This window comes from Anas acuta, chromosome 28 (assembly GCF_963932015.1).
Source record: "Anas acuta chromosome 28, bAnaAcu1.1, whole genome shotgun sequence".
Taxonomy (NCBI): domain Eukaryota; kingdom Metazoa; phylum Chordata; class Aves; order Anseriformes; family Anatidae; genus Anas; species Anas acuta.
The window spans coordinates 1,866,772-1,929,172 of record NC_089006.1 but is presented as its reverse complement, the minus strand read 5'-3'; the positions used below and the strand labels follow the sequence as shown (position 1 = coordinate 1,929,172).

Sequence of the window (62,401 nt, the reverse complement as noted above, 5' to 3'; positions counted from 1 at the left end):
CGCAGCGGGGGGGACGGCGGGTAGTGGCGGACGGGGGGCATGTCATAGTGGCTGGGGATGTGGCTGTTCTTGGGGGAGTCGTAGAGGCTGGGGGGGCTCGGGGCTGGTTCCGCACCCTCTGCCCCCCCCGGGCTGCTCTCTGGGGGGAGAAGAGGGGGCAGCTGGGGGCAGCTGGCACCAGGGCTGGGGGCTGCCCCCCCCCTGCTTGTCCCCCCCTTGTCCGTACCCTCGTCGGGGCCGGCAGGAGGCTCCTCGAGGAGCCCGATCTCGGCGTAGGACATCTCCCGCTGCACCGGGGCCTTCATCTCCATGTAGCTGCCCTCGGGGGTCTTGGCCAGGGGGGGGGGCAGGTCCTTGATGGTGGCGTAGGGATTCTCGCTGGCCAGCGAGCTGGCGCTGGCCCCCAGCCCCTCCTGGGGGTGCTCTGCGGGAGGATGCAGGGGGGGGTCCTGTCACAGGGGCCAGGGAGCAGCCCTGCACCAGCCGCGTCCCAGCTGTTCCCCCCCCTCACTGCACAGCACCCTTGGTGTTATCACCTTTTTATCCCTTCTCCCAGCCCTTCTCCTCTCCATCCCCATCCCTATTCTCTTCCCCATCCTCTTCCCCATTTCCATCCCCATCCCAATTTCCAGCCCCGTCCCCTCTCCCTATCCCCACCCCCTTCCCTTCCCTTTCCCCATCCCATTCCCTTCCCTTTCCCCTTTCCCATCCTCTTCCTCCTTCCCCATCCTATCCCATCCCATCCCCATCCCATCCTCTTCCTTTCCCCCTTCCCCTTCCCTATCCCATCCCCATCCCTTCCCCTTTCCTCTCTCCATTCCCTTCCCCTCCCCTCCCCATCCCTTCCCCTTCCCCTTTCCCTTTCCCCTTTCCCCTCTCCAACCCATCCCTATCCCCATCCCCTTCCCTTCCCCACCCCATCCCATCCCATCCCACCCCATCCCATCCCATCCCATCCCATCCCATCCCATCCCACCCCATCCCATCCCATCCCATCCCACCCCATCCCCATTCCTTTCCCCTTCCCCTTCCCTTCCCCACCCCACCCCCAGCTCTTCCCCATCCCCATTCCTTTCCCTTCCCCTTCCCTTCCCCTCCCCACCCCAGCCCTTCCCCAGGGGTACCCTTGCCGTGGTACTTCCCCAGGCTGCAGCTGTAGCTGTAGCTGTAGCTCCGGTCCAGGTGCCCCCCACCTGGAAACCAAGGACCATGAAAAAGCAGCGGCCGGGAATGGGAACACCTTTGAGACCCCCCTCTGCACCCCATAATCTACTCCCCCAAACCCTGGAGCACCCAGCACCTCCCTTGCCCCCTCTCACCCCTGGGTCCCAGCGGGGGCGCCCCAAGGTGCTTCCAGTCGGGGGGCAGCGTGGCGTTGCCTTCGGGGCCGTAGGGTCTCTCTGCACCGGGGAAGAGCTGGGGGCCGGGTACCTGGGGCCAAAAAACGGAGCCAGGTCGGGCACGGGGCTCCCGGTGCCGTACCCGGTGCCGTGCCCGGTGCCCGGTGCCCGGTGCCCGGTGCCGTACCTTTAGGGAACTGGCTCTATCCTGGGTGCCAGGGGCAGGCAGCGTGCACTGGGACAGCGTGTGGTAGCTGGGGTTGGAGTAGTAGTGCGCGGGACCCGGTGGCACGTCTGGGGGACAAGCGTCAGCCCCGGGGGGGTGCCACGGGACCCCTCTGGGGGGTCCTGGAGCCGCGGCCCCGCGCGCCGCTCACCTGGCACCACGTACTCGGAGGTGTCCGTCCGTCCCGCCGTGTACGCCACGGCCAGGTGCCGGTTCTCCTTCCCCTTCTGCCGCTGGCGGTAGCACAGCCCCGCGGCCACCACGGCCACCAGCAAAGCCACCAGGGCCACCAGGCTGACCACCACCCCCAGGGTGCTGTAAGCCAGAGGAGGGGTGGGCACGATGGTGTAGGGCTGGTCGGGGGTCGCTGCAATTCGGGGGAAGGGGGGGACACACAGGGATAAGTGCTTAGGATGGGCACGGACCCCCCCCCTGAACCCCGCAGCCCCTCTCCGTGCCCACTCACCGGCCTCACAGTGGGGTCCGCTCCTGCCGGGGGCGCACGGGCACACGCCGGTGACGGGGTGACAAGTGGCATTTTGGGGACAGCGGCACAGCTGCTCGCACTGCAGCCCGAAAGTCCCGGGGGGGCACTCTGCAGGGTACGGGGGGTGCCCAGGATGAAGCCAGCCGGTGGCTCCCTACCACCCGGGACCACCCCCAGGACCCCCTAAGGCTGAACCCTGGGGGGCGGGGGGGGGCACAGGGTTGTTGGGGGGGGGTCCCCACCTTCTTCGCAGCGCGTCCCCGTCCAGCCCGCGGCGCAGAGGCAGGCGCCGGTGGCGGGGTGGCAGGAGGAGAGGTTGGAGCAGGAGCAGCTCAGCGAGCACCGCTTGCCATAGCGGCCGGGGGGGCAAGCTGCGGGCGGCAGGGGTGAGGTGAGCCGAGGGGGGGCTCACTGGGGGGGTGCTGGGATAAAATAACCCCGCTCCTCTTTGGGGACACTCACAGCGCTGGCAGTTGGGGCCGCGGTAGCCCGGGGCGCACGTGCAGGAGCCGTCCTCGGGCGAGCAGGACGCGCCGTTGCGGCAGGAGCAGGGCTGGCCGCAGCCCCGACCCCAAAAACCTTGCGGGCAGCCCCGCTTGCACTGCGGCCCTAAAAAGGGTTGGGGGAGACGCCATAAAGGACAAGGACGGGGTGCACAGCGGGGTGTCCCCCACCCCAAAATGACCCCCTCCTCACCTGTCCAGCCGGGCAGGCAGTGGCACTCCCCGGTGACGGCGTCGCAGCCGTCCGCGTGGGCGCAGTCGCAGCGCTGCCCGCAGCCGGCACCAAAAGTCCCATTCTGGGGGCACGGGGACGGGGTCAGAACGTGGGACGGTGGCACCAAGACCCCCTCCGGGTGGCGTTGGGGACGGGGCACTCACCGGGCAGGGCTGGTGGCAGCGGGGGCCGTGCCAGCCCGGGGAGCAGCTGCAGGTCCCGCTCTGGGCGCTGCAGGCGGCTCCGTGGGCGCAGTCGCAGCTCCGGTTGCAGCCGGGACCCCAAGTGCCGGGGGGGCACGGCGCTGAGCAGTTGGGGCCGTGCCAGCCTGTGGGGTGTGAGGAAGCGGGGGGAGGTGTGGGGATGGGGCTGTGACCCCCCCCATGTCCCCGCTGCGGCCCCCATCTCGCACCCACCTTCCTTGCAGGAGCAGGAGCCGTCGATGGGGGAGCAGGCGACGGCGTGCTGGCAGGAGCAGCGCCCCGAGCAGTTCACCCCAAAAGTGTCAGGGGGGCACAGGGAGGAGCAGTGCTCGTCCTGGGGGTGGCAGGGACAGGGGGAGGGGGGGTGAGAAGGGGAGACCCCCCCCAGAGGAGATGGGAACCCAGGGACCACCCTGCTCCCCCCTCTTGGCACACCGGTGTTGGAAGCAGAGCGGGTGACCCCAAAATCCCGACCTCCCAAAGGACCCCCCAAGGTTACCTCAACCTCCCTCAACCCCAAACAGCCCCCAAAATCCCAACGGACCCCCTAAGGTTGCCTCGACCTCCCTCGACCCCAAACAGCCCCCAAACACAACCAGACCCCCAAGCCCACCCCAAGGCTGCCCGGTGTCCCCCCAAAAAGGGCCACCCAGACCTCCCCCCGTGTCCTTGCCCCCCCCACCCCCGGGGGTCCCCACACCCTCCCATACCCACCCCGTGGCGGTGGCAGCTCGGGGACGCACCGTGTAGCCGGGGGGGCAGTGGCAGCGGCCGGTGGTCCCGTCGCAGGTGCCCCCGTTGAGGCAGAGGCAGGACTGCAGGCAGCCGGCCCCGAAGGAGCCGGGGGGGCAGCTCTCGTTGCAGTAAAGCCCGGCCCAGCCGGGGCGACAGGAGCACTCCCCGAGCAGCGGGTGGCAGCTGGGGGGCACCCGCTCAGCTCCCCAGTACTCCCAGTTTGGGGGCACCGGGGTGCGCACCCACTTGGCTCCTCAGTGCTCCCAGTTTGGGCACACCGCGGTGCGCCGGGAGGGGAGCAGTGGCGGGGAGAGCCATCCCTTACCCAAAACGACCTCCCCAAAATAAAACCTCTGCATCCCGAGCAGCAAGGCTGGGCTTTACCTGAGGCTGTGCTGGGGGTGGCAGAGGCAGCGGCTCTGGCACTGGAGGCCGTAGAGGCCGGGCAGGCAGCGCGGCTCCTCGCAGCGGCTGCCCTGGTAGCCGGCCTCGCACAGGCAGGCGCCGTCCACGTGGAAGCAGCGGCCCCCGTGGGCGCAGTCGCAGCTCTCCCGGCAGTCCTGGCCGTAGCGCCCCACCGGGCACCGCTCCTGGCACCTGTACGGGGACGGGGAGGGGGGCACGGCCCCCAAATTGGGGTTCCCCGGGACCCCCCAACTCCATGCTCCAAGCTGAGCCCGCTGCGCGCCGCGGTTCTTGGAGGTTTGGCTCCGGCAGCGCCCGGGTTTGGTGACCCCCTCCCTGCGCCCCCCCTGTGTGCCCCCATCCCCCTGCGCCCCATCCCAATGCCCCCGTCCCCGTCCCCACTCACTGCTCTCCGGTGAAGCCGGGGGCGCACTGGCACTGCCCCCCCAGGGGGTCGCAGTGCCCCCCGTTGTGGCAGCGGCACTCGCCCTGGCAGCCGGGGCCGAAGCGCCCGGGGGGGCACGGCGTGGAGCAGATGTCCCCCTGCCCGGGGAGGGGACACAGCGGGGTCAGCGGGGCTGGAGGAGAAAACGGGGACACCCCCATGCCTCGTGCCTCAAGGGGGGGGTCCGCAGCCCACCTACCATCCATCCGTGGGGGCACACGCAGGTGGTGGAGCCGGGGGGGTGGCAGATGCCCCCGTTTTGGCAGGGGCAGTGGTTGTCACATGGCATCCCCTCGGGGCAGGGGACATCACAGCTGCGGTGGGAAGGCGAGGGGTGAGCGGGAGGCTGGGGGACCCCCTCCCCAAGGGGACAAACCCCCCCCCATGGGACCCCCGCACTCACAGGGGGCCGGCGAGCCCCGGGGGGCAGAGGCAGGCGCCGGTGGAGGCGTTGCAGGGGGCTCCGTGGTGACAGGGGCAGCGGAGGTGACAGCCCTGGCCGTAGGTGCCCGGGGGACAGGGCTGGTGGCACTGGGGGTCGGCGAAGCCGGGGGGGCAGGCGCAGACCCCGCTCAGGGGGTCGCAGGGGGCCCCGTGGTGGCAGGCGCAGCGGTGCCCGCAGTCCCGGCCCCACGAGCGCTCGTCACACTCTGCACGGGGACGGGACGGGACACCAACGCTGCCACCCCGGGGACACCACCGCTGCCACCCCGCACCCGGCCCCAGTCCCAGCCCCATTTTGTCCCCATCCCCACCCCTATTCCCAGCTCATCCCCATCTCGCTCCCAGTCCCCATTCCCAACCCCGTCCCAACCCCGTCCCATCCCCATCCTGGTCCTTTTCCCTTCTCCTTCCCCATCCCTGTCCCTACCTCATCCCCATCCCCTTCCCCATCCCCTTCCCAGTCCCCATCCCATCCCATCCCCATTGCCATCTCCACCTCATCCCCATCCCCATCCTAATCCCATCCCCATCCCATCTCCATCCCCATCCCATCCCCATCCTAATCCCATCCCCATCCCATCCTAATCCCATCCCCATCCCCTATCCCCACCCCCTCCCACCCCCTTCCCCTCCCCACCCCCACCCCCACTACCCTCCAAGACCCTCCACACGCCCCCCCATCCCCTCCCCAACCCCACAACCCCCCTCCCACCCCCCACACCGGGGGGTCCCCCATCCCCGTGCCCCCCTCCCCGTGCCCCCCCCTCACCGCTGGAGCAGTCGGTTCCGCGCCAGCCCGGCTCGCACTGGCAGCGCTCGGGAGCCACGCACCGGCCGTGGACGCACTCCTGGCTACAACGCGCTGCAGGGACACGGCCGGGGGGTTAAGGAGAGGGTGGGGGGCACATCCCGAAGCCCCCCCCTCTCACCCCCTCGCCCCACTCACGGACGCAGACGTCCCTGCTCTCGTAGTAGCCCTGGCAGCACTGGTAGCGCCGGCGGTAGTCGGTGCGCACCGCCTGCCGGTACTCGGTGCGGTACGCGATCCTGCACCCAAAACAGCGCCCTGAGGATGGGGGTCTCGGGGGGGGGACACCCTGCCCGACCCCCCCCCTTCCAACCCCCTTGGCCACGGGGCAGCACCCAGGGGGGCAGCGCTGAGGATGCGCCGCGGTGGGAGGGGAGAGCGGGGACCCCCCAGACCCTCTCCAAGCACCAAGGGGGGGTCTGGTGAGACCCCCTCTCCAAGGGGGCTGGGTGAGGGTTTTTTTTGTTGTTTTTTTTTTTGGGGGGGGGGGCTGCTCTCACCTCTGCTGCAGGCAGGGCTGGGATGAGCCCAGAACCCTGGTGCAGGGCTCAGCAGAGGCCACGACGTGGGGTTTGGCGTACGACTCCTTCACCGCCGCCGTGAAGCTGCCGGAGAGGAGGGGGGGGTGGCAGCACGTCCCGCGGGGCCCCCGCCGCCCAGTTCCCCCCCAGTATGACTCCTACCTCTCCCAGTAGCTGCAGACGTTGGGGTCTCCGGGCTGGAGGGCGGCCAGGAGGCAGGCGTGCACCGCCAGCGCCGCGGCCCGCAGCGCCATCCTGCACGGGGACGCGGCGCTGAGCTGGGAACCGGGCTCGCACGGCCGCGTTCCCGCTCCCCACCCACCGCCCCCGCCTCATTTTGGGTTCCCGGGGGGGGCTTTGTTCGCATTCCTGCCTGCGGAGGAACACTCCTGGCCCCGGCCCCAGCCAGGCGTTAAGGGGAAACTGAGGCACGGCCGCACGGGTGGCCCCAGCACCGCGCCGACCCCACAAGCAGCCAGGAACATCCCGGCCCCAAATGCCAGGGGGGGGCCCCAAATGTCCCAGCCTGGGGTTGGGTTTTGTCAACCGCCACCACGGCACCGAGGACATCCCCTGGGATGCCCCAAGCCCCATCCTGGCACCTCCTCACCCTCAGACCCTCAGCTCCAGCCTCTCCCCCGCGTCCCATCACAGCGCGGGGCCGTGCCAGGGACACCCGGGTGTCCCCAGGGTGCCGGGGACCCGGCTGCGGGGTGTGGGGACGGGAAGGAGTTAACCCCCCCCTGGCAGCCGCCCCGCGTGGCCCCGTTTCAATGCTTTTCCCATTTATTTGCAGTTGTGTTTCCTGGATCCGCCGCGCTCTTGCTCAACCGAGCGAGGGACCGGGCTCGCCGGGGCGGCGCTGGGAGCGCGGCCAGCTCGGAGCGGGGTCGGCGGCCGGGGCCGAATTCAGGGGGCGCAAAGACCCCCCCCCATGCAACACCGAGCAGGAGGGAAGGGCGAGGGTCCGGGCCCCGTTGGGGATGCCGGGACCCCATCCCGGTGACCCCGAGCCAGCCCCGGGTGGCCCCGAGCACGCGGCGCGGTGTTTACGGGGCCGTTGCGCGGCGCTCCGGTGAGCGCACGTGTGCCACGAGAGGAAACAGAGGTTTCCTGAGCACGCAGCTGGATTTATGGCCGCTTCCTCGCTGCTCCAGCCAGCCTGGGGCCAGCCACCCGCCACCAGCCCGCTTGGGGACACCCCAGAGGTGCCACCATCACCCCCACCCCCCCATCCGGCACCATCCTCCTCCTCCCCGCTGGCTCGGTGCGAACCCAGGCAGCGGGAGAGGGGGGGTTTGGGGTGGCCACGCAGCCCCCCCCATAATTTCCCCAGGGCTGAGCCCTCCCGGTCCCGAAGCGGCGACGTTTTTCTAGTGGAAAAAGCGTTTAGTCAGAAAGTTTCTCCCCGTTTCCCTTCGGCTCCCGGCGGCCGTTTCCAGGGTGAGTAATCGCTCGCCCGCTTCCGAGCCCCCCGCCCTGAGCCTCTCCTCCCTGGGACGGGACCCCCCCCCCCCGAGCCCTCCCCACGGCCCCGAAGCGCCCCGGCCCCGGCCCCGCTCCAGCAAAACCCCGCGCCAGGGGCTGGGGGGCCCCAGCGCCGCTGCGAACAACAGGAACCGCTCGGAGATGCTGGCAGGAAAAGCGAGGAGTCATCAAAAATCGGGGCCCAGCTGGTCCTAATTGGGGAGCGGGGGCGGCCGGCTGAGCCCCCCAGGGTTGGCTCGGGGGGCGCACGGCAATAGGGACCCCCAAAAGCCAGCATTACCCGGCCCCACAGACCTCTCCAAACCACCTCCGGAGCAGGGAGCAATGCGTCCCTGTTCTGGGGGGGGGGGGTCCCGATCCCATTTGGGGTCAGGAATGGGGTGCTCAGGCACTGCTGGGGGGGGGTCACCAGCACCCAGAGCTCCGGCACCTTCACCCCTGGGTGGCCGCTCCCCCAGGGAGCCACCTGCCTGCTCCTTTTGCAAACGACACCGGAGGAAAGGGGACATCCCAAAGGGGTGGGGGGTGGATTTCATCCCCCCCCAACCCCCCCCATGAAGCTCCCCCCCTGCTCCCTCCCAGGGCCCCAGGGTGACGCGGGGTCGGGGAGCATCGCCCGCGGGTGCTGGGGCGCGAAGCCAAATTGTGCAGCGTGGGAAGCTGGGGGTGGGGGGGGTGTAGGGGGGGACTGCAGCCGGGGTGAGGGAAGGGGATGGGGGATTCTGCCCCGTCCCCATAAGGGACACGGAGCCCGGGAAGGCGCCGGGGCCCCCGGAGCTGTTATCTGTGCCCCGGTGCTTCCTCTGCCGAGGGCTGACGCGTTTCCTCCGGGGGCTGCGAGCATCGCGGGGACACCGCGGGGACGGGGACAGGGAGAGGGTATTGGGATGGGGACAGGGATGGGGACGGGGATGGGGACGGGGATCGGGATAGGGATAGAGATTGGGGTGAGAATGGGGACGGGGATGGGCATGGAGATGGGGATGGGGCTGGGAATGGGGTTGGGACTGGGAATGGGGACGGGACTGGGAATGGGGACGGGGTGGGGAGGGGGTGGAGATGGGGATGGGTCCCTCTTAGGGTCAGGGTCAGCACTGGGGTCACCACGGGGGGTTGCAGCCCCATCCCACACCCTCCCCCGCCAATGGGGGACCCCAGAACCGTGGGCGCAAGGTTGGGGACCGTCCCCTCGGGGCCACCCCTGGGGGGGCGCAGCGTGGGACACTCACCGGGCCGGGACCGGGACCCCCTCCGGGCTGGGACCGGGACCCCCAGCGGGTCGGGACCCGGACCCCCGTGGGCTGGGAGGCGCAGCGCGGCCGTCGGAAGCAGAGGGAGGGCCCGGAGCCGCTCTCAGGAAGTTTGGACGCGGAGACAACTACGGAAAAGGGAAAAAAAAAAAAAATCCTAGAGTTGGGTGGTGGTTTTTTTTTTTTTCCTCGCCTTTTCTGGCCAGAAACCAGCAGGTTTGGAACAACAACAGCGCCGGGGCTCGGGGCAGGGGGGGGGCGGCCCCGCAGCACCTTCGTGGGACACCCCCAGGAGGGTCCCGGCCCCCGATGGCTCTGGGGACACGAGCGCAGCCCCGAATCCCCCCGAACTCCCCAAATCTCCCCATTTTTTTGGGGCAGGGGGGGTACATACGGGAGGCGGCGGCACCCCCGGGCACAATTTGTCCTTGCAGCCCTACATCCCATGCATGTATCATCTCCACATCCCCATACAACATCTTGCATCCCAAACACACCGTCCCTGCACCCCAGGCACAATTCATCCTTGCCACCCTTCATCCCGTGCATATTTTGTCCCTGCAGCCCTGCACCCCGTGCACATATCAGCCCTATAATCCCACACATCATCCCCGCATCCCAAACACATCATCCCTGCATCCCAAACACATCATCCCTGCATCCTGGGCACAATTTGTCCTTGCAGCCTGGTATCCCATATACATCATCCCTGCATCCCATATGCACCATCCCTGTATCCCACACACATTTTATCCATGCACCCCCTGCACACACCAGCCCCGCATCCCCTCACATTTTGTCCTCGCCACCCCACACCCCACACACCTCCCACCACAGCCAAGCGCTGGATCCTTTTCCCACCCCTTTTCCCACCCCAACCCCACGCAGCGCACAGGCTGGGGGCACAGTGCCCAGGTGCACGATCCCGCAGCGTGCCCAGGTGGCCAAGAAGGCCAGCGGGGTCCTGGCTTGTGTCAGGGGCAGTGTGGCCACCGGGGAGGTGGGCATCCCGCTGCGCTCAGCTCTGGTGCTGGGCTCATTTTTGGGACCAGAAGGACATCGAGGTGCTCGAGCGAGTCCGGAGAAGGGCGACGAAGCTGGGGGGGGGCTGGGACACGAGTCCTGAGAGGGGCGGCTGAGGGACCTGGGGGGGTTTGGGCTGGGGAAGAGGGGGCGCAGGGGTGGGGTCACCCAGGGAGGTGGTGGGGTCCCCGTCCCTGGGGGTGCTCAAGGAGAGCTCGGATGTGGTGTTGGGGACACGGCTCCTCGGTGACACTGGTGGCAGGGGGTGGTTGCGCCAGGTGACCCCGCAGAGCGTCCCCAACCCCGATAACTCCGGGACCCCCCCCTGCACCCCGTGCGCATTTTGTCCCTGCAGCCCCGCACCCCGAGCACGCAACGTCCCCGCGTGCAGGACCCCAGCCCCAGGTGACAACACGCACCCCCCTACACCCCAGGCTCCCCCCCCCCAAAAAAAAAAATATTTCCCCCCTGGGGGGGTCGCCCCGGCCAGGAGGCTCAGCACCACGCGTCGCCCCCTCCCCACGCCCAGCCGCCCCCTCCCCAAGCGCGTGCATTAGCCGGCCTCAACTGATGTCAAGGCGCCGTTAATTGCCTCTCCTCGTTACAGTAATAGCTCTAATCACTCCGAACGATTTTCACGTCCCAGTGTGGCTCAACTGCTGCCCCCCCCCCCACCCCCCCCCAGCCCACCGATGGGCTCCATTAGGATCAAGCCCACCCGCGGTTCCGGGGTTTGCCACGGCCACCCCAAAACGGAGCAGGGGTGGGCACCGAGGCTGTAGGGGCTGGGGGGGCTGCGGGGTGGGGACGAGCTGGGGACATCTGGGCTGGGACCCCCTGGAAGTGACCCCCCCACAACGCACACATTGCTCTTCAATAAGGGATCCCCGGGGTCACGGGGAAATGTTGCTCGGGGACACTTCAGCAGCACTTCAGCTGCGCCTCGTTAGCGCCGAGATGCCTCCGCAGCCCCCCCCCGAGACCTCCGGGGCCGGGGGATGGAGGCCCCACAAGTGCACTTAGGGGCTGTGTGGGGTCTGGCCCCCCCCCCGAGACCCACGGTGCCGGGACGCAGCTGCATCCCTGCACCCACCACAAGCACCGTGCCGGCCCCAAAAAAACCATCCAGCCCCAAAAAGGGGGGACCTCCACGGGTCCCCAACCCCGATAACTCCGGGACCCCCCCTGCACCCCGTGCGCATTCGGTCCCTGCAGCCCCACACCCCGAGCACGCAACGTCCCCACGTGCAGGACCCCAGCCCCAGGGGGCCGTAGCAGCCCCAAAAAACCATCCAGCCCCAAAAAGGGGGGACCTCCACGCACCCAACCCACAACCGAGCAGCACCCGGGGGGCTCCCCCCGCCCCATAGCGCTATGGGGTGCCCCACGGCGCATCCCATGGAGCAGGGCCAGCAGCACCAGGGGCTCCCCACCCCACAGGATGCGCCCCCCCAGCATAAAAAATCTCCTCCTGTGGGATGTGGGATGGGGCCCAGGACCCCGAGCCCTCTTTAACCCTCCTTAGCCCCGTCCCCAGTGCTTCTGGGGGGGGGGGTTTGGGGAGGGGGGGACCCTCTTCCAAGGAGCAGAGCCGTTAATTACCTCATTGCCAGAGTCCATTACCGCTCCCCCCGGAGCAGCTGAAATGGAGAAACTGAGGGGGGGGGGGAGGAAATCAATCAGGGCTGAACACTTCTGGGAGCGGGGCTGCCATGGGGGGGGGGGGGGTTGGAGGGGGGGCTTAACCCTTCCCCAGCTGCCCCACGGGGGGAAACTGAGGCACGGCCACGGGGAGGTTTGGCCGCTGAACCCGGTGCTCTGTGCCACGCGCGGTGCCACTTTTTGGGGCGTTTTGCTCCTTTTTTAGCGCCCAGGTGGCGCGCGGCCGCCGCGGTATTGACCGGGGGGGGGGGGGGGGGGGGGGAGGGGGGGGGAGGCAATCTGCAGCGCTGGAAAAGCTCAAAGTTGTAATCTTGTTCCTTCCTCAAATTAAATCAGAGGGAAGAGGCCATCAATCAGCGCAGGCAGCGATTAGAGAAACCCCAAGGAAGCGGGGGGCTCACCGGTGCCATGGATAAGGGGGGGGCACCTCTCCAAACCTCCCCCCAAATCCCCCCAGAAAAACTTTGGGGTGGGACCAGGGGCCAGGAGCCACCGGCTGGGTGCAGGGGTTCGGCTCCCAACCCCCTGCCTCAGTTTCCCCCCCCAGCCCCAGGTTGGTGACCCGGACACGGTGACCCCACTTTGGGGTGACAATTGGGGACGGATCGCATTTGGGGCGCACCGTGGGGGCAGCTCTGGTTTGCTGCCGTGCCAAATTCACCCCAAATTCACCCCAAATTCACCTGGCACGGCCCCGCACCGTGCCTCAGTTTCCCCCCCCAGCTCCCCTTCCCCTTATCTCGGGTCGCGGTGGGTAAGCAAGGAGCTGGCAGGGCGCAGCCCTAATTAGCCAGATGAAATCAATTCGGCTCCATTACAGCCAGATCCAGGGCTCCAACATTACCAAGGCGGCCGGAGAGCCCGGGGAAGGATGATGATGAAGTGGCCGCTCCAGGGCATCCGATAACCCCATGGCTCCGGTGACGGTGCGCGGGGAGGGGGGGGTCTGGGGGGGAGGACTTGGGGGCGCCTCCCTTTGTTCCGAGTTTTGGGGTCTTCGCCCCTTGGTGATGCCGCCCAAACCTCGCCCCGTGCCGGGCACCGAGACGGCGCCGTGCCACCGCGACCCCTCCAGATCCTCGTGCCCTGCTCCAAAATGCCCCTCTTTCTCCCCAGAATCCCTTCTTTCGCCCCAAAGCCCCTCTTTCTCCCCCAAAAGACTCTCTTTCCCCCACCAAAAAGCCCCTCTTTCTCTCCAAAAAGTCCCTCTTTCCTCCCAAAAAGTCCCTCTTTCTTCCCAAAAAGCCCTTGTTTCCCCTCAAAAGCCCCTTTCTCCCCCAAAAGCCCCTCTTTCCCTCTCCAAAAGCCCCTCTTTCCCCCAAAAAAAGCCCTTCTTTCTCCCCAAAAATGCCCCTCTTTCTCTTCCTACAGCCCCTCTTTCTCCCCAAAAAGCCCTTCTTTCCCCTCAAAAGCCTCTTTCTCCCCAAAAAGCCCCTTTTACCCCCCCCCAAAAGCCCTTCTTTCTCCCCCTACAGCCCCTCTTAGCCCCCAAAAGCCCCTCTTTCTCCCTAAAAAGTCCTTATTTCCCCCCAAAGCCCCTCTTTCTCCCCCCAAAAAGCCCCTCTTACCCCCCAAAAAGCCCCTTTCTCCCCCAAAAAGCCCCCCAAGGCAGCCAGGTCCCAGCATGGCAGAGAAGTGGATGTTTTATTATGGGCCGGGCTCGCTGCCGGGCCGGGGGGGGGTGGGAAGGAGCAACCAAGCCACGGGGGACCCTCGCCCAGACCCCCCGCACCCCCCCCCCAGAGCGGTCAAGCCACCAATGTGGGGCTGGGGGACCCCCGGTTCTGCCCCCCAGGAGCAAACCCACATCGGGTGGGTGCTGCGACCCCAACCCCATGTGGCACAGCCCAAATGGGACCCCCAACCAGCCCCACAACCCCCCCCCCCCAGGACACTTCCCATGGGGTTCGAGCCCTCGAGGCACCCTTTTGGGTACATTGGGGGGGGACACATGGAGAGAGGGGCCAAACCCCTCCAACCAGCCTGGGGGGTAACAGCCAACCCCTCTGAGTGGTAGGGGATTTTTTGGGGAACCGAGGGGCTGGGGGGGGTCCCCGCTCAGCCCAGGATGTCCAGGTAGATGGGGGGGCTCTTGACCAGAGCCTGGAGGCGGCTGTGGATGTCCTTGATGCGCTGGCGCTGCTGGGGCTCGCGCTGCCAGCAGCTCTGCATGATGTCGTACACCTCCGAGGGGCACGTGCGGGGTCGCTCCAGCTCCCGGCCCTGCGTGATGCACTCGATGGCCTGCGGGAGGTCAAGATTTTGGGGGGGGGGCGAAATACAGCTCGCCCCCCCCCCCATCAGGTACCCCCAGGACTTTGGGGTCCTCTCCACGCCCCATCCGGAGAGCGGAGGGGGACGCAGGGGGTCAGCTCCTTGCTTGAGGCCGCTTGCTGACCCCCAAAATTGAGGGTGGGGGGGCTCTGAGTGGGTGTTGCCCCCCCCAAACACACACCCCACAGGCTCACCTCGGTGTTGGAGAGCTGGTACCAGGGCTGCTTCCCGTAGGTGAAGATCTCCCAGAGCACCACGCCGAAGCTCCAGATATCGCTCTCGGTGGTGAACTTGCGGTAAAGGATGCTCTCGGGGGGCATCCAGCGGATGGGCAGCATGGTCCGGCCTCCCACCTGCCCAAAAAGGGGGGGGGCCATCAGCTAGGGACCCCCCCATATAGTCCTTCCCCACCATGCTGCCGCCGGACCCCCAACCCCTTTCCGCTAAGTGCTCTGCGGCACCATTAAATATTAAATGGGCTCGGGGTAGGGGGCAGCAGCTAAAATGGAAAAATCGAGGCTTGGGGGGGGGACGGGGACGGGGTGGGGGGGCACGGCTGCTCACCCGGTAGTAGTCGGTGCTGTAGATGTCGCGGGACATGCCGAAATCGCCGATCTTCACCACCAGCTCGTGGCCCACCAGGCAGTTGCGGGTGGCCAGGTCGCGGTGCACGAAGTGCAGGGAGGCGAGGTACACCATGCCCGAGGCGATCTGCGTGGCGATCTGCAGCATGTGGCTCAGCCTCAGCTGCCCGCGGGGCTGCCCCTGGCCCTGCTCCAGGATTTTGGCGTCCGGCCCGTGGGACCTGGAGGGGCAGAGGGGGTGCTCGGAGCCGGGGGGGGACACGTAGGGGTGGGGGGGGTGGGGGGGTGCAGGTTGGGTGCAGTGGTACGGGGAGGTGTGCACGTGTGTGAATGCACGCAGGAAGATGTGCACGTGTGTTTGTGCATGCACACAGGAAGGGGTGCACGTGTGCATGTGTGTACATGCATGCAGAAAGGGGTGCACGTCTGTGCATGCACACAGAAAGGGGTGCACGTGTGTTTGTGCATGCACACGGAAAGGGGTGCACGTCTGTGCATGCACACAGGAAGGTGTGCATGGGTGTGTGCTTGCACACAGGAAGGGGTGTGTGCATGCAAGCAAGAAGGCATGCACGTTTGTGTGCATACATGCAGAAAGGGGTGCACGTGTGTGTGCATGTGCATGCATGCAGGAAGGGGTGCACATTTGTGTGCTTGCACACAGGAAGGGGTGCGCGTTTGTGTGAATGCACGCAGGAAGGGGTGCACATGTGTTTGTGTGTGTGCATGCACACAGGAAGGTGCGTATGTGTCTGTGCTGGCACACAGGAAGGTGTACACGTGTGTGTGTGTGTGTGTGCATGCACACAGGAAGGTGTACGTGTGCATGCAAGCAAGAAGTCGTGCACGTATGTGTGCATGCATGCAGAAAGGGGTGCACAGGTGTTGTGCATGCACACAGGAAGGTGTGCATGTGTGCGCGCTTGCACACAGGAAGGGGTGCACATGTGTTTGTGCATGCACACAAGAAGGTGTGCATGTGTGTGTGTGTGCTTGCACACAGGAAGGGGTGCACATTTGTGTGTGTGCATGCATGCAGAAAGGTGTGCATATTTGTGTGTGCATGCACGCAGGACGGCGTGCACATTTGTGTGTGTGTGCATGCACGCAGAAAGGGGTGCACGTGTGATTGTGCATACACACAACAAGGAGTGCACGTGTGTGTGCACTCAAGCCAGAGAGGGCCGTGCACATGCATGCGCACGTGCCGGGGAGTGTGCGCACACACGTGCAGCCACACCAGGGAACACCACACACGTGCACACACAGCCGAAGCAGCATCCACACCCCGCACGCACAGAGGGCAGGCGGGCACACACACGTGTGCGTGCACACCGGGGAAGCTGCACACACGTGCAAGAAAACCACGCACACACACACACACACACACACGTGCCTGGAGGCGTGGTGCACGCCCGTGCGCGCACACCCACGCCAGGGAAGCCCGGCTGCGTGCCGAGGAGGGCTGTGCACACCTGTGCACGTGCACACGCAGCTGGGTGGGCACGGGGAGGGCACGGAGCCGGCCGGGGGGTGGGGGGGGGCAGCAGGCGAGGCAGGGGCACGCTGCCTTTGATGGCGAGCGCTGCTGACAGCCCGGCCGGGGAGGCCGCGGCCGCGAGCGGGGGGCTCTGCTCGGCAGAACCATTACTGCCAAGTCCCATAACAATAATCATAAAAGCCACGTCTCAGAGCTCATCGCCTGGCCACTAAAGCGATGCCTCTGGCAGCCTCCCCCCCCCCCCCGCCTTCTCCACACCAACCCCCCCCCCCCGTCTAGCAGCAATACCTGGGGGGCCAATCGAAAAGTCTCTGCTTATTCCAGCTGATGGCCAATCTCTCTCTATTTAAGCCTCTCAGACAGCTAATCTAATCAATATTGCAAGGAGGGCTGCATTAGCAGGGAGCGCGGGGCGGGCTGGCTGAGCCCCCGCTGATGGAGCGCACACGCGCGCGCATGGGGAGGGGGCCGCGCGCCCCCCGGGCCCACCTGAGGAAGCGGTTGAGGTCGCCGTGCTTCATGTACTCGAAGACCATGATGAGGGGCTCGCCCTCGGTGCAGACGCCGTAGAACTTGACGATGTGCTCGTGCTGCAGCACCGTCAGCAGCTCGGCTTCCCGCTGGAAGTCCAGCCGCGCGCTCTCCGTCACCTCCTTCAGCGCCTGCCGATGGCACACGGCCTCAGCCCGGGACCCGGGACCCCCCACCCCGGACCCCCATCACCATTCCCCCCTCCTCACCTTGACGGCCACCAGCATCTTCTCCTGCTCCGGGAGGAGGTTGGAGCACTCGGCCAGGAAAACCTTCCCGAAGGCGCCTTCGCCCAGCTCCCACTTGAGCACGATGTCCCGGCGCTGCACGTGGTGCACGCCTTGGGGGGGCACCCAGGCGTCAGCCCCCGGTTCCCCCCACCCCATATAGGTACAAGGGGGCTACAGGGGGTGCTCAGGGGTCCCCCCCAGCCTTACAGGCGTTGCAGAAGTACTGCGGGTTCTCGATGAAGTTGCTCTTCAGCCCCTCCAGCTTGCTCTCGGTGGAGGACACGGGGCTGCTGCCCAGGTTCATGAAGTGCAGGGACATGGCCAGGTCGTCCTCCTGGGCCAGCACGGCCGAGCCTGCGGGGGGACAGGGACGGGGACATCACGGGGAGGAGGACAGGAGCAAGGTGGGGGGGGGGTTGCACAGCGGTGCCAGGCGCTGCCGAGCATCCCCCCGCCCCGGCCGGCCCCGGGGGGAGCCAGCCCGATCAAACCCATTTAGAGGCTGAATCCATTCCAGGAGTGAATTAGCAGCTGCTGCCCGCGCTGCCTGGCCCCAGCGGGGGCCCCCCATCGCCACCCGGTGTGTGTCCCCCCCCCAGGGGGTTCAGGGCGATGGGGTCCCGTGGGGACAGTCACCCTGCGGCCGGGCGCGGGGAGCGGGGCGAGGGGGGGACTCACGGTTGATGCCGAATTTGGAGCGGTGCCCGCACTTGTTGAGCACGAGGAGCATGACGGAGAGGAAGAGGCAGGCGAACACGGCCAGGGCCACGGCCACGGACACCTGGGGACAGCGGGGAGGGGGCTCGGGGTCCTGCTGCGGAGCCGGGTCCCTTCTCCCAACCCTTGGGGTGGAGGTGGCCGCGAGCCCGTTGGGGAAACTGAGGCAGGGGGAGGGCAGGGGGCTGCTGTCATCCCCATCACCTTCCCACCCCGTTTGGCTTCGGGTTTGGCTGTGCTTTACGGATTTATCCTGCGTTCCCCTGGGTGCCCTGGTCCCCCCACCCCAAATCACAGAGCCCCCCATCCCGGCCGAGCCCTCACCCCAAAGGTGCGCTCGTCCATCGTCTCCACGGGCCCCTCCAGCGAGCTGTTCCTGGTGCCTGGGGCGGGGAGAGGGGCGCAGGGTGAGCGTGGGGTGGGGGGCGCAGCGGGGACAAGGACAGCCACGCTCCTCCATGAGCGCTGCACCCACACTGAGGGGGGGGGGACCCTGGGTCAGCAGGGCTCGGGGGGGATTTGGGGCAGGGGGAGCAGCGTGCCCAGCACTCACCCAGCGGAGACAGAGACACTGGCACAGCATGGAGGAAGGAAAAAAACCACGCGTTATTCCCCCAAAAAGAGAACACCCCAAAAAAAACTGGGGAAACTGAGGCACGGAGCCACGAGGCAGCGAGGCGGAGACGGAGACCGCGGTGTCGGCGCACGGAGAGCTTGCGGGGCACCTCCACCAGCCGGGGGGGTGAGGGGGGAGCACCCCCAAGGAAGCCCCCAGCCCCTCCAAGACGTACCAGGGATGGGTTCCTCGGGGCTGAAGCTGAAGGGGTTGTCCATGAAGCGGCCCCGCACGCTGCGGGCGGCGGCGCCCAGGGGGTTGCGCACCAGGAGGGTGTAGTTGCCGTTGTTGACGTGCGTGGGGCGGTTGAGCTGGAGGCAGCCGTGCAGCACGGTGGAGTTGTGCTCGTACTCCACGATGCGGGTGTGGATGTAGGGCCCCTCGGATAGCGCCGTGCCGTTGAAGAGCCAGCGGATGCTGGGCGCCGGGTTGCCGTCCACCGAGAAGGGGATGCACCAGAAGTGCTGCGGGATGGCCTCGTGCAGGAGCAGGATCACCGGAGGGACTGGGGAGGCACAACCGCCTGCGTCCCCAAACCGGCAGCCCCCAAACCGGCAGTCCCAAACCCGGCGGCCCCAAAACCTGTGTCCTCAAACCAGCAGCCCCAAACCGGCATCCCCAAAACCGGCATCCCCAAAACCTCTGTCCCCAAAGCAGCAGCCCCAAACCTGGCGTCCCCAAAACCTCCATCCTCAAAACAGCGTCCCCAAAACCTGTGGCCCCAAACCTATACCCCAAAACCTCCGTCCCCAAAACCGTCCGTTCACAAACCTGGCATCCCCAAACCGGTGGCCCCAAAACCAGTGGCCCCAAACCGGCGGCCCCAAAACCTCTGTCCCCAAACCAGTGTCCCCAAAACCGGCAGCCCCAAACCTGCATCCTCAAAACCAGCATCCCCCAAAACTGACGTCCCCCAAAACTTGGGGTCCCCCAATACCTCCGTCCCCAAACCAGCATCCCCAAAACCTGGCCTCCCCAAAACCTGCAGCCCCAAACCTGTGTCCTCAAACTGGCATCCCCAAAACCGGTGTCCCCAAACCCGGCATCCCCAAACCCTCCATCCCCAAAACCTGCAGCCCCATAGCCCCTTTGTCCCTCTCCGGTCCCCGCGTCCCCTCCCCGTGCGGCTCACAGGTGACGTTCAGCACCACGCTGTCCTCCGCCGGCCCCGCCGCGTTCTCCGCCCGGCAGGTGAGCTCCTTGTGGTTGAGGCTGGAGGAGACGTTGGTGATCTCCAGGACGAGCTCCCCCTCCGAGACCTGCGGGGCGCGGTGGGACGCAGTGAGCCAACGCACCCTACTGCGCCCCCCCCTCCCCACCCCGCCGTGCCCCCAGCCCCCGGAGCGTTGCGCTCGCCTTGGTGACCCCGGGTGGCATCCCCAAAAACTGGCGTCCCCAAAACCTGTGTCCTCAAACCGGCATCCTCAAAGCCTCCATCCCCAAACCAGTGTCCCCAAATCCGCATCCCCAAAACTGGCGTCCCCAAAACCTGGTGTCCCCAAAACCCCCCTCCCCGCCGTGCCCCCAGCCCTGGGGTATTGCACTTGCCTTGTTGACCCCGGGTGGCATCCCCAAAAACTGGCGTCCCCAAAACCTGTGTCCTCAAACCGGCAGCCCCAAAACCGGCATCCGCAAAGCCTCCATCCCCAAACCAGTGGCCCCAAAACCAGTGGCCTCAAACCGGCGTCCCTAAAACCGGCGTCCCCAAAACCCCCCTCCCCGCCGTGCCCCCAGCCCTGGGGTATTGCGCTGCCTTGGTGACCCCGGGTGGCATCCCCAAAAACTGGCGTCCCCAAAACCTGTGTTCTCAAACCGGCAGCCCCAAAACCAGCAACCCCAAAACCGGCAGCCCCAAAACCTCCATCCCCAAACCAGTGGCCCTAAAACCAGTGTCTCCAAACCCGCATCCCCAAAACCTGGCATCCCCAACCCCCCCCCCTCCCCCCGCCGTGCCCCCAGCCTCAGGGCGTTGCGCTCGCCTTGGTGACCCCGGGTGGCATCCCCAAAAACTGGCGTCCCCAAAACCTGTGTCCTCAAGCCAGCAGCCCCAAAATCGGCAACCCCAAAGCCTCCATCCCCAAACCAGTGGCCCCAAAACCAGCGCCCCCAAAACCTGGAGTCCCCAGACCAGTGGCCCCAAAATGGGTGTCTCCAAACCTGCATCCCCAAAACCTGGCGTCCCCAAAACCCCCCTCCCCACCATGCCCCCAGCCCCGGGGCGTTGTGCTTGCCTTGGTGACCCCGGGTGGCTCCGAGCCCACGTCGGGCACCAGCCAGTCCCCGGTGGCCGGTGGCTCTCCGGCGATGTGACAGGTGATGTTGACGCTGTCCCCTTGGCGCAGCGCCACCTCGGGGTGCTCGATGCGGACCATGGGGGGCTCTGCCGGGGACAACGGGGTGCGAGAGTTCCCTGCGCTGTCCCCAATTTCTCCAGGCGGGGGGGACACACGCCAACACCCCCCAAAACCGGGGGCACCGCGTCCCTGCCACCTACCGCAGCCGCTCAGGGGCTGGCTGCCCAGTGGCACCAGTACACCGCCCTCCCAGCAGCCCAGCGACTGGTTGCCCAGTTCGGCGCGGCTCCCGTCCTGCCACAGCTGCAGCCAGCGGACCCCGCAGGAGCATTTGAGGGGGTTTCCCACCAGGATGCTGGGGGTAAAGGGGGCGAGAGGACGCGTGCTGCAGCGGGGTGCCCGGGGGGGGCCAAGCGGGCGGCCCCCCCCGGCTGCGCTGCTTCTGGACCGGGCACCCCGGGTGGATGGTTTCACGCGGGGTTGTGCCATGTGTGCTGTACCCCATTGCCAACCCCATTTCCATCCCGGTCCCCTTCTCCATGCCCATCCCCATCCCCGTCCCCATTCCCGACCCACCCCTGACCCTATTACCATCCCCATCCCCGTCCCCATCACCATTCCCATCCCCGAGTCTCTGACTCATCCCTGACCCTATTACCATCCCCGTCCCCATTTCTGACGCATCCCTGTCCCTATTACCATCCCCAGCCCCATCCCCTTCCCCATCCCCATCCCCATCCCCATCCCTGACCGACCCATCCCTGACCCTATTACCATCCCCTCCCCGTCCCCCTCTCGGTCCCCATCCCTGACCCTATTACTGTCCCCATTCCTGACCCACCCCTGTCCCTATTACCATCCCCATCCCCATCCCCTTCCCCTTCCCCATCCCTGACCCTATTACCGTCCCCATCCCCTCCCCATCCCCAACCCCATTACCATCCCCATCCCCTCCCCATCCCCATCCCCTCCCCATCCCCATCCCCATCCCCGTCCCCCCCCCCATGACTCTCACCCCCTCCATCTCACCGCAGGGCACCACCCATTCCATGCCCCCAGCCCCCCAGCCCCTTCTCCCGCACCACCCGTACCCACATCCCCCCCACCCCCCCACACACACCCCCCACCCTGGGGGGGCCACCCCCGCTGCGCCCCCTCCCCGGGCACTCACAGCTCCTGCAGGGGCAGATTCTGGAAGGGTTTCCAGGAGAGGCTGCGCAGGGCGTTGAAGGAGAGGTTCCTGCCAGCACAGCACCCATCAGCCCCCCCCCATAACCCCGGGACCACCCCCATCCCGCATCCCCCTCATCCCGCACCCCCCTCGCTCCCGGGGGGGGCTCCTGCCCCGATCGATGGTTTCCCACTCAGCAGCACGGCCCCACGTGTGTGTCCCCCCCCCACCTCTCCAAAAGCCTGGCTGCGGCGGGATGGCATCGATCCCCCCCCCGGGCATGGGGATGAGCCACGCTGCACCAGGGATGAGTGTCCCCACGGCAGGGGGGGGACACGGATGGACATATAGGGACAGGGATCGGAGCCCCAGAGCCATGGGGGGGGGCACTCACACGTGGCTCAGCCTGGGGGTGTCCTGAAAAGCATCGTCGGAGATGTGCTGCAGCCCCGAGCCGGTGATGGTGCTGGGGGGGGAGAGGGCTCAGCACGCACAGCGGGGTCCGAGACCCCCCCCAGGACCCTGTCCTCTGCCCCCCCCCTCCTGCACCCCCCCGGCACCCCGGGGTGCTCACAGGTTCCGGAGGTCCCGCAGCATCCTGGTGTCAGCGCGGGTCAGGGCGGTGAGCAGCGGCTGGTTCTGGATGGTGCTGGAAGGCAACGGGGCCACGGGGGGGGGGTCAGGTGTGTCCCCCCCCCCCATCCATGGGGGCAGCACCTCCCGGGGATGGGGGAGCAGCCCCGAGCCCCCCCTCGTTCCTTCAATTTGCTGTCAGGAGCTGCTATGGTTGGGGGGGGGGGGCACCGCTCTCCGCACCCGGGACCACCACCCCCCCCCGCCACCCACCCCACCCTGGGAGGAGGTGAACAAAGAGCCGGGGGGGGGAAACTGAGGCAAGGGGGGGGGCGTGCGGCAATGCGGCAGGGCGAGGACCCAGCCTGGGCACCCCGCTGCCACCCACACCCCCCCCCCCATGCCCCCTCCCTGCTCACCACGGACCCCGCTGCGCCCCAGCCCTTTGCGCCCCCCCATCCACTGGCACCCCCATGGTAGGGGGCAAGGAGCTGCCCCCAGCCCCTGGGGGGTCACAGCAGGGCCCCCCCTGTCCTGTCCCTGTCCCCATCGTCGTGTCCCAGCCCCTGCAGCCTCGCCTTGACCACAGCCCTATAATTGTACCCCAATGTCCCCCCCCCACCCCACTGCCGTGTCCCCGTCCTCGTCATCGTGTCCCAGCCCCAGCCCCTGGTCCCCAGCCCCAGCCCTGTCCCCACAATAGTCTCCCAGCCCTATAACCCCGTCCCATCGCCTTGTCCCCGTCCCCGTCCCCATCATCGCATCCCAGCCCCAGACCCTTATCCCTGTCCCCGTCCCCATCCCCACCATCGCATCCCATCCCCATCCCCGTCCCCATCCCCATCCCCGGCCCCATCCCCTCGCCCCCAGCCCCATCCCTGTCCCCAGTCCCTTATCCCTGTCCCCAACCCCTTATCCTCAGCCCCAGCCCCTCGCCCCCAGCCCCAGCCCATCCCCGTCCCCATCCCCTTGTCCCCATCCCCTTGCCCCCAACCCCAGCCCCTTGCCCCCAGCCCCAGCCCTGTCCCCATCTACATCCCAGCCCCATTCCCTCGCCCCAAGCCCCAGCCCCAGCCCCTTATCCCTGTCCCCATCCCCTGCACCACCACCCTGTCCCCGTCCCCAGCCCCATCCCCGTCCCCATCCCCTTATCCTCACCCCCAGCCCCAGCCCATCCCCGTCCCCAGCCCCGTCCCCCAGCCCCATCCCCATCCGCATCCCAGCCCCAGCCCCTTGCCCCCAGCCCCATCCCCGTCCCCCAGCCCCTTATTCCTGTCCCCGTCCCCGTCCCTCCCTGTCCCCGTCCCTGTCCCCATCCCCTGCACCATCACCCTGTCCTCGGCCCCAGCCCCAGCCCCGTCTCCCAGCCCCAGCCCCATTCCCAGTCCCTTATCCCTGTCCCCATCCCTGTCCCCAGCCCCAGCCCCTCGCCCCCAGCCCCATCCTCTTGTCCCCATCCCCATCCCCTTATCCGCAGCCCCAGCCCTGTCCCCATCCCTGCATCCCAACCCCATCCCCTCGCCCCCAGCCCCTTACCCCCAGCCCCATCCCCGTCCCCATCCCCTTGCCCCCAGCCCCTCGCCCCCAGCCCCTTATCCCCGTCCCCAGCCCCTCTCCCCTCTCCCCCAGCCCCATCCCCAGCCCCATCCCCTTACCCCCAGCCCCACTCACATCTCGACGAGGAGGCGGGACGCCCCCCCCCCAGGCAGGACCCCCCCCAGGCTGCGCACGGTGCCGGGCTCCCTGCAGAGGAGGCTGCGGGACGTGGGGCAGGGGCAGGGCGGGGGGCAAAAGGGGGGGTCGGGGGGGGCAGCGGGGGTCGGGGGGGGCAGCAGGGGCAGGAGGGCGGCCAGGCAGAGCCAGGAGGGCAGCATCGCGACCCGGGGCCGGGGGGGCAGCTCCAAGGGGTGGCAAACCGAGCCCCCCCCCCCCCTCCCCTCCCCAAAAGCGACCCCCCCCCCTTGCAACCCACGGGCACGGCGAGGCGTGGGACCGGCGGCTTTAAAGCCACCCCGCGTGGCCCGGCCTCCCGGGGAGGGGCCGGCGGCTCCCCCCGCCCCGACCCTGCCCGCAACCCCGCGGGGGAATTTGGGGGGGGGGACGGGGATCGCCGAGCACCCCCCTCAAAGTGGCGCAGGGGGTGGCCGGGAACCCCCCGACGGTCCCCGCGCAGCCCCTGGAGGTGGGTGTATGGGGGGGGGGGGGTCGTGTTCTTGCCCCCCCCTTGCCCCCCGAGACCCGGCAGCACCCCTCATCTCCAAAATTCCCCCCCCCTTGGCCCCCTCCCCGCTTTTAAAGCGCACCCGCAGCCCCCTACCCCTAAAGCACCCCCCGTCCATCCGTCTGTCCGTCCCTTTCCATACCCCGGGGGGGGCAGCACAGCCCCCAGACCCCCCCAACCCCTCCCCGCAAGGCCACCAAGACCCCCCCCCAACCCCCCCCAAGGTGCCCCCAAAACCTCGCGGCGCACCGAGACCCCACCGGGGCGCAGGCAGGGGGGGCGCACGGTCCCGTCCCCAAATGTCACCCCCGGGGTCCCCTCCTCGTGGTGGGGAGGGGGGGGCACAGCACTGCCGCGACCCCCCCGGCATCACCACCCCAATTCTGCCCCCCCCCCCCATCACGGCAGCAGGGCTCACACATGCGCTGAGTTTGGCACGTCCTCAGCCCAATTTCCCCCCCCCCTCCATTCTCAGCCCCCAACCCGAGGCGCCCTGGGGCTGAGCAGAGCCCTTGCAGGACCCCCCCCCTTCCAAAATCTCCCCCCCCCCTTCCCGGGTTTATCCCCCCCCCAGCACCCCACCGCGCCACCTCCTCCCGAATTCCGCGGTTTTGACGTTTTTTTCCCCAGAAACGCCCCCGGCTCGGGCAAAGCCACAGCTGGGGCGCACGGGAAGCAGATGGGACATGGGGGGGGGGCGGGGGGGGGAGCGGAAAAAAAATCCCCGAGCTGTCCCCCCCCCCACACACACACACAGCAGGCAGCCCTGGAGCGAGCCCCATCCCCTTTTATTTGCCCTCATGCCCCCGATGCTGGTGCTGGGGGGGGGGGCGGGGGGGCAGGAGGGCAGCGCCGTGCCTCAGTTTCCCCACCTGAAAAAAGGGGGGGGGGCACCCCGCTTTATTCCCAGAAACGCGACCCCACGGGGCAGCCTTTTATTCCCCAACCCCCCCCACCCCCCAAAAACGCATCCGCGAGCCAGCCAGGCCCCCCCCCCCCCCAAAAAAAAAAAAACAAAAAATTCCCTTAAAAGCAATAAATAACCCGAAAATAACCCGAAAAAGGGCCCCACGGATGGGACCGGGGGGGGGGGGGGTGGGGGGAAAAGTCCAGAGCGGGTCGGGCCCCCCCCCATTTGCTCAGAGGCAACCCGTCCCGTTGGGGAGCCGAGCCCGGCCCCTGCGGGTGGGCAAGGGGGGAGCGGGGGGCTCGTCTTCCTCGGGGGGCTGCTCCGTTTCGGGGTCCGAGGGTTCCCCCGAGCCGCGCCGGCGGTTTTCGGGGCTGTAGAAGAAGGAGAGGGTGCGGAAGGAGGGGGCCATGTGCTCCTTGATGCCCTCCAGGAGCTGCACGAAGGACGGGCGCTGCCGGGGGTTCTGCTGCCAGCACAGGCACATCAGCTCGTGGCTGCGGGACAGAGGGGGCACGGTGGGTCCGGGGGGGTCCGGGGGGGGGTCCTTGGCACCCCCTTCCCCTCCTCCGGACATCCCCGTGGGAGATGGGTCACCGTGCCCGTGCCCCGTAGGGACCAGAAATTGGGGTGGTGATGGGCTCGGTGCCCCCTTTTCCCCCCCCCCAAACCCCGTCCTGTCCCCCCCCCCCAGCTCACAGTTGGTCGGGGCAATTCTCCGGTTTCTCCAGGACGCCGTTGTCCATGACGAAGCGCAGGACCTGCTCGTTGGACATGCCCTGGTAGGGCTGCTCGGCCAGCGTGGCGATCTCCCACAGCACCACCCCGAAGGACCTGCGGCACCCCACGGTCAGCCAAGGGGGCTGGGGGGGGGCACTCAGCACGGCCCCCCCCCACCCGCTCCGTCCCCTACCAGACGTCGGACTGGGTGTTGAAGATGCCGTCCTTGAGGGCTTCGGGGGACATCCAGCGGACGGGGAGCAGCCCCTTGCCCCCTTTGCGGTAGTAATCCGTCTCGTAGATGTCCCGTGTCATGCCGAAATCTGGGCGAGGAGGAAGACGAGGAGGAAGAGGAGGAGGAGGAAGAAGAGGAGGAGGAAGGCCAGGAGCACCCGGACAGGGGGGGCCGAGCCCTGGCGGCGCTGGTCGCCCACCTCCGATCTTGACGGTGAAGTCCTCGGACACCATGCAGTTGCGGGCGGCGAGGTCGCGGTGCACGAATTTCTTGGCGTTGAGGTAAGCCATGCCGTCGGCGATCTCGCCCGCCATCTGGATCATGTCCCGCAGCGAGGGCGGCGGCAGCCCGGGGTTGTTCTGCCCAAAAAGGGGAGGCTGTCAGGGTTTGGGGGTGGGGGCCGTGCCCCTTCCTTTGTGGGACCCCCCCAGCCCCTCACCTCGGCGTCGGGGCGCAGCGAGCGCAGGTAGCTCTTCAGGTCCCCGCGCGTCATCAGCTCCATGATGACCAAGGCTGGTTGGCCTTGGGACACGACGCCGAGCAGACGGACCTGGGGACGGGACGGGGGGCGCACAGCTCCGTGAGCGGCCCCCCCTTATCCCTTATCCCTTCCCCGTGTCCCGTGCCGTCCCCTCGCCGCCCACCTACCACGTGGTGGCACTTGAAGGCCTTCATCACCGAGGCCTCATTGAGGAACTCGATGCGCTCCCGCATGGTGGCCAGCTCGTTGACCGTCTTCAGGGCCACCTTGGTCTCCTCGCCCTCGGCCACCAGCCCCAGCGCCAGCCCCTCGTACACCATCCCGAAGGAGCCCTGCCCCAGCTCCCGGATCACCGTGATCTTCTCCCGCGACACCTCCCACTCGTCGGGGACGTACACTGAGCGGGAGGGGGGGGACACCCGTCACCGGTTGGGGACGGTGTTGGGGACGCGGTGCCCACGGGGACGCCCCCATCCCTACGTACTGTCCGAGGCGCTGAAGTACTCGGGGTTGACCGAGGCGTAGAGCGTCCCGCTGGGGTAACCGTCGTTGTTCCTGCGAGGGCGGAGGGGAAAAAAGGGGGGGGGACAAGGGACAGGGTGAGCGACGTTGCCTCCCCCCAGCCCCGGATCAGCCGGGTCCAGCCCCGGGGGGTTCGGGGGGGGGTCGCTACCTCTTCTTGTTGTAGAAGAAGACGAAGATGGCGAGGCAGGAGATGAGCAGCATCAGCACCACAGGCGTGACGGTCAGCAGCACGTAGAAGCTTCCAGATTCCTCCTCGGCTACCGGGGGGCACGCGCCCATGGGGCAGGGGCCACGCGTTTCATCCCACCACAGCCCCCCAGAGCCTCAGCACCCCCTGATCCCCGGTGCTCGCACCCCCAAAGCCCCCAGACCCCCAACCTTTGATCCCCTGGGTGCAGAATCCCCTCATCCCACCAGCACTCCCCAGTTCCCCAGCCCAGTAGCACCCCCAGCTGCCTGCCCCACAGCCGGGGGTCCCCGCTGGTGTCCCCCCAGCCCCCCCTGAGTCTCCCCCAGCCCCCTGAGGGTACCTGGCCCCAGGATGTAAAACTTGACGAGCCCCGTCCAGGAGCCGTTGCCGGCCAGCGAGGTGGCCCGGACCTTGGCCGAATAATTCCCCGGCTGCAGCAGGGCCAGGTGGACGCCGCCGTACTTGGCGTAGCGGTGCCGGGACACGCAGACGACGGTGGTGACCTCCTGGGGGTGGGCAGGTTGGCGAGGGGATGGTGGCAGCGGGGGGGACATCCCCCAACCCTCATGGCACCGGGCAGGGGGATGCTGAGCTCCCCACCCGACGGCGGAGCCGGGTCCTCACCTCGCTCTCGCGGCTGTACTTGATCTCGTACTTGAGGATGAGCCCGTTGGGGTTGCGGGGTTCCTGCCAGCGCAGCAGGACGCTGTTCTTGCTGGCCGGCTCCCACGTCACGTTGCCGGGAATGTTGTCAGCTTGCACTGCAGAGGGGGCACCAAGGGGCTCGCGACCCCCATCCCGGCGCCACCAGCACCCAAAACCATCCCAATCCGTGGCCGGGAGCGCAGCACCGCGCACCAAGCCCTGATATCACCGGGCAGGGGGGGCTGCCCTCGCCCCAACCCCGCAGGCTGCCCTACGGGACCTACGTTCGGGCATGGTCCTGGCGAAGACGAAGGTGGCGGCGCTGCAGCCCACGGTGTGCGCGGCGTGGTTGCAGGCGTGGATGTCGATGCGGTACTCGGTGAAGTGCCGCAGCCGCGACAGCACCGCCCGGTCCCGCACCACCTTGTCCTCAAAGATCTGGAAATCGGGTTTGGGCTCGCTCCCGGCACGGCTCGGGGCCGGCGGCTCCGCCGAGGAGGTGTTGGTTGGGGAGGTGACGGCCACCACGTCCCTGCGGCGCTTTGGGGTCCTGTGGAGTGGGGAGATGGGGATGGGGATGGGAGGCAGGTTGGGGCTGGGGCACCTGGGGCACCTCCCCGAAGGTGGTGGGGTAGGGGAGACCCTCAGGGGTTTTGGGGCCATTTCCCAGCTCACCTCTTGTTGATGGACGTCACCTTCCAGGGTGGCCTGAGGCAGCGGAAAATAGGTTAAGGAAGCAGCCCCTTGTTTAAGGGACGCCCTCTCTGGGGCAGTGTGGTGCTTGGAGACCCCAATGACACCAGGAGACCCCCCGGACACCGGGATCTCCCCCCAGACCCGTCACCTGGGGATGATGATGGAGTTGTGGAGGAAATTCTCAAACTTCTTCTGGAAGGATTCAGCCTCGCCCTCCATGCGGAGCTGCCCGTCGGCGGGGCGGCAGGGGCAGCAGCGCTCCTCGGCGTCCTGCTCCACCTCGGGGTCGTCCCCGTCGCTGAAGCGCGTGTCGGCGCTGCTGGTGGGCAGCTTCAAGCCTGCGGGCAGGGACGGGCAGGGCTGGAAGCACCGGGACAACCCCGTCCAAACGGTGCCATCCCCGTCCCCAGCCACCGTCCCGCACCTTTGTGGCAGTAGTCGTTGACGTAGAGCTCCATGTCCTCGGCCAGCTGCTGCCACAGCACCAGGTAGTAGGTGATGTTGCCGTTGCGCTGCGTGGGCGGCTTCCAGCGCACCACGATGTGGGACGAGGAGTTGGACATGGAAATGACGTCCCGGGGCACCGTCGGGGCTGGGCACGCAGCGGGGTGTCAGCATCTCCCTCGGAGACCCCCCCCTGGGCACCCCACGATGTGCCCTCCCCGGGTGCCCCTTACCCGCGGGCATGGTGCGGATGTAAACCACCTCGCTCTGCGCCCCGTAGTTGCGCCCTTCCTCGGCGGTGGTGAGGGTGATGGCGCGGACGAAGATGGCATACTGCGTCCACGGGCGCAGGTTGAGCAGGGTCACCCCGGGCTCCTGGTCGCTGCTGAGAGGCAGCTCCACGTCCAGCACGTTCCAGCTCTGCGCCCCGCAGGCGTCCTGCCCCACGTACTCCGAGACGTTCTGGAAGGGTCTGGCCCCCACCCAACCCTGGGTATCACCGCGGGGGTCCCCGGAGCACCCCCCTGGCCTCGCCAACCCCTTCCCCGGGATGGGGCAGCCCCGTGCCGTGAGGGTGCTGCGGGGTGGGGGATGCGGGGTAGGGGCTCGCCCCCACCCCAAGCGCCAGGGCTGGGGGCCACTTACGACTCCTTGTAGTAGACGATGAAGCTGAGGAGGTCGCGGTACTCGGGGGGCCGGTAGCGCTCCCACTTGAGGAAGATGCGGTCGGCCTCGGTGACGTTGGAGATGAAGCGCAGGGTCTGGGTCTTGCCTGCGGGGTGGTGGTGGGGCGCAGGGCTCGGGGGTGGGCTCGCGGTGCCGCTGGGCCCCCCCCAGCCCCGGTCCTGCACTCACAGGACGCCCGGTCCCCGTTGGTGCGCGGGTTGATCTCGGCTTTGTTCTGCCGCCCCTTGGTGCCCGTCACCTCCTCCATGCGGTAAATCTCGGCCAGGCAGAGCTTGGGGTTGAAGGCGAAGTACATCTTGCCCACCGGGATGGAGAGGACGTGGTGGCTCCAATCCCACAGCTGCTGCAGGTTCTGGTTGTCCAGGACGTACAGGGTGTAATTTCTGGGGGGAGACGTGGGCGGAGGCGATGGGCACGGGCACCCCCAAAGCCCCCAAAGCGTCCCCACCGCGCCCCGTCCTCACCCGTCCACCATGGAGTCCCCACGGATCAGCTTGAGGTTCTTGAAGAAGGACAAGGAGACGAGGGCGAAGGAGTGCTTGATCTTCAGGAAGCCCGTGATGGTCTCGATGAGGCCCAGGCTGCTCTGCAGCTCTGAGGCCAAATTATCTGGGGATAACCCACGGCTGTGAGCCGGGCGGCGCTCCCGGACAGCGAACCGACTGCTCGGGGCCAAACCCGGCACTCACAGCCCCGGCGGATGTTGACGATGAGGTTGCCCTCCACCAGGGTGCATCCCGCCAGCTCCTGCGCCGCCCGCGTCGAGTCGATGGTCTTGGTGCCCACCTTGCACTCCTTGGGGCACAGCCCCTCGCACTTGTGGCAGAAGATGCTGTGGGGATGGGGACGGGGACATGGGCTGGGGACGGAGCCACCTCCCTCCATCACCACCCCCAGGTTGGGTGGGAAGGGGGGGTCCCATCCTGGGGGTTCCCATCCCAGTGGTTCCAATCCCAACGGGTCCCATCCCAAGGGGTCTCATCTCATGGGTTCCCATCCCGGGGGTTCCCATCCTGGGGGGGTCGCATCCTGGGGGGTCCCATCCCAGGGGCTCCCATCCCAGGGGGTCCCATTCTGAAGGGTCCGCTCCCAATGGTTCCAATCTTGATGGGTCCCATCTCATGGGTTCCCATCCCAGGGGTTCCCATCCTGGGGGTTCCCATCGCAGGGGGTCCCATCCCAGTGGTTCCAATCCCGATGGGTCCCATCCCATGGGTTCCCGTCCCCAAGGGTTCCATCCCAAGGGTTCCCATCTCATGGGTTCCCATCCCGGGGGGTCCTATCCCGAAGGGTCCCATCCCAATGGTTCCAATCCCGATGGGTCCCATCCCAAGAGTTCCCATCCTGGGGGATCCCATCCCAAGGGGTCCCATCTCATGGGTTCCTATCCCAATGGTTCCAATCCCAATGGGTCCCATCCCAAGGGATCCCATCCCATGGGTTCCCATCCTGGGGGGTCCCATCCCGAAGAGTCCCATCCCGGGGGTTCCCATCCTGGGGGGGTCGCATCCTGGGGGGTCCCATCCCAGGGGCTCCCATCCCAGGCAGTCCCATCCCATGGGTTCCCATCCTGGGGGGTCACATCCTGAGGGGTCCTATCCCGAAGAGTCCCATCCTGGGGGGTCCCATCCTGGGTGGTCCCATCCCAGTGGTTCCAATACTAATGGGTCCCATCCCATGGGTTCCCATCTCATGGGTTCCCATCCAAGGGGGTCCCCATCCTGAGGGGTTTTCATCCCAATGGTTCCAATCCTGATGGGTCCCATCCCAAGGGGTCCCATTGCAGGGGTTCCAAGCCCAGGGGTTCCCATCCCAAAGGTTCCCATCCTGGGGGGTCCCATCCCAAGGGATCCCATCCCAGTGGTTCCAATCCCGATGGGTCCCATCCCAGGGGGTCCCATCTCATGGGTTCCCATCCCGTGAGTTCCCATCCCAAAGGGTCCCATCCCTGGGGGTCCCATTGCAGAGATTCCCATCCCATGGGTTCCCATCCTGTGGGTTCCCATCCCAGTGGTTCCCACCCCAAAGTCTCCCATCCCGGGGGGGGTCCCACCCCACCTGCTCTCATTCCTGGTGTAACCGGGGGGGCACTCGGAGAGGCACTGCTGCTGGTGGATGACGAACTTGGAGGCGTCGCGGGGGTTGTCGGACACCTTGCGCAGGCTGGCGCAGTACTCGGCGGTGACGCAGCGCCAGCCCTCGTACTCGTAGGTGCGGGGGGGGCAGGAGGGCAGACAGTGCCCGTTGAAGTGGAAGTGGCGGCAGGCCACGCACGAGCGGCTGTCGCGGGGCCGCCCGCAGCCCCCCAGGCACTCGGCGTGGCAGCACTCGCCCCCCGCCGTGCACGCCGAGCCCACGCCGCACGGGCACACTGCGGGAGAGAGGCGCCGCGGGCAGGGGACACGGGGAGAGGACGTTAGCCGGGGTAACGTGGAGGGGGAGAAGGTTTGGGGGTGGCACGGGGAAAATGGGGAAAGCGGGGGGTGGGGAGGGGGGGGGGCTGCCGGCGTCCTCCTGGCACAGGGGGGCGTGAGGAGAGAGGGGTGGAGGGATGGAGGGAGGGGTGGGAAGGGTGGGCAGAGGGAGGAAGAGATGGAGAGATGGAGGGAGGGATGGCCAAATTTGTGGGTGGATGGACAGAGGGCTGCCCGGACGGACAGGTGGATGGATGGGGGGGGCTCAAACCGTGCCGAGCCTGGGGCCGCGTGGCGCAGCCGGGGCCGTGGCCGGGGTTACGGCCCCGATAAGGATCTGTGTTTATAGTGTATATTTCATTACCAGGCCTCCTGTTTACTGCAAACGAGCCCGGGAGGGGCCCGTATTTACCTCGCCGCTGGGAAAACACCGCAGCTGGGAGCTGGCCTCGCCTCCGGAGGATGATACAGCGCGGATCCGATTACCCCGCCGCGCTCCCGCTGCTGCGCCGGGGCAGGGCCGGGGCAGGGACAACCACGTGCCCGGCCCCGCCATCCCCAGCAGCTCCCCCAGCCCTCCCCAGTGCCTCCCAGTGACCCCCCCATTTGCTCCCAGCAAGGCACCCACCTTTCTGGCAGTAGCTGGAGGTCCAGCAGCGGTAATCCAGCTGCCCGTTGACGCTGGTCTGAGCGCACGGTTTCTCCACGTCCAGGATGCCCGGGCAGACGTCGGCGCACTCCTCGGCCAGTTTGTTGCCCACGATGTAACTGGTGTCCACGGCGTCGGGCAGCAGCAGCCCCCAGTCGATGGTGGAGAGGTGGCAGAGCTCCTGGTTGCGCTCGATGCGCACCGAGCCCCGCAGGACGTGGCCGAGGCTGTGCAGCCCGATGTCCCGCAGGTGCGGCATCTCAAAAATGACCAGGGCGTAGTTGAAGAAGAGGTTGGTGCCGCGGATGACCGAGAGGTTGGGGAAGAGGTCCCGCAGGCTCTCCAGCCCGTAGACGCGGAAGAGGAGCAGGTACTCGGTGATCATCAGCAGGCGGGGGAAGCTGAAGCCCCGAAAATCCTCGGCGCCCGTGGTGAACATCAGCAGGATCTGCAGGTTGCCCTCGATGATGGAGCAATTCTCCAGCTTCTGCAGCTGGGACACGTCGTTGCGGATGTCCATGCTGCCGCAGACTGGGGTGGCGAGAGGGGGACCCGGGGGCAGCGGGGGGGCCCGGGCAGACGGCCCCGCCACCCAAGGGACCCCCCCTCCCCAGGGTTGTGTCACCCGGGGGGTGGCTGACGTCCTCGCCCCCCCGCTTGGCGCATCTGCCTGCGGTCCCCGTGGGCAGCTGGGGGAGACGCGAGTGGCTGTGACAAGCAGCCGGCGCGCCGCAGCTCCTCGGGGCACGGCACGGCCGCGGTGATGCTAACGAGGTCTGGCTCCCCGGGAGCTCCTCGCCCACCCCAAAAGCACGCCCGAGCCCCCTGCCCACCCCACGGGATGCTCCGAGCCCCGGGGGCAGCTCGGGGTAACCGCACGGCATCCTAATACCAGCTCACCCCCACGTTGACCCCTCGGCACCGTGCCGTGCCGGCCCCACGGGGATGGGGCGATGGGTTTCCCAGTAGGATACCCCATAGGGAGCGGGAGCATCGTGGGTGGGGGGCAACCCAGCGCTGAGCATCACCCGCTCCCCGCTCCCGAAGCTGGCAGCTCCCCTCTGGCAGCGTCCCCAGAGCTGAAACCTGACGCCGAGTTATCGCGCGGAGACACCCGGAGAGGGATTTACTGTAAACACCCCGGGCAAACACGGCCGGCGCGGCGCGTCCCCTAAACACCCGGCACCACGGCACGGCCAACGCGGTGCCACCGGCTGCCACACCAAGCTCCATGGCCCAGAAGCTGCCCGGCATGGCAGGGTTCAGCAGAGCCCCCCCCCAGCACCCTAGGGTGCCCCCCTGGGACATGGGGGTCTCCATCGTGCCGTGGGGCTGAGGGTGCCGGCCCCAAGGGGATCCGGCCCCGAGCTGCCACCGCCGTGACCTTGGCAAAGGGACTGGAGCCCTCGGCTGAGTGGCACCAACCCGAGGGGAGAGGGGGCTGCAGACCCCCCAGGTGCAAAAAGGGGGCTGGGGTCCCCCGTGCCCTCGTGAGGATGGGGCAAGGAGCAGCCCCAGGGCATCTCTTGGCACGAATTTTGGCTGCTTTGCCCTCCCCCATCCTTTCCCGTGCCACCGTCCCCGACCCCGCTGGGGAAACTGAGGCAGGGGGTAGAGGGGGGTACAGGACGCGCCGCTACACCAGTGACAATCCCATCCAAACCAATCCCAAACTGGGATGGCAGCTGGGGGGGGTCCCCACACGAGCTCTTTGGGGCTTTTCCCCCGGCCAGACCCCAGCACTTAGGGTCACGCACCCAGGGCGCTGGGCTCAGCTGCCGTTTCCACCCCCCCGACCCCCACAAGGACAAGAAAGCAACGCCCCCAACCCCACCACAGGGCCCCCAACCCCACCACGGGGCCCCCTCCCCAATTTTTCCCCCAGGACGCCCCCACCCCAGCTCCCCAAAGAGCTCCCCACCCCAAACCCCAAAGGACGCGGCCGTGCCACGGGGGGAAACCGAGGCACAGGGGGGGGAAACCGAGGCACGACCTCAGCTCTTAGGGAGCAGCCAAACCACCCCAAACCCAAACCCGCACCCCCCCCCCCCAGCACCCCATCCCCACCGCCCCCCTCCCAGCCACTTACTTTCGGACGGGGCCCTCACAGGGGGCAGCGGGAGGGGGCCGAGGAGCAGCAGGGCCAGCGCCAGGCGCAGGGCACCCAGCGCCCTCGCCCCCTTCGCCCCCATCCCCGGGGGGGGGCCGCGGTTCCCTCCGGCCTGGGGCGCTGCTGCAGGCGGGCACCGCACGGCACCCGCACTCCCGGGCAGCACCCAAGGGACACGGGGACAGGGGTGGCCCCCCCTGCACCCGCCAGCCCTCTCGGCCCGGCCCCCGCGGCCCCTTCACTTTTGTTTTCGGCTGCGGCACACCAAATATTTAACCTGACAACTGCGCGGGGACGGGGCCAGGGCTTGTTTGGGAAATAAAGAGGGGAGAAAACAGGGCGGCCCCGGAGCGCGGATAGCCCGGAGGGGGCCGGGATAAGCAGGGGGGGGGACACAGGAAAATGCGCCGTGCCTCAGTTTCCCCATGGGGCTCCTTTGCGCGTGGGGTCTGCGCCCCGTGGGGGTCCCCAGGGTGCCGGCTGCAGGGAGGAGGAGGAGGAGGAGTGGGAGGAAGCCGGCGTGGATGCAGGACACGAGGACGGGGGGGACGTTTATTTCGTGAGACAGCTCCGGGGAAAGGGGGGGGCAGAGCCCCCCGGGGGGGGGGGGGTCCAGCAGCAGAGCCCGGTCCGGGGGCACTGCCCCAGCGCCCCTCCAGCACCGCGGGACTGGGAGCACTGGGGCCGGGCAGCAGCCCCAGCTCCCAGGTGCTCGAAGCCACCGGAATGGGGGGGTCCCACCAGAATGGGGGGGCCCCCCCGAGGCCCTTCTTGTGGTGTGGCCCCGTTTTGGGGTCCCCTCCCCAAGGGGGGGGCTCAGGAGCAGCTGCTTCTCCGCCGGCGCAGCAGCGTGGCGGGGTGGCTGCCCTCGTCCTCCTGCTCGCTCTCGCAGCCGCGCTGGGGGGGCACAGAGGGGCTGGAGGGCACGGGGAGGACCCCCGGGCACCCCAAGGAGGGGGCACCCCATTGCACGACCCCCCCCCAAATACCCATTGCCCCCTCCCCAGCCTCTCACCAGCTCCTCGTCCTCCGTGCGTGGGCCGCAGAGCAGCCGCATGCGGCACAGCCGGTTGCAGGCGGACACCATGTTGTAGGAGAGCTGGGGAGGGGGGGGCAGCAAGGTGGGGGTCCGGGGGGGGGCTCATCCCCTCCTCTCCCACCCCCAGACAGCAGCGTTACAGTGCCGACCCCGCCGTGGCCCCCTCCCCAAATGCGCCCACCCAGGAGCGGAGCGCGGCACCCTGAGCACCCCGGGGTGGTGGCACCAAGCACCGCGGTGTCCCCCCCCCCCCAGCACCACGGTGTCCCCCCCCCACGGCACCAGGGTGTCCCCCCCCCTTTTTCCTTTCACCTTCCACTTCCTCCGGGCGTTGAACTTGCGGAAGTTTTTCATGTTGATGGAGGAGCGGCTCCGCTTCGCCGCCTGCTTCCTGCTCAGGGGCTGCGGGGGGCGAAGCCGGGCATCGTCCCCGCGCCCCCTCCCCTGGCACACGGTGCCCGGGGATGGGGGGGGGACGACCCAGCCCCCCAGCCCCCCAGCCCCAGCCCTGCTCCCCCCCAGCTCCCTCTCACCTTGATCCAGGGGTGGACGAGGCACTCGGACGCCGTCATGCGCTCCCTGAAACACGAGGGGATGGGGCGCTGGGGACGGGGGGCACCCTGGGGACGGGGACGGGGACAGAAACGGGGTCAGGGACGGGGACGGGGACAGGGACAAGGACTCACTTCGGTTCCTTGACCAGCAGCTGCCGGATGAAGTCCTTGGCCATCTCGGAGGTCTGGCTGAAGTGATGCTCCTCGAACTCGTAGGCGCCCTCCAGGACGTTGGAGAGGGTCTCGGCGTCCGTCTCGCCCTGGAAGGGGGACAAGCCGCTGAGCCTGCGGGGACACGGCGGGGACGCTGAGCACCGGGACGGCACCGGCTCGGCCACCACCCCCACCCCATGGCACACAGCCCCCCCGTGGTGCCCCCCCTGCCTCAGTTTCCCCTCCCCAGCCCCTACTCACAGGATGTAGGTGATGACCCCGATGCTCCTAAAAAACAAAAGGAGAGGGCACGGGGGGGTCAGGTGCTGCTCTCCGGGGGTCTCCAGGGGGGGGCTGCACCCCCAGCAGCCCCCCAGCCCCCCCCCCCAGCCCCTGCTCCTCACCACATGTCGGTCGCGGAGCTCAGCGGCTCGTAGTTGATCACTTCAGGGGCTGGGGGGCGAAGGCAGAGCCGGGGGGGGGGCGCACATCAGAGGGGCTGGGACCCCCAGGGTGGGCACCCTGTCCCTGCTGCCCCCCTGCTCCTGCTCTGCTCCCACAGAGACAGGATTTTTGGGGTCCCACTGCCCCCCCCCCCCACTCCAAGCCGGCCGGGGGGGGGCTCGGTACCGATGTACTGGGGGGTCCCGCAGAGGCTCTTGAAGGCGACGCCGTCCTCCAGCTTCTGGGCCAGCCCGAAATCGATGATCTTGATTTGGGGCTCGGGGACGTCCTTGTCCTGCAGCATGATGTTCTCGGGCTGTGCCGGGGGGGGGGGGCAGGATGAGGGGGTGGCAAACGGGGCTGGGCAGCACCCCCAAAACCACCCCCACCCCCCCCCAAGCCACACACCCCGGGCAGGATGCGGCCACGGAGGTGCCGTGGTGTGGGTGGCACCGTGATGAAGAGGAGGAGGAGGAGGAAGGGACGCGGAGGGGGGGGGTTGGGGGGGGCACCTTGAGGTCGAAGTGGGCGATGTGGCGGGCGTGCAGGTACTGCACCCCCCGCAGGATCTGCGCCAGGAACCCGATGGCCTCCTCCTCCGACAGCATCTCCTTCTCGGCGATGAAATCAAAGAGCTCCCCACCGCGCATCCTGCACGGGCACGGCGATGGGGATCCGTGGGGGGGCTCAGAGGGGTCTCAGCCACCCCCCTCCCCACCCAGGACCCCCCCCCCGTCCCCAACTCACAGCTCCAGCACCAGCACCATCTCGCTTTTGCTGGCGAAGAGGTCGTGGAGCCGCATGATGTTGGGGTGCTGCAGGTCCCGCAGGATGCCCACCTCCCTCTCCACCTGCGCCCTCTCCAGACCCCTCCGGCTGCCCCGGCCCCTCCGCGTCTTCACGAATTTGGCGGCGTAGAAAACGCCGGTGCTGCGCCGCCGGCACCGCCGAACCACGCCGAAATGCCCACTGCGGAGAGAGCCCCGAAACCCAGGATGGCAAAAAAATAAAAAAAAAAAAAAGGGGGGGGCTGCTCCCACCCCACCGGGTCCCCCCTCACCTGCCCAGCGTCTCCAGCAGCTCGTAGAGCTCCTCCACGCTGCCCGGGTGCAGGGCGAGTGCTGCTGAGGATTCATCCTGCCGGGGGGGCACAGGGGGGTCCCGGCTCAGCCGAATGCCTCCGGGGGGCTGCACCCAGCCCAGGAGCCCCCCAAAAGGCACTGTGAGCCCCCCCCCATGTGCATTTGGGGGGGGTTCTCTGGTGCACATCCCACGCCCTCCTGGCCCCCACCCTGCCTTGCACCAAAAATCACCTCCAGGAGCCCCCCCCCCAGTTCCTCCTGGCTGCGGCTCACCTGGGTGCTGTTGGAGGCCGCCCCCCCGGCCCCCCCATCCTCAGCCATCACTGAAAAGACAAAAAGAGAAAGGGGGGCACTGAGGGGGGGGGCAGCAGGGCTGGCAGAGCCCCCCCAGCTCCTCACACCGATGGCTTTTGGCACCGCTCCTCGCTGCGCCCAAGCAGAGGGGAAACCGAGGCAGGGCGCAGGGTGAAGCGGGGGGGACCCACACCCCCCCGAGCCTTCCTCCTCACCCCACCGCGCTCTTCCTCGCTGCAGGGACAGGGGGACGGTGGCACCCTGCGGTGACAGCCCCGTGGTGCCACCCTCCCCGGGGGGGGGGCACACGGCCAGGCGCTGCTCGGTCCCCGACCCACGTGCTGGGACGCGCGTGGGGGCGGCTGCTGGCAGCGGCTGGAGCCGGGTGACCGTCCCCAGCATGTGACAGCGCTGGGGGGGGGCCGAGGGGGGGGCCGGCTGCCATCCATGGTCACAGCAGCCCAGATGTCCCCAGGATTTGGGGCACTTTGGCAGTTTTCTTCCAGCCCCATGGGAGGATGCCACAGCGAGCGCACCGCAGGCTGAGCCCAGCCGTGAGAACAGCCCCGGGGGGGGGGCTGCGAAGGGGGCAAGGGGGGGTCCCGGGGGCAGAACGTGCACCCTGGGTGCATCCCGGGGTGGCGCAGCTCTCCAAAGGGAGACGCAGCTGATGGAGACGAGCGGAGCTGGGCGGCTGCGCGGCACCGCCCGGGGGGGATCCCAAGAAAGCTCTCCAAATATAGGTCAGGATGCAAGGACCTCAGCCACAAAGCCCCCCCCCAGGGACTCCCAAAGCCCCCCAGGGACAACCAGAGCCCCCCAGGACCCCAAAACCCCCCTGCACTCTGCGGGGCACAGCTGAGATTTGCACCACGGGGGCTGGACGGAGCCACCCATGCGCAAGAGGGACCCAAATTCACCGAGACCCCAACCTCACCGGGACCCCAACCCCATTGGGACCCCAACCCCACCGGGACCCCAACCTCACCAGGACCCCTTACCTCTGCCCAGCTCCGGGGGCGACGTCCCCCCGTGGGACGAGACCACGCTGTGCTCCTCACCACCTCCCTGCGCAGCTCCAGCCTTCCTCCTGCAACCCAACCGTGCGGGGGATATTTTTTTTCCCCCAAATCCCCTTTTTTTTCCCGGAATCCGGCTGCCGCTGGGGAGAGGCTGAGGAAAAGCAGCAGGAAGCGCAAAGCTCCGCGCGCCTCTGCTCCCACGGTCCCTGGAGGAACCCCCCCACGCTGTCCCCGCCCGGCCAGCTGCGGAGAGGAGCTGGGAGAGGCCTTGTAGGGTCACAGCGCTCGGCGTTTCCGCGCCTCGGCCCCTCGAGGGGTGGCCGGGAGCCGGGAGGATCGGGGCCGGTGCCGGGCGAGCCCTCGCTCCCAATGCCGCGGTCGCTCCGTCCGCACCCGTGAGCGCGAGGATTGCAAACAGGAAACCTGCCCGGCCGATAAAAATATTGTAACCCAACTGCCCGGAGGGGAAACTCAGCTGAGGGTGTGAAGGTAGAGAGAGGAGGGACGGCTTTCTTAAGGTGGAGAGCGCCAGGGGGCATCGCGCCCCCCCACCGCGGCCATTGGGCTGGGGTCGCACCGTGGGCTCCGCGCAAAGCCCCGGTGCGAGGGCTGGAAGCCAGCTCCAGCCCCAAAGCCCTGCCCAGCTGCAAGGCAGAGCCCTGCGGGGAGAAAACAAGGCAGAGCTGGGGCAAATAAAGAGATTTTTTGGGGGTGCAGACGCGCTGCGGGGTGGGCGGCCAAGGGGCTGCAGCTTGCCCCCATCAGCACGGCCACCACCGGGCACAACCCGCGCCCCCCTGGGGACCCCTCAAGGCTTTCGCAGCACGGAACCGGCACCCAAAGGTGCTCGGGGCAGAGAGGGAGGGGGGCGAGGAGCTGCCCCCCCCCCAAGTGCCCCCGCCGGCGCCGGTGCCACCCGCAGCCCCACGCCGCCTTTCCGTGACGTCGGCCCCTCCTGGCCCCGCGGTGCAGCGCCTTCGCTCACCGCTTCCTGCCCTCGGCGGCGGCGCAACCGCGGGCAAGGCGGCAGCATTGCCCCACCGCCAGCACCCCCAAACCCCACACGGACCCCGGCTCCCGCCCCGGGTTTGGGGGTCCCGGCCGGCGGAGGTAGGTGCGAGGGATGGGGGGAGAGGGGTTGGGGTCTTCCCGGGGTGGTTCGTGGCGGGGTTTGGGGCAGAAAGGGTGGGAAGCGCGCCCCGAGCACGGGGAGGTGCAGCAGCACGGTGACACGGAGCTGGTCACCGTTTGTCCCCGGGGGAAGGGGCTGTGGGGGAGAGGGGCTGAGGATAAAGGAGGTGAGGGGAGAAGGGAGCACGGCGCAGCTCCTGCACGCCCCACGGCACCCCCCCAGCCCTGCACGGAGCCGCCCGTGCGCGGCACAGAGAGGGGCACGTGGCGAGGCCGAGCTTTGGCTCTTCTCGAGGCCACTTCGGGCCCTTCCCAGCCCTGGAGCAGCCCCAGCCCTGCCCTGGAGCCCAGCAGCGCCCGGCTGCTGTTTGCTCAGGTTGGGGCCGTGCCCTTTTGCTTTGTCAGCTTCTTCCCTGCCCCCTTCCGTGCGTTTTCGGGTGCAATTCGGGGCCGGGCGCGCCGCAGCCGCCGGTCCCCTCGGTGCTGCGCGGAGGCAGAGCCGAGCTCCCGGTCCCACGGCTCCGGGACCCAGCGGGACCCCGCTCCTGGATGAGCCCCGTGACTCAGAGATGCCTCCCGGAACGCAAACGGCCCCGGCCGCTTCCACCCCCTCCAGCATCTGGTCGGGATTAATTTTGTTTTGCCGAGCGTTGGCGGCACCCGGCCGAGCCCGGGCACTGGGCGCACGCAGAGCCCGAGCTCACACGCACGTGCCCAGGGTCCCCGTCCCCTCCGTGCACAATTTTGTGTTTCCCCATCCCCTCCCTCTCCCTTCACCGAGTTTTAGAGGTTCTCGGGGTCCCTCTTGGGGTTTTTCTCCGGGTCCCCAGCACCGAGCGGGTTCCTGGGGAGGAGGGAGGCGAGGAGCTTATGGGGCAGCGCGGGGGGAGCGTGGGACCCCCGTGGAGGCTTCACCTCCGCCTCTTCCTCTCCGCATGCCAGGGACCGGCGGCCCCATGGACCACGAGCGTCCCCTCTTCGTCACCTTCAGACCCGAGGACAACGCAGGCAGCGCCCAGCCGGGGCCCGGCGCGGCCCCGAGAGCGGAGCAGCCCCCGGAGCAGCCCCCAGATGCTCAGGGCAGGGTAGGACGAGGGGCAGTGAAGGGTCCGGCCCCCCAGCTCCCCACCCCAGCACTCTCAGCCACCCGCAGGTACCGTGCCCCCACCCCAAAAGCCCTGCAGGGACCGTCCAGCACCGCGCAGCGACCCGGCCCCAATCCCATCCCACTCCCCCCACGGCTGGGGACTGGGACTGGGGGGCTGGCAGCAGCCACCCACCACCCCGGGGGGGGCAGCAGGGCATCCTCAGGCACCCTCTGCCCTGAATCCCCCGAGCCCCAGCCCCTTTTTGCTTCCTCCCAGGCGCTGCCGGGGTGGCCCCCAGCCGGGGGGGGCGCACAGCCGGAGCTGGTGGCCCTGTGGGCGCGCACCAGGCTGTGGTTCGAGCAGACGCAGGCGGGGAGGTTGGGGGCCGAGGGCGAGCTCCCAGCCTGGTTCCACGGCTTCCTCAGCCGCAGGTGAGCAGGGGGGAGACCCCAAAACGTGGGGGGGGGAGAAGGGGAATGGGGGAGCTTCCTTCACCCCCCCCACCCCGCAGGGACACGGAGCTGCTGCTGCAGGACCGGCCGCCGGGCTGCTTCTTGGTGCGCTTCAGCGAGAGCACCGTGGGCTTCGTCCTGTCCTACAGGTGAGGGACCCCAGCCGGGGGGGCTCAGCCCCTCGTTTTGCCGCTGCTGACCCCCCCGCCGTCCCCATCCCCATAGGGGCAGGGAGCGCTGCAGGCACTTTGTGCTGGACCAGCTGCCCGACGGGCGCTACGTGATCCTGGGGGAGCGCAGCGCCCACGCCGAGCTGGGCGCGCTGCTGCGGCACCACGCCACCGCCCCCATCGCGCCCTACCGCGAGCTCCTGACCGTGCCGTGCCCACGGGTGAGGATCTGAGGATCTCCCCCCCCCCCCCCCCTTTTATTGCTGTAATTAACCCCCTTCGTTAGCCCCCGCCGCCCGCGGAGGCGTTCCTGCTTCTCAAAGGGTGCCGAGGCCGCGGGGCAGCTGGGCAAAACCAAAGCTGGGCTTGGTGCCCCCCGGGGTCTGCGCCCTGCCCTGTGCTCACCCCAATCCTCTCACCGCAGCAGGAGAAGCCCCCCGGGGGGGTGCAGCCCCCCAGCAGCACCTCCCCATCGCCAGCGACCCCAGCATACAGCACCGTGGCCAAGGGGCCACCAGGAGCCAGGCAGGCGGCCCGGGACGGCACCGAGGGGGGCTCTGGGGAGGTAAAGGCAAAGCTGGGGGGGGGACGGGGGCGCTTCCAGAGCAGCTGCAGGGTGCAGGGATGTGGTTGGGGTGAGGACGGCTCCGATCCATGGGGATGGTGTTGGGGTGGGGACAGCACAGCCCCCCCAGGCTGCCCCCAGCCTTCCTTTTCGCTCCTTCTCTCCCTCTCCCCCAGGCTCCCAGCACCCCCCCGCCGCTCCCGGCCAAGGTGGGCTCCTCGTCAGCCCCCCAGGGGGCACTTATCCGGGCTGGGAGCGGAGGGGCAGCCCCCGAGGGTCCCTCCAGCCAGCGTGAAGCCGTCCCCCCCGAGCCCCCCGAGGCCAAATACCAGCAGCTCGTGCGCTTCCACACCTACGCCGAGCCCCGCGAGCGCACGGAGCCGGAGGAGCCCATCCCCTTCTACGCCATGGGCCGGGGCTGCGAGCCCCCCCCCGAGGAGAACGTCTACTCTGAGGTGGCCCCGGCCCAGCGGGAGCTGCCCCCCCTGCTCCCCAGGGGGGCGCGGGGTCCCCTCTCCACGCTGCCCCCCCCCAAGGCGAGGGCGCCCACCGAGCCTGCACACCGCCGCCTGTTCCGCAGCTTCTCCAGCCAAGCTTCCAGGAGGAGGCAGCCCCCAGCGGCCCCCAGCGCGGGCGGGGGGCTGAGAGGAGCCCCCAGCCCACCCCTGGAGGTGCGTGTCCCCCCCCTCGTCCCACCCCCGAGGTGCTGGGAGCCAAGCTCCAGGTGCGGTGGCGCGGTGCCGGGCTCTCCGGCTAAGGCTATGGCACCATCTCAGGGGGGGTTTCCGTCTCCATCCCACCCCCAGGCCCCAAGGAACCCCTCCATGGAGTTTGACGACCCCATTTACGGGCAGAGGAAGAGCAGCGCCACGAGAACTGCAGCCCCCCCGGGGCAGGAGGGGCAGGAGAACATTTACGAGCAGCTTTCCGGAGAGGAGCGACCCTGAAAGGTCCACGGGAAAAAACCTCAACCACCTGCCCAAAACACATCCCCCTCCTCTGCACCCCAACGAGCCCCTGGTTGTGGGGCACAGCCCCACGGAAGGAGCAGCCCCCCCAAGCAGAAACCGGCCCCTTTTCAGCCCTGGACCCATGGGCAGCACCCGAGGGCCCCGCAACGGGATCCGAGCGCCCTTCCCACGGGAGCGAGAGGGCTGCGAGGGGGCAGGAAGGAGGCGTCGAATTCATCTTCGCAGAAGGAGGAGGCTCGGAATAGAAGCAGGGCGGAGGAGGAGGAGGCTGCTCTAGGAAAAACAGGCGGCTTCCAAGCAGGGTTGCTGCCTCCGGAGCCTGACACCGAGCTGGCCGCGAGCCGGAGAGGTGCCGCGAGGCCAAAACCGCCCGCAGGTGTCTCCAGGCTCAGCCACAAAAGCCAGAAAAAAAGCCAGGAAAAAAAGCCACAAAAAGCCAGGAAAAAAGCCAAAACAAGCCAAGAAAAGACAGAAAAAAAAGCCACAAAACCCCATGGTGTTCCCTGCACCCCCTGAACCCCGAGCTCCTCGCCCTGGCCGCGGTGCCAGCGGCTGCGGGGCTCCAGCGGGGTCCTGGTGCGGGCACAAGGGAGGCAAAAACCCGAGCTCGGACGTGTTGGAGCCTCAAAGCAGGGAGGGGAAGGGAGGCTGGGGGTTACCTCTGGGAAAATCGCCGCTGTTTTCCCCCCCCCGAGCCTTTCCTCGGTTGCTGTCACCCGGCCGAAAGCAGCGCAAGAGGCGGCCGCAGCCATCGCCCTTCGCGCAGCTCCCCTCTGCTGTTAAAAATGAGCAATTACACGAGGAAAACGGGAAAAATTCGAGCCCCTGCGAGCTGCCCTCGCCCCCAGGCCACCAGGACAAGGTGGGCAAAACCTGGCTTTTTTACCAAAAAAAAAAAAAAAACAGAGAGCAAAACCCACGGAGCTGCTGCTCAGGACCACCGCGTTTGGCGAAGGCACCAAAATGAGCGGTTTCGGACCAGTTCTGCCCCAAAACACCTGGGGAAGCACCGCCTCGAGCCCCCCGTGCTGGAAACAGGCAGGGGTTGGTTCAGTTCAAAGTTTATTCCTTTATCAAATCTCTTTCCAGAGGGTTTTCGGTGTACAGAGAAGAAACGAATAAATTACCGGACAGGAACTTTATTCCACTCGTTCAGATACTCCAAAGGGGCTCTGCAAAGTCCTAAAACATCCAGGGAGCTAAACTAGAAATCGGGGTCATCTGCAAACAGCCTACGAAAAGAATTCGCTCAGCGGGGTTCGGTTTTTGTTTGCTTGTTTTTAACAGGTAACGTGGGAGGGGAAAAAAAAAACAAGCTGCTGGAATTCTTCTAAGTGGAATAACAAATATTTAACCGCCCCGCACGCTCTGGTGCACAACGAAACCAGAGGCCAAAGAGATTTGGGCACGGCTGCACGATTTGCAGTCGTTCCACCGAGCTCCAATACCTTAAATTAAAGATTTTGTTTTAAAAAGGTCGGGCTGGCCACGCTCTCCTCTTCCCAGCCAGCGGGGTCGGGGTAACACTTAATCAGATAGGAGGCCTTTAGGGGGAAGGGAATTGATACAAACGAGCTGAAGAGCTGAAAAATAAATGTACAGGAGGCAGCTTTCGGCTGTGCCTGCTCGCAGGAAACGCTGCCTCGCTCAGAGCTCCCTGCCAGTCGGTTCAAGAAGCGTGGAGAGCGGCTCGGTACAGCACTGGAGGCCTTGGGTCAGGGGGGAGGAGAAAAAAGGGGAAAGAAAAAAAAAAGGAAATGACAAAATGACACACACACACCAAGCACGGACAGCCAAAAGCTGTCTGGAGCTGGCACAGATCCGCGCCGCTCGCTGCATCTTCCACTTTTCACTTCTGGTCCGGGCTCCGAGCTGTCTCTGCTTCTCTTCTGCAGCAGGAACGTGAGCTTCCTCCCAGCACGCGTTGGGACAGCCAGGCCGGTGCAGCCAAGCCCAAAAAACACAAACTCAGCCACACAGACACACACACAGAGAATAAATCACCCACGAGAGGAGCATGGGATTTACTCAGACAAAATTAAACAGCCACAGAGGATGGTTCAAATCAAATGACAAAAAAATAAAAACAAAACAAAAAAAACACAAAAACCAGGCTTGCTCTCGAAACTCGGCGCCCTCCAGGAAGAAAAATTACACTCTCAACGCACGGCGAGCCCAAAAAAAAAAAGGAGCAGAGCGGGCAATGGAAGTTTATTGAGACTCTGCCTCGGGTTCCAGCGGCGAGGCTGCTTCGGAGGAGGCGCAGCCCCTGCACCTCCAGGACCAGAGCTCCGAGCCTCGCACCAGTTCCCCGCAGCCGCCTCGGGGCTGCCGCCAGCTGCACCCAACAGAGCCGGGGCCAATCTTCCACGGTGCTGCTTGTGAGGACGAGGGGAAAGGTTCCAGGTGGAGTTTTGGGAATGGTTTGCCTTCAACCTTCTTCCTCCTGCCCCCAGCGGACAGCGTCCTGCACGGCCTGGGCGCTCTGCGAAGGTCTGGCACCGTGGGTCACCCGGGCCAGCAGCCAAAAAGTGGGGCTGGAGGCGTTAAAATCCGTACTTGGCTTGAGTCTGCCGTCGGCTGAGCTTGTTTTCGGACCACGTGTTTTTCAGTTCCAGTTCTCTCTCCTTGGCCTGCAGGAACAGAGCGGGGTTAGCAGCGGGTTAGCAGCGAGGCGCCGAGCGCTGAGTCAGCGGCGCTGCCCCTGCTGCTTCCAGGAGCCAGCAAAAATCATCCTGAACAGCACGAATCCAGCCCGGCCGTGCTGAAACGCGGCTGCTTTTTTGGGAGGCTCTGGGCTGCCGTGAGGAGTGAAGGCAGGAAGGAAAGAGTCTCGTAACCGAACGCGGCCGCGCACGCGCCCGGGCAGGGAGGGGAAGGGGGAAGGTGAAGCAAAGCAAAAAGAAAAGCAGGCAGGCGCTCAGCTCGGACCCGCAGCACGTCCCCAGCCCCCTAATTCTGTCCCCGTCGCTTCCCAGGCCGCTCACCTGGTGGATCAGGTAGGTGATCTGGTGTTTCCTCCTCTGCTGCCCCGTGGGCTGGTCTCCTTTTTTCTAGAAAGCAAGAGCAAAGAACCTGAGCCCGGGGAGACACCGACACGAGACGAGAGCCTGCACGGAGGCACTTCAGGTTTTGGTTTCACGTTCAGGGCTTTGGGAAGCCCTGCAGTTCCCTTAATTATTTACACAGCTCACGAGACGAGGCTCCCCCATCCCTCCCCACTCTGCTGACCGCACAGAGCCCAATACAGCTCCGGCTGCGGCCAAAACAGGAACCAAAAAAGATCCCCAAAAGCCCAGGCAGCACTTCTGCCTCCCTGCCCGCACCTTGCTGAATGATTTCATGGTTTTCTCCTCTGTTAAGGATTTGGTCAACCACTGCTGGGCTCCACTCAGCTGGTCGTCACCCTTGATATCCACAAAGTTGATCTCTTCTCTCCCCCGATTTCGCTTCCCTTGCAGGCGTTTGAACTGAAAGAAGAACAGAAAAAAAATGAAGTTAAACACACGTCACCACCATCACCAAAAACCCAAAGCACGTGGAGGTAGCTGGAGCCCAACCCTCTGCTCCCTGAGCATGGGGCAGGTCCCATCACCACGCATTTTCCCAAGGAGGGATTTTTTCTCTAAGATGTTCTGATCTGTAACAAAGCAGAACTCTCCTGAACTATTTAACCTCAAGGTTATAACCTCATTTTTCCATGCAGAATGGAAAACGTTGACCCTGGCTTTGACTCGTGCTCAGGAGAAGCCCCTCAGCCTCTCAGGCCCCTTGTTTTAGTGCGAGAGAAGCACCTCAGGCTGCTGCCAGACCGACCCTGCCTCGCTCAAATCCACCTCAAAAGCGCAGAGGCCCCTCAGAGGAAGCGAGCAGCAGACGGGCTGCCTTCTGCAGCACTCACTGCTTCTGCTACCTGGGCTGGCAGCTTCTAGATTAGATCAACAAGGAGAGGTGGTGTGCTGGTTGTTTTTTTTTTTTCTCTTAAATGGGTTTCTGAGCTCGAGTTCTTGAGGGTTTGAAGGCTGTGGGGAGTCCACGGCTGTGCTAGAGGAACCACGAAGGTACCTGAACGCAGCTCCTCACACCTCGGCTGTCCCACACATCCCCAGTGAGAAAAGCACTGGGCTAGGTGGAAATAACAAAGTCACCAGCTTAGAAAGCAAGGAAATCCACCTGCAGCAGCCCCACGCAGTGCTGGGGGGCTCAGCGTGCCCACAACACCCCTAAACCCCACGGAGCAGTGATGGGGTCCGGCCAGGCACGGAGCACAGCTCAGGACCGGGGTCTTTTGGGTCCTACAATCCTAGCAGAGCTTAAACACAAACTCCTCGGGGGGATAGAGAGCAAAATGCCAACCGCTTCGTCGTCGAGGAAGGAGGAGTCGGTGCTCATCTCCTGCGGCGCGCCCTGGGCTGCTTCTGCCTCCTGGTAGTAGCCGCTGCTGTAATAATCCTGTCGGCAGAGGGAAAGCAGTCGGTCACCACAGCAAAAACGAGACTGATCCCAGAGCACAGCACCCACGGGGGGGGCCCTGAGAGGCAGCCCCAAGCCTCGTTCCCCCTCCCCGGTGAGCTGCTGGCTTCTCAGCGAGGATTTTGTGCACCCTCTGGGGAGGGCAGCACGTTATGTGTGCCTCCTCCCGTGGCAGAGGCGGTTGTTGCTTCTCATTCCTGTTTTTTTTTTATTTTGTCAGAGCAAAGGCCCTGCTGAATTGCTCCAAACCAGCTGGCTGCAGCCGTCGGCCCGGGTTCTGCACCCAGCCAGCAGCAGGGGCAGCTCTGCCGGGGGCATTTTAACGCCAGCACGCCCATTAAACATTTATCCAGCAAAGAGCATCCGTGGCTGCGCTGCCAGAGGAGCCCTGCTCTAAGTGCTGCGGATCCCCGCTCCTCATCCCTGCGAGCTCAGCTGGGGGAAAACCCCAAAAACCCCACAAAAGCCCCATCCAGCTCCCCCCGAGGGGCAATTAACCCACCTGGTAATACGCCCCCGGCACGCCAGCGTCCCCATAAGCAGGGAAGTGGCCGTAGGGCTGGCTGCTGTACTCCTCCCCAGCTTTGGGCAGCCAGCCGTGCTGAGCACCGCTGGAACCCGCGCCCGTCTTGAATTCCAGCGGGGCGTTGGCAGCAGCGTCCTGGAATTGAGGCTCGGGCTCCGTCCCGGGCGGCGGCTCCTCCGCCAGCGCCGCGCCGGGGTACGGGTAGGGCTCGGAGGCCACGAGGCCGGGCTGGCTCCTGTCAGACAAGGAGAAGTAGTTCTCTGGCTCGAGCTCGTCGTCGCTGTCGTCCTCCTCCTGCGTGATCTGCTTGGTTACCTGCAGGGCAGCGCTCTTGGCGGCGGCTTTGATGGCAGAAGGGGAGGGAGTGGTGGGCACCGCCGGCTTGGACGGAGGTTTGGGTTTGGAGGAAGAGGAGGAGGAAGAGGAAGAGGAAGAGGAGGGGGTCTTGGCGGGTTTTGCCTCGCTGGCGCTGTCGGATGCTTTCCTCGAGATGGCGTGGGGCACAAGTAACCGGTTGGGCTCTTTCACCGTCAAGTTCTTGGGCTGAGGAAGCAGAGCGGACAAGCCGGAGCCCTCGCCGCGCCCCTGCTGAGCCCCACACGGGGCGAAGGGATGACAGAAATCAGAGGTGAGCGACACCGTTCCACTCAAAACACTCCCTGCCAATTATCCCCCCGCTCCTAACGACGTTAACGGCTCAGCACAACTTCCAGCAGCAGGGCTTGAAAGGAAAAGCAGGGCTTGCCGCTATCTGCCCGCTCCCCAGGTGAAGGCATCCTTCATCTGACACCTAGATTTAGGAAATTTCCCCCAAAACGGCCTTGCCACCCCAGGAATTTTATCCCCAGACTGCTCTGCACTAATCAGAGTGACTGATTTATAAAGGAGGAAGCCCGAGATGCTCAGCCGAGTGCTTATTTCCTGAGAAATTCACTGAACCCAGCGTCCCCGGCACTCACCTGGGGGGTATTTTTCTTCCTTGCTGGTTCATCTTCCTCCGAATCTGACTGAGAAAGAGAAACAGAGCTTAGCACAACCTGAGATGTCAAAAAAAACAACTTTCAGCCATTAACAGCTTGTCAGTTTTTGCTTTGAAGAGCAGAGAGTCGCAGCAGCACGGCTCTGGGCTCAGGAGCTGTGAGGACCGCGGCTGAAAAGCAACAGCGGGGCTGTGGTCAGGCTCCGCCACGCTCCTGCTGAGGCATCAGAGGCAGAAAAAGAGAGAAAAAAGGTAAATGTGCTGCCCACAGCACACACAGCCACGGGACCTGGTGTTATTTAGAGGCAGCTGCGTCTGCTGTGGTCAAGGCAGGGGCAAAAAATAAAACAAGGGGGGGAAAAAAAAAAAAGAAAAAAGCTTTGCAAAGCTTTTCTTTTTTTTTTTTTTTTGAAAAATAAGAAAAAAGATTTGCAGCATCACCTCCTGCAGCCTCCTCGGAGCAACAGCCAAAGGCTGAGCTCGGTTATCCAAACTGGGGAGCAAAAAGGGGATTTGTAAACCAAATTCCTGAATTTTCAAGGTGGTTTTTTTTTTTTTTTTTAGTGCTGAGCAGCCTCGATCATTTTCTGGCTCGGCAGAGCACTTTGCAGGGATTACAGGAACCGAGGAGCTCTGCCAGCTCGCTGCCTGAATTATAGAACAGGCCCAGGAAGGAGGCCACGCGTAAAGAAAAGAGTCGGGAGCCGCAGGCAAACCTCGTGGCTGCCATTCGGAGACAGGAGCCAGCCCAGGAACCGCCCCGAAGGGGCAACCTAAAAAGGCAGGAGGAGGAGGATGGGGCGAGGAAGGCAGCCACAGGCAGAGGGATTTGGGGAATTTGGGGTTTTGAAGGTGTTTCTCTTCGCCACCACGAGGACCTGCAGCGCTTCTGTCAGAGCTAAGGGGTGGGGGAAAGAGGGGGAGGGAGTCCCTCTCACCCCTTCTTGCCCCTGTAAAGCCAGAGGTGCCACCCCGAGCGATGGGGCAGCTCCCCCGTGTCCCCAAAACGCCAACCCTAAATCCACAACCCCGGCAGGACAGACGGACAAAGTCCCACGTGGGCCGTGGGACGGGAAGAGCCGCGTCGCTGCCAGGTCCCAGCGTGGTTGTGGCGCTCAGCGGGGACACAGACAGGAAAATAAAAGGGGAAAAGGGAGCTGGGGGCTCCACTGGCGGCGTGGGTGCTGCGGAACCCCATAAAACACGGGGCAACCCTAAAAAAAAAGAAGGAAAAGGGGAGAGAGGAATGATTCCCTCGAGGTCTGGAGGACACCTGGAGCGGATTTTGGGGACACCCCAACCCCGGCCCCGCGGCTGCAAAGCGTGGGGGATAAAGCGGGGTGCGGCTGAGCGGGTTTTTGGGGCATTCTGGTTGTAAATAAGGTTTTTGCTCCAGTTTAACTCCCCAAAGAGCTTTAGGATCAGGGCCGGCAGCCGGCCCAGGGCTCCCTGCCACCCCCACCACCACAATGGGGGGGGGGCCGGCTCCATACTCACATCTCCCTCCTGCAGCTCGGGCACCACGATCCTCACCGGCTCTGTCCTCTTCTTGGCCCTGGGGAGGCTCAGATCCCCCCCAACCCCAGGGGGGGTGTTCCTGGGGGGGGGCAGCAGCAGCAGCCGCCCCCCGGGCCGGGGTCGCTGCTCCTCGGGCCCCCCAGATGAAGAGGCCGAGGGGGTCCCAAAGGCCTTGAGGGGCCCCGGGGGGGCCGTGAGGAGAGGAGGAGGCGGCGGAGGAGGAGGAGGAGGGGAAGGGGAGGAGGAGGAGGGGGGGGGGAAGCCGCCGGGAGGGGGCCGGGAGGTTTTGGGGGGGGGCAAAGCGGCGAAAAGGCCCCGAGGCCGAGGCAGGGCGGCGGCCTCCTCCTCCCCCCCCTCCTCCTCATCATCATCTTCATCCCCTTCCTCCTCCTCCTCCTCCTCCTCCCCCGCGGCCCCCTCCGCGTCGCTGTCCTCCTCGCTGCTGGCGTAGGCCACCAGGGACATGGCCCCCCCCCGGCCAGGCGCTACGCGAGGCCGGGGATCCGCCCCGCCCGCCTAGGCCGCGGCCTACCGGGGACGAACGAGGGAAGGGGGGGGCGAGGTTAAGCCCCCATGGAGACCCCCCCCCGGCCCCGCAGCAGCCTCCGCGGCCTCAGCGCTCGCAGATAATGGCCGCCGGCCGCGCTCGATCCCCCCCCCCCCTCCTCCTCCTTCTTCTTCCCCTCCGCCTCTGCCGCCGCCGTTGCCCGGCCGCCGAACTACAACTCCCAGCAGGCCCCGCGCGCCGCCCGCCGCCCGCTTCCCAGCGGGCCCCCACCGCGGGGCATCATGGGAAATGGAGTCCGCGAGTGAGGGCGGGAGGTGGGGAGGTGGGGATGTGGGGGGGGGGGGGGGGGGGAAGGAGCTGACATGGCGGCTGCGCGGGGAGGCCGGGGGCCGCCTGGAGGCCGCGTGGTGAGGCCGAGCGGGGAGCAAAGGCCTCGGGGCCTCCCCCTCGAGGCCTCCCCGTCGAGGCCCGGCGGGCTCCGCTCTCCCCTCCCCGTGCCTCGTGCCCACCCCCCCCCTCCGGACTACAACTCCCAGCAGCCCCCGCGCCGCCCCCCCATACCCGCAGGCCGCGCAGCAGAGTGAGGGCGGCTCGAGCGGGGACTACAACTCCCAGCGTGCCCCGCGGCCCGCCCGCCGCCGCCATCTTGGGGCCGTTGTCACGGCGAGGCCCCGGGCCCGGTGCCCCCCCCCCCCCGGTGCAGCCATTTGCTGAGCGGGGCACGGGGAAAATGGACGCGGGGCCGCGCCCGGGGCCTTGGGCAGGGCGAGAGGCACGGGACGGTGTGAGGAGACGGGCACCGGTCCCAAAACCTGCCTCACTCCTGTACCTGTGCATGTCCTGGTCCCATAACGTGCCACGGTCCCATACAGTGCTCTGACCCCATAATCTCCTCCAGTCCCATACACGGCTCCGACCCCATAACGTGCCCTGGTCCCTTACACTGCTGTGACCCCATAACCCGGTCCCATACACTGCTCTGGTCCCATAACCCAGTCCCGTACACTGCTCCAACCCCATAACCTGTCCCAGTCCCATACGCTGCTGTGACCCCATAACCTGGTCCCATACACTGCACCGGCCCTGTAACCTGCCCCGGTTCCATACACTGCTCTGATCCCATAACCTCTCCTGGTCCCATACACTGCTTTGAACCCATAACCTGCCCCAGTCCCATACACTGCTCTGATCCCATAACCCAGTCCCGTACACTGCTGTGACCCCATAACCCAGTCCCATACACTGCACCAGCTCTGTAACCTGTCCTGGTCCCATACACTGCTTTGACCCTATAACAAGGCCCAGTCTCATTCACTACTCTGATCCCATAACCCAGCCCCATAATGTGCCCCAGTCCCATACACTGCACTGGCCCTGTAACCTGCCCAGGTCCCATACCTCTGCCTGTCCTGGTCCCATACACTGCTCTGATCCTAAAACCCAGTCCCATACACCGCACTGGCCCTGTAACCTGCCCCAGTCCCATACACTCTCGAACCCCATAACCTGTCCCAGTCCCAAACACTGCACAGGCCCTGTAACCTGCCCAGGTCCCATACCTGTGCCTGTCCTGATCCCACACACTGCTCTGACCCCATAATCTGTCCCATGCACCGTGCCTGTCTCATACCCATTTGCATCCTGGCCCCATAACCTGCTCTGGCCCCAATCCTACACCCTGCTCCGGTCCCATACCTGTCTGCGTCCCAGTCCCATAACCTTTGCCTGTCCTAGTGGGGCCGGTTTGGCTTCCCCCATGTGGGTCCCAACCCCTTTCCCCATAATTACGGCCTCCCCCCGTGCCCGAACGGCGAGCCCCGCTCTCGGCCCCAAAACACGGCCCCATTGTGCTCCCCCCGGCCACGGGGACGCGATCCCGGGAAGGGAAACCGGAGAGACCCCATAAACAGTGGGGCCGCGTGAGGGGCGCGGGTGTTATGGGGCCGTGATGGCAGGGACCTGGGGGATGAGGGTCCGGGGGGGTCAGGATCGCCTTCGCCTCCCCAAATTCTTTTGGGGCTGGTGGTGCCCCCACAGGCAATGGGGTCTTGTGTCCCCTCCTGCTGCTTGTCTGAGCTGTTTTGGGGCTGATTAGGAGAAATTTGGGCAAGGAAAGAGGGCGGGGGGTGCAGAACCCCAAGGCAAGCATTTGGGGGGGTTTTGGGGGGGACACGCAGGAGGAGAACCCCCCCAGCACCCCAAAATTCGACCCCCCAGCACCCAGAGATTCCCCTTCGTGCCTCATTTGGTGCACCCGGGGTGATCCCGGTACCCACACAGCGCCGGGGAGTTCCTAAAAAAATATTTGGGATTTTGGGGTTTTTCTGGGCAAAAAAAACATGAAAGCACCCAAATTTGGGATTCGGGACTACAGAGATGCACCAGCGGCCTGGTGCCCCTTCCCTGAGCAGGAATTAGAACTCTGTGTGTTTTTTAATTAATTTCCCAAATTGCTTCCCAAATTATTTCCCAATTTTCTTCCCAAATTAATTCCCAATTCCCAATTTTCTTCCCAAATTAATTCCCAAATTTCTCCCCAAATCATTTCCCAAATTAATTTCCAAATTTCTTCCCAAACTCCCAGTTTTCTCCCCAAATCATTTCCCAAATTAGTCCCCAAATTTCTCCCCAAATCATTTCCCAAATTCCCAAATTCCTTCCCAAACTCCCAATTTTCTCCCCAAATCATTTCCCAAAATAATTCCCAGATTTCTTCCCAAATCATCTCCCAAATTAATTCCCAAATTAATTCTCAAACTTCTTCCCAAATTAATTCCCATTTTTCTTCCCAAATTACTTCCCAAATCCCCAAATCTCTTCCCAAATTATTTCCCAAATTCATTCTCAAATTTCTTCCCAAATCATTTTCCAAATTAATTCTCCAATTTATTCCCAATTTTCTTCCCAAATTACTTCCCAAATCCCTAAATCTCTTCCCACATTCTTTCCCAAACTCATCCCCAAATTTCTTCCCAAATTCTTTCCTAAATTAATCCCCATTTTCCTCCCAAATTAACTCCCAATTTTCTCCCCAAATTAATCCCCAATTTTCTCCCCAAAATTAATCCCCAATTTTCTCCCCAAGTACCATTCCCAAATCCCTTCCTTCCCAAACTTGGCTCACAAACGGCGCCGAACACCCCCCCTAGAACCCCCCCCCGCCCCCTTATCCCCACGCATGGCTAATTAGGGGCGTGTTAATTATTTTTGCAGACGTGACCCTACACGGGGGGGGGGGGGCGCGCAAAATCGGGAGCGCGCTTGCGCCAGGGCGGCCAAGGGAGCGCGGAGCGCCTCGAGCGGCGGGGAGGGGATTTTTTTTTTTTTTCCTTTTTTTTTTCTTTTTTTTTTTTTTTGGGGGGGGGTGGGGGGGGGAAAGAAGAAGGGATTTGGGGGGGGCCGGGGGAGGGCGCAGTTGAATTCAAACACAAACAACTGCATGGGGCAGGGGCCCGCCGCGCCGCGCCGCTCCTAGCACCGGGGCCGCCGCCCCCCCCGCCCCCCCCCCCCCCCTCGCTGCGGTGGGGGCCGCCGCCTTCCTCCCCCCTCCCCCCTTTTTTCCCCCCCCCCCCACGCTTTTTACCCCCCCCCCCCTTTATCATTTTTTTTATTATTTTTTTTTTTGCCGGGCTCCCAAACTTCGCCCTTTTTTTTTTTTTTTTTCCCCTCCCTTTTTCCTTTCCCCCCCCCCCCCCTCCCCTTTCCCTTTATCCCCCCCCCCCCCCCCAAGCCCTAATTGTGCCCCCCCCCGGCAGCCACCATGTCCCGGTCCAACCGGCAGAAGGAGTACAAATGCGGGGACCTGGTTTTCGCCAAGATGAAGGGCTACCCGCACTGGCCTGCCCGGGTAAGCACCGAGGGGGGGGGGACACGGGGTGGGGGGGGACACACTTTTTTTGGGGGGGGGCACGTTTGGGCTTTTATTTTTCGGAATTTCCATTTTTTACGGGCGAATATTGGCTTGGATATCCCCGGGGAAACAATGTGCCCCCCCCCCCTTGGTATAGGCAGGTGTGTGCAAAATGGGGGGGGGTCCACGAGTGTTGTGCCCCCCCCCTCTATGAAAGCACATGGGGGGGGGTTAATTGTGGTGTTTTTTTTGGGGGGTGAAGTGTCCTGGTCGCATCTTGTCCCCCATGGGGGGGACACACACACACGTGGGGGGGGGGGGGGGACAAACGTGGAGGGAGGCCATAGAGATGGGGGGGGCACACACATGGGGTGTGGGGGGGGTCACACACACACATTGGGGGGGGTCACACACATTGGGGGGGTCACACACACATTGGGGGGGGTCCCACACGTGTGGGGGGGTCCCCAACCCTCCACGTGCCCACGGGGACAAGTCGGGGGCGGGGGGGGGGGGGGGGAGGTGGATTTTAGGCGGATTTTAGGTGGATTTTACCCCCCCCTCAACACCGTGGCTTTATTTAGGGCTGGGGGGGGCTTTGCCTCGCCCCCCCACACCACCACAAGCTCCTTGGGGCCCCCCCCCAAAAAAAATAAAACCCGGCCTGGCTGCAGAGGGTGCAGGGCCGCGCTGCGCCCACACGGCCCTGGCTTTTGGGAGGAGGGGGGGGGGGGGGATAAATTTTGGGGGGTGGGCAGCGAAAGGGGAAGGTGGAGGAGCCCCCCCCCCCCAGCCATGGGTGCCCCCCCCCCCCGGGCTCTTTCCCCTCCCCGGGCCTGGCCAACTTTTGTTTGGTTTCTGGGGATTTTGGCGGCCAGGCCGGGGAGGGGGTGGGGAGCCGCTGGCTTTTGGCACCGGCCCCCGAAACGCGCACTCGAAAGCGCCTTTGCTTTTGGGGGGGGGGCCCAGAGGCCTCCCTGCACCCTCTGCTCGATGGGGGGGTCCCCACGAGCCCCCCCAACCCCCCCCCCCAAGACCCCCCCATCCCCGCCACCGAGGCCTGGAAGTGCCAGGCTTCGCTCGGCCTCCGCTTCAAAACACCAAAAGGAATCAAATCAAACCACCCCAAAATCTCGTGTTCCCCCCCCCAGGACCCCAAACCCCCCCCCCAGGACACCCCTCAGGGCCTGGCTGTGGGGTTGGGGGCCGGGGGGGGGGACCTGAGCCCCCTCGGCCGCTGAGTAATCCCATTTCTCGCTCCAGCGGAGCGGGCAGGGCCCGTGACTAATGGGGCACCCTAAGGAAACACCGCCCGGCCCCATGGGGGTGTTTGGTTTTTTTTTTGCCCCCCCCAGGACCCCAAAACAAGTGGGGGGCTCAGCAGGAGCAGGAGGTGGCGGAGAAAGCGAGGGCAAAGAGGCGCCGGGGTTGGTTTCCCCACCACGTGTGCCTGGATCCCGTCCCCCCCCCCTAAAAAAAGCACCGGCAGCACGAGCGGCCTGGCTCAGCCCCCCCCAAGTTTTGTTCCATCTTTCACCAAAACCCCCTGATTTATGCCCAGAAACCTCTCCCGAGGGGAAACTGAGGCACGGGAGCTGGGGGCTGGCACCACCAGGGCCCAGTAGGGGTTTTGCTGTCCCCCCCCCCCCCCCCCCCCCGGGGGGCAAGCGGCTGGGGACGGTGGTGGCACCCCATTCCCTGACCCCATAAGGTGTCCCCCCCCCTCATGTTGTGGCCAGGCCCTTCTTTTTACAGCCCATTATTTATTTCTTATGGGGACCGGTGCTGCTGCAGGGCCCCAAGTGTCACCCACCCCCATCACCAGGCATTCAGGGCCTTTTTGGGGGCATTTAGGGCCTTTTTGGGGTCTTTTTGGGGTGGGCAGGCTAAGGCCCACAGGGACGAGCTGAACCCCCGCAGCGATGCCCTTTGGGGCAAGGTGGCCCCGGTGGCAGCCGGGTGGGCACGTGTGGCCCCCCACAAGCTGGATCCACGTTAATTAATTAACGAACTCCCCCTGCCCGCCCCCAAATCGCCCCCCCCCGGCCCCAACGGGGCCTGGCACGGCCGGGGCCCAGCTGGGCAGCTCCCAGCCCCGCTCCGGGCACCGGTTGCAAAGTCCAGGAGCAGAGGTTGGGGGCAGAGTCCGTGCGGGGGGGGGGGGCACTCATCCTGCCCCATAGCGTGCCCTCCCACCCCAGCCCCCTTTTTTATTATTTTAAATTATTTTTAATTAATTTTTAATTTATTTTTAATTTCTTTTGCCCCCCCGTGCAAGGACAGCCTGGTGCCACCCCCTTCCCGGTGATGCCCCCGGGTGCTTCAGCAGCTGGGTGGGCTCTGGCCCTCTTGTCCAGGGGGGGGTCCCAGGGGTTTGGGGGGGGCGTTTCCAGCCCCTTCCCCCCAGCTCCTCCCTGCGCTGCTGTTGGGGTATCTCGGCCCCCAGCCCCTTATCTCCCCTCCCCAAACTTCCCCGCCCGCCGCTGCGCCCGGAGATGCCGCGGCCTTTTCCAGGAGGACCCCGTTTTGGGTGAAAAAAGGCCAGATAAGGGGACTATCGCCCCGTTGGGTGCCGCCTGTGGCGCACGCCCTTTTTACAAGGGACCGGCCCCCAGCACCCTGGGGACATTCAACAGTCACCAAGGGGTGACCCCATGGCGTGGGGGGGGGGTCCCCAAACCCCCCCTATTTCACGGGGTCCCCGCCGCGCTCCCTTTGCCCACCCACGACCTTGGCCAAGGACGGCTCCCGCTGTGGGGCCAGGGCCATGGCACCGTGCAGCGGGGCAGGGGGGGGACAGATTTGGGGACAGTGGCACCCCGGGGGTCCCTGTCCCCAAGGGGGGGGCGGCTGCGGGGCCGAGCACCGGGGGCTGGAGCCGCCGCGGTGGCCCCACGTGCGCCGCCTCTGCTCGGGGATGGAGGTTTTAAAAATAGCCGGGCCCGCTCCCAAGGCTTTGTAGCCACGTTGGGGTTGGGTTTTGCCCCCCCCATTATGAAACCGAGCTCAGGGGAAGAGGCTCCGTCCTACAGGAACCAGGGCAGACAGTGGGGTGGCATTTGGGGGCCCTAAAAGGCTCCGGGGGGGGCGCACGGTGGCCTGGGAGCGACCTGCAGAAACGTGATCCGCGCCCAAACGTCCCCGCTGCTGGCGGGGCCGGGCTGGCCGCCCGCCCTCTGACTCAGATTTTCTCCTCCCGTCCCCCCCCCCCCAGCACCAAACGGGGACGGAGCCCGGTGGCGGGCAAGGCTCCGGCACCGGGGGCGCGACGGCGAGGCCGAGTTTGGTGCCAGCGGGGTCCGGTTCTCGCCCCGTTCCCCATCCCAAATCCCCCAAATGGACCCGGGAGCTGCGCCGTGGCCCTCGGAGGGCTCCCACGCGTGGGCCGTGGCCCCGAGCCCGGGGGTGTCGGCGAGTGGAGGCACGTCCCCGAGCCCAAAACGCGCCGAGGGATCCGGGAAGGAGGATGCAGGGAGGAGGGCGTGGGGCTGGGCGCTGCCCTGGTGGCCCCACACCCAGGGCTCGGTGCCCAGCGGGAACCAGAGCACCCCAGGGTGGGGTTTTGGGTGCTGGGTGCCCCCCAAGCTGTGCGTGGGCAGCAGGGAGGGCACGGGGATGTCCCCCACGAGTGTCCCCGTCCCCACGGGGAGTCCCCAGCTCGGGCATCCCACCCCAGCAGCCCTCAGACGTGCCAGGAGGAAGGGGCAAAAAAAAAAACCCGGTGGCAACCCCCCAGGGAAACTGAGGCAAGGTCGCGCCGTGAGTCAGCAGCGGGACCCCGCAGGGTTTTGCTCCCCGGCGAGCCCCCCGCCCGTTTTATCTCCTTCCCCCTTTCCTTCGAGGCTTTCTGGGGAATTTATGGCCGCGCTGGCTGGAGCTGGGGGGGGTTATTTTTAGACGCTATAAAAAGCTGCTGGTGCCGCGCTCCCCGCGTGGCGCGCCGGGAATATTCCCGCTGGGTGCCACGGCACCTGCTGCTGGGGGGCTGCTCACCCACCCGGGGGGGCTCTGGGTGTCAGGGCTGCCCCCCCCCGAGGGCCAGGCTGGAGCTGTTCATCCTGCGTGTGGCCAGGGCCCCGATTTTGCTGAGCTCGATGCGTCTGAGCCCGTCTAGACAAGGGCTTAGGGCGGCCGCTCCTCGCCGTCCCCTCAGGGTGTTGGCGGTTTGGGAGCGGGGAGGGGGCGGCTGCGATGCCCCAAATGGATCCAGGCACCTTCCCCATGGTGTCAGGAGTCGGGAACGGGGACACGAGGGCCAGGATGGTGCCGGGGGAGGTCCCGGTGGCTGCGCCCTCACCTTCTCCTCTTTTTTTTTCACCTCCTCTTTTTTTTTGGGCAGATCGACGAGATGCCAGAAGCCGCGGTGAAGTCGTCCTCCAACAAATACCAAGTCTTCTTCTTCGGGACCCACGAAACGTGAGTGGGGCCCTGCCACGAGCTTTGGGGGGGCTAACGGGGAGAGATCCAACCTTTTGGGGTCTCGGTCTCTGCAGGGCAGCGACGCTGATGGACCAGGGCAGGAGGTTGGGGTGGTCCTGGGGGTGTTGGGTGCTGCAAAACTGGGAAGGAGCCGGTGGGGTGGTCCGGGGGTTTTGGGGGAGAGGTGGGACACCCCAGCTGCCGTTTCTCATCGTTTTCCCCCCCGAGCAGGGCATTCCTGGGGCCCAAAGACCTCTTCCCCTATGAAGAATGCAAGGAGAAGTTTGGGAAACCCAACAAAAGGAAAGGGTTCAGCGAAGGTTTGTGGGAGATCGAGAACAACCCGACCGTCAAAGCCTCCGGGTACCAGGTGGGTGGCGATCTGCCAGCCGCAGCCCCCCTGTAGCCCCCTCCCCAGGCATCCCGGCCCCATTTTTTAAGTCCCGGTGTCGCCCCCAGCCCACCCCGAAGAAGACCTGCCCCGAGGACGCTGAGCCCGAGCGGGAGCCGGAGGGTGACGGGGAGAAGAAAGGCAACGCGGAGGGCAGCAGCGACGAGGAGGGGAAGCTGGTGATCGACGAGCAGTCCAAGGAGAAGAACGAGAAAGCCGGGATCAAGAGGAAAGCAGAAGATGCTTTGGAGGTAGGGGGGGGCGGCGGGGATGGGGGGGCAAGGGGATGGGGGGCAAGGGGCAGGGGGCAAGGGGCAGGGCTGAGCCGAGCTCCCCGCGCCCAGGACTCCCCCAAACGCACCAAGGAAGCGGAGGGGCAGGAAGGGGGGGAAAAGAAGGTCGACAACGAAGAGGCCCCCCCCAAGGAGGAGCCGAAGCCCAACCCGGCCGAAGGCGAGAAGGAGAAGAACAGCGACGCCGCCGGCGCGCCGGACGCCAGCGAAGCCAAGCAGGAGGCCAAGGACAAGGCGGAGGAGGTCAGAGACCACAAGGAGAGGTGAGGGCGGTGAGCGGGGTGCCCCTGAACCCCCCAAACTGGGCTCTCCTCCACCCACCTGGGCACAGGGGGTGAGGATTTGGGGGGTCCTGGGGCTGTGTCCCCAATGGGGGTCTGGAGATTGTGGGGTCTGTGACCGAGCACCCCGTTTTTCTTCGTCCCCGCAGTCCGTAGAGGCCTCCCCGGCGAGCTGATCTCCTGCCCCTTCCCCGCTGGGCTCCCCTGGGTGCTGCCCCCGTCTCGCCCTCGTCGGCTCGTCAACGGCCGCGGCTCCGGAAACGAGAAACAAACGGGAAAACAAAAAAAAAAAAAAAAAGGAAAAAAAAATAAAAAATAAACGAGAGAAATGAAGAGAAAACCCGGTAACGATAACCCCAGAAGCGACCCGCATCTCCTGGCCCCGCCGTCGCAGGGCGCATGCTTTGTATTAGTGATTTCTAGGGGGCTGATCAGTTGATTTGAAATAAAAGCGATTCATGCCTTTTTAAAGCGCTTCTGCCCGCTGGTTTTTGTCCGGTGGGGGCCGTTTCGGGCCCCTTTGGGTTCCTTTCACCTTCTCGGTGCCCGAAGGAAATGGCAGAAAGGGCCGGAGCTGGAAGGGGGGGGAGAAAAATCATTGAGGGAGGGTGGCAGGAGGAAGATTTGTACAGGAGGGGTTTTTATTAATGTGGAAAATCACCATTCTGCAAGAAAATGCCACGGGGGGGGTGGGATGGGACCCATTGCCCCTCACAAACGCTTCGTCCCCACCAGTGGCTCCTTGAGCAGGGGGCTCGGGGGGGATCCCAGTGCCCAAAGCCCCCCCGGGAGGGTGCCCAAATCCCTTGGGAGAGCCCCGTGGGTGTGGGGCTGGGAGCAGCAGCGGAAAATGGAGCTGTGGCCAGGGGCCAGCCCCGCTCCCAGCCCCCAGCCCCGCTGTTGTCCCCCCCCGGGCACTGGGGACCCCCAGGGACCCCTCAGGGACCCCCCCCAGCCATGGGGGGAGCCCCCAGCCCCCTGCCCCCAGGCCTCGGTCACCGCCATGGCCCAGCTTAGGGTCCCAGGACT

The 62,401-nt window shown here is 66.1% G+C and overlaps 7 protein-coding genes across 12 annotated transcripts in view; 2 read left to right on the top strand and 5 right to left on the bottom strand.

Annotated features, from left to right (window-relative positions):
- Positions 1–9,205, bottom strand: part of PEAR1 (platelet endothelial aggregation receptor 1) — a 9,448-nt gene extending 243 nt beyond the window's left edge. The window contains exons 1-22 of one of the 2 annotated variants that reach the window (XM_068662731.1): positions 9,049–9,205; positions 6,494–6,586; positions 6,311–6,415; positions 5,949–6,049; positions 5,772–5,864; positions 4,962–5,208; positions 4,758–4,872; positions 4,520–4,656; positions 4,093–4,305; positions 3,717–3,891; positions 3,187–3,307; positions 2,935–3,098; positions 2,750–2,852; positions 2,516–2,662; positions 2,296–2,424; positions 2,033–2,161; positions 1,718–1,933; positions 1,528–1,634; positions 1,320–1,431; positions 1,125–1,193; positions 227–424; positions 1–139 (exon numbers count right to left, since the gene is read on the bottom strand). The exon at positions 1–139 is cut by the window's left edge and continues 243 nt beyond it. In XM_068662731.1, the coding sequence (XP_068518832.1) occupies positions 1–139; positions 227–424; positions 1,125–1,193; positions 1,320–1,431; positions 1,528–1,634; positions 1,718–1,933; positions 2,033–2,161; positions 2,296–2,424; positions 2,516–2,662; positions 2,750–2,852; positions 2,935–3,098; positions 3,187–3,307; positions 3,717–3,891; positions 4,093–4,305; positions 4,520–4,656; positions 4,758–4,872; positions 4,962–5,208; positions 5,772–5,864; positions 5,949–6,049; positions 6,311–6,415; positions 6,494–6,585 (2,912 nt within the window). In that variant the 5' untranslated portion in view covers position 6,586; positions 9,049–9,205. Of the gene's footprint in view, positions 140–226; positions 425–1,124; positions 1,194–1,319; positions 1,432–1,527; positions 1,635–1,717; positions 2,162–2,295; positions 2,425–2,515; positions 2,663–2,749; positions 2,853–2,934; positions 3,099–3,186; positions 3,308–3,716; positions 3,892–4,092; positions 4,306–4,519; positions 4,657–4,757; positions 4,873–4,961; positions 5,209–5,771; positions 5,865–5,948; positions 6,050–6,310; positions 6,416–6,493; positions 6,587–9,048 lie in introns of both variants that reach the window. The other variant, XM_068662730.1, reaches the window with a different exon arrangement.
- A 4,494-nt stretch (positions 9,206–13,699) lies between these two features.
- NTRK1 (neurotrophic receptor tyrosine kinase 1) lies at positions 13,700–24,169 on the bottom strand. The gene is made up of 17 exons (XM_068662756.1): positions 23,917–24,169; positions 22,247–22,321; positions 22,067–22,138; positions 21,673–21,741; positions 20,702–20,856; positions 20,439–20,587; positions 19,340–19,466; positions 18,383–18,712; positions 18,145–18,162; positions 17,916–17,974; positions 17,553–17,655; positions 17,082–17,228; positions 16,854–16,984; positions 16,603–16,775; positions 14,593–14,833; positions 14,223–14,381; positions 13,700–13,998 (listed from the first exon to the last, which is right to left on the bottom strand). Exons 1-17 carry the CDS (start codon positions 24,117–24,119, stop codon positions 13,813–13,815), a joined length of 2,397 nt encoding a protein of 798 aa, XP_068518857.1. The 5' UTR covers positions 24,120–24,169; the 3' UTR covers positions 13,700–13,812.
- Positions 24,170–25,520: 1,351 nt separating this feature from the next.
- INSRR (insulin receptor related receptor) lies at positions 25,521–35,399 on the bottom strand. Its single transcript, XM_068662728.1, has 22 exons — positions 35,149–35,399; positions 33,039–33,590; positions 32,055–32,367; positions 30,686–30,828; positions 30,461–30,605; positions 30,165–30,379; positions 29,955–30,081; positions 29,543–29,781; positions 29,290–29,457; positions 29,014–29,203; positions 28,845–28,877; positions 28,454–28,719; positions 28,149–28,285; positions 27,865–28,030; positions 27,483–27,591; positions 27,294–27,364; positions 26,977–27,206; positions 26,768–26,878; positions 26,528–26,687; positions 26,287–26,416; positions 26,073–26,207; positions 25,521–25,870 (listed from the first exon to the last, which is right to left on the bottom strand). The coding sequence occupies exons 1-22, from the start codon at positions 35,249–35,251 to the stop codon at positions 25,606–25,608; spliced, it is 4,008 nt and encodes a 1,335-aa protein (XP_068518829.1). The 5' UTR covers positions 35,252–35,399; the 3' UTR covers positions 25,521–25,605.
- LOC137845502 (death-associated protein kinase 2-like) lies at positions 35,393–44,925 on the bottom strand. 3 transcript variants are annotated; one of them, XM_068662737.1, is made up of 13 exons: positions 39,737–40,539; positions 38,716–38,764; positions 38,420–38,500; positions 38,107–38,328; positions 37,872–38,010; positions 37,546–37,675; positions 37,320–37,368; positions 37,177–37,203; positions 36,895–37,047; positions 36,742–36,787; positions 36,521–36,610; positions 36,185–36,268; positions 35,840–36,066 (listed from the first exon to the last, which is right to left on the bottom strand). In XM_068662737.1, the coding sequence occupies exons 2-13, from the start codon at positions 38,760–38,762 to the stop codon at positions 35,986–35,988; spliced, it is 1,149 nt and encodes a 382-aa protein (XP_068518838.1). In that variant the 5' UTR covers positions 38,763–38,764; positions 39,737–40,539; the 3' UTR covers positions 35,840–35,985. The 3 variants fall into 3 exon arrangements, with proteins under 3 accessions (XP_068518837.1, XP_068518836.1, XP_068518838.1); XM_068662736.1 differs by lacking the exons at positions 37,177–37,203; positions 37,320–37,368 and adding an exon at positions 44,794–44,925 and having other exon boundaries at positions 35,393–36,066; positions 36,895–37,022; positions 39,737–39,825; XM_068662735.1 differs by lacking the exons at positions 37,177–37,203; positions 37,320–37,368 and having other exon boundaries at positions 35,393–36,066; positions 36,895–37,022; positions 39,737–40,609.
- On the top strand, positions 41,840–45,449 carry SH2D2A (SH2 domain containing 2A). The gene is made up of 7 exons (XM_068662747.1): positions 41,840–41,973; positions 42,253–42,407; positions 42,488–42,577; positions 42,654–42,819; positions 43,023–43,163; positions 43,340–43,834; positions 43,970–45,449. Exons 1-7 carry the CDS (start codon positions 41,845–41,847, stop codon positions 44,108–44,110), a joined length of 1,317 nt encoding a protein of 438 aa, XP_068518848.1. The 5' UTR covers positions 41,840–41,844; the 3' UTR covers positions 44,111–45,449.
- A 693-nt stretch (positions 45,450–46,142) lies between these two features.
- Positions 46,143–52,358, bottom strand: PRCC (proline rich mitotic checkpoint control factor). 2 transcript variants are annotated; one of them, XM_068662742.1, is made up of 7 exons: positions 51,610–52,358; positions 50,093–50,140; positions 49,110–49,721; positions 48,491–48,586; positions 47,461–47,604; positions 47,122–47,187; positions 46,143–46,767 (listed from the first exon to the last, which is right to left on the bottom strand). In XM_068662742.1, the coding sequence occupies exons 1-7, from the start codon at positions 52,093–52,095 to the stop codon at positions 46,681–46,683; spliced, it is 1,539 nt and encodes a 512-aa protein (XP_068518843.1). In that variant the 5' UTR covers positions 52,096–52,358; the 3' UTR covers positions 46,143–46,680. The 2 variants fall into 2 exon arrangements, with proteins under 2 accessions (XP_068518843.1, XP_068518844.1); XM_068662743.1 differs by having other exon boundaries at positions 49,110–49,718.
- Positions 52,359–55,825: 3,467 nt separating this feature from the next.
- Positions 55,826–61,843, top strand: HDGF (heparin binding growth factor). 2 transcript variants are annotated; one of them, XM_068662753.1, is made up of 6 exons: positions 55,826–55,985; positions 60,328–60,404; positions 60,639–60,777; positions 60,849–61,049; positions 61,143–61,354; positions 61,522–61,843. In XM_068662753.1, exons 1-6 carry the CDS (start codon positions 55,899–55,901, stop codon positions 61,526–61,528), a joined length of 723 nt encoding a protein of 240 aa, XP_068518854.1. In that variant the 5' UTR covers positions 55,826–55,898; the 3' UTR covers positions 61,529–61,843. The 2 variants fall into 2 exon arrangements, with proteins under 2 accessions (XP_068518854.1, XP_068518855.1); XM_068662754.1 differs by having other exon boundaries at positions 55,827–55,985; positions 60,867–61,049.
- The last annotated feature ends 558 nt before the right edge of the window (positions 61,844–62,401 follow it).

Coding starts and splice junctions, on each gene's coding strand:
- INSRR (XM_068662728.1), bottom strand. CDS start 35,251: ATGGGGGCGAAGGGGGCGAGGGCGCTGGGTGCCCTGCGCCTGGCGCTG. Junction 30,606..30,685: donor CGTCAACATCCGCCGGGGCT/GTGAGTGCCGGG, acceptor GGTTATCCCCAG/ATAATTTGGCCTCAGAGCTG. Junction 28,878..29,013: donor AACTCCATCATCATCCCCAG/GTGACGGGTCTG, acceptor CCGCTGCCTCAG/GCCACCCTGGAAGGTGACGT.
- HDGF (XM_068662753.1), top strand. CDS start 55,899: ATGTCCCGGTCCAACCGGCAGAAGGAGTACAAATGCGGGGACCTGGTT. Junction 60,778..60,848: donor TCAAAGCCTCCGGGTACCAG/GTGGGTGGCGAT, acceptor CCATTTTTTAAG/TCCCGGTGTCGCCCCCAGCC. Junction 61,050..61,142: donor AAGCAGAAGATGCTTTGGAG/GTAGGGGGGGGC, acceptor CCCCGCGCCCAG/GACTCCCCCAAACGCACCAA.
- NTRK1 (XM_068662756.1), bottom strand. CDS start 24,119: ATGCTGCCCTCCTGGCTCTGCCTGGCCGCCCTCCTGCCCCTGCTGCCC. Junction 21,742..22,066: donor ACCCCCAGGCTGAGCCACGT/GTGAGTGCCCCC, acceptor CTGTGCTGGCAG/GAACCTCTCCTTCAACGCCC. Junction 14,834..16,602: donor GACCTCAACCGCTTCCTCAG/GTGGGCCCGGGG, acceptor CTGCCCCTCCAG/GTCCCACGGGCCGGACGCCA.
- SH2D2A (XM_068662747.1), top strand. CDS start 41,845: ATGGACCACGAGCGTCCCCTCTTCGTCACCTTCAGACCCGAGGACAAC. Junction 41,974..42,252: donor CCCCAGATGCTCAGGGCAGG/GTAGGACGAGGG, acceptor GCTTCCTCCCAG/GCGCTGCCGGGGTGGCCCCC. Junction 42,578..42,653: donor GGCTTCGTCCTGTCCTACAG/GTGAGGGACCCC, acceptor CCATCCCCATAG/GGGCAGGGAGCGCTGCAGGC.
- PRCC (XM_068662742.1), bottom strand. CDS start 52,095: ATGTCCCTGGTGGCCTACGCCAGCAGCGAGGAGGACAGCGACGCGGAG. Junction 49,722..50,092: donor GGAAGAAAAATACCCCCCAG/GTGAGTGCCGGG, acceptor TGTGGGGCTCAG/CAGGGGCGCGGCGAGGGCTC. Junction 47,605..48,490: donor CCTTCCTCGACGACGAAGCG/GTTGGCATTTTG, acceptor TTCTTCTTTCAG/TTCAAACGCCTGCAAGGGAA.
- LOC137845502 (XM_068662736.1), bottom strand. CDS start 38,762: ATGGCTGAGGATGGGGGGGCCGGGGGGGCGGCCTCCAACAGCACCCA. Junction 38,011..38,106: donor ATGGTGCTGGTGCTGGAGCT/GTGAGTTGGGGA, acceptor GTGCCCGTGCAG/GATGCGCGGTGGGGAGCTCT. Junction 36,611..36,741: donor TCGTCCACCCCTGGATCAAG/GTGAGAGGGAGC, acceptor CGCCCCCCGCAG/CCCCTGAGCAGGAAGCAGGC.